Source organism: Nicotiana tomentosiformis, chromosome 11 (assembly GCF_000390325.3).
Source record: "Nicotiana tomentosiformis chromosome 11, ASM39032v3, whole genome shotgun sequence".
Lineage (NCBI taxonomy): Eukaryota > Viridiplantae > Streptophyta > Magnoliopsida > Solanales > Solanaceae > Nicotiana > Nicotiana tomentosiformis.
Window position 1 is genome coordinate 87,233,639 of NC_090822.1, and position 72,089 is coordinate 87,305,727.

Sequence of the window (72,089 nt, forward strand, 5' to 3'; positions counted from 1 at the left end):
AATAAGTTTAACATTAGATAGTTAACTCAGAAACACAATAATTTTTATTGAATAAAGATATATATGAAATTTCTATCTTTAAAGATACTATTTAAATTAACATGAATGATCTTTACAAAATAATTGGAGTAATACAATCAAGAATATTATTTTTGTAATTAAGTGTCCATCCCTCGTCTAGTGTGTAAATAAATGGAAATGACAATGCAAAAGTGTGAGAATTGAGAAAGCTATAACCCGCCCCAGGAGCTGGAGTTGACTATCCACAGGTGGATCGCATTTCTGACATGTACTAGCAGAAAACACTGGAAAATCCAAACATGTGTAGAGACAAAAGGGTCTCGATTTTCATTGCCTACATAGCCCTTCTCTGCTTGGCTTCAAACGCTACCTATGCATTTGAACCAGAATTCGGGTCGACCCGCGTTGTCTTTCAGGTTGATCTTCTTTCACATTACGTATGTTTATTGTATTGAGTCACAATAATTCATGTTGTACAGCTGAAGTTAATGCTTAAAAGATCAGAACTTGGTATCTTCTTTTTGCAGTATATATTACTGTAAATTTGGTAAGTTTTGGATCTTTGTTGTGAGAAATAGAAGGAAAGTGGAATACTTTTCTCGATTAGAGGAATAAACTATTTTCATGTTTAGTACATTATTAACTGTTAGAGTTCACGCTGTTAGTTAATTTTGCTAGTATATGTGGTTGAAATCAGAGGTAGATTCAGGAGCCTTTAGTCAGTGGATGCGGAAATTGCACTCACTTCTACTTTGTGGCAATAAGTAATCGGTTGCAGACCGCTTCATATACACACAGTGGTCCTCATCGATCATATTAAAGTAATAAGATTGTAATAACTTGATGAAATCTCAACTACAAATGCCTAAATGATTGTTTAAATCCATAAATGGACCTCTCAAGCTTGCGAACGTTACTCTTGAACATTTTGGACAAAACCTAATGGTTACTCAAGACTTAGATGGTTCAGGCATAAGAGGAGAGGCACAGATGCATCGGTGAGGACTTGTGAGAGGTTGGCCCTGGAGGGCCTAAGGAGAGGCAGAGGCAGGCCGAAGAAGTATTGGGGAGATGTGATTAGGCAAGATATGGCGTTGCTCCAACTTATTGAGGACATGACCATGGATAGGGAGGTATGGAGGTTGAGAATAAAGGTAAAGGGTTAGGTAGCCGAGCGTTGTCCTTGTCTGTAACAGTAGCTTTAGTACATAACTTAGTGTCATTTGTGTATTTTCGTATTCCTTGACTTCTGCTATTACTTGTTGTTGCTTTTGTTTCCGTTTTTTGATTGCAGTACCTAGTGTTAGTTTTGTATTTTTGCTTCGGTTTTCTGATTGGTGTGCTTGTTGTTGCCCTTCTTTTTACCTTTCCTAAGCCGAGGGTCTTGCAGAAATAATCTGTCTGTCTTTTTGAAGGTAAGGGTAAAGTTTGCGTACACACTATCCTCCCCAGACCCCACTTGTGGGATTACACTAGGTTTGTTGTTGTTGTTCATCTAGCTCTCCATTGAGAAGTGGGGTTTTATATCCATTTGATGTAACTTCAAGTTCATGCTTGCAATAAATCTCAAGAAAATTCCAGTGTTCTGATTTGTCACTGTGTAGATAACATGACATATTGTACTTTGCAACTGATATTGAAAGAGTCAAGGAAACTAAATCATTTCTCACTTCTCATTTTGAGATAGAAGATCTTTGAAAAGCTCATGCGATTTTGGGCATTAAAATTGTAAGATTTATTCTTTTGATTCTTACTGAAGCCAACTGTATTGAGAGTCTTAAAAAGTTTGGTTATTTTGATACTAGCCTGCCCTACACCATCGGATCCTAGCATCAAACTAGCACGAAATTCCAGTGGTGCTGTAGATTAGCTGACTTAATATTCGGATTGTTGGGAGTCTTATATATGCCATGCATTGTACAAGACCTGATATTGTTTATGCAATACGAACATTGAGCAAGTTCACTAGTAATCCCAGAGTTGAACATTAGAATGCCTTAAGCCGTGTTTAAAGGTACTTAAAGAATACAATTAATGTTGGAATGCATTACTCTCCCTTTCCAACCGTTCTTGAAGGGTATAGTGATGTGACTTGGAATTCTGTGACTCTAAGTCAATTACTGCTTGGACACTTTAGCTGAAACAACAATTGCTTGGAAATCAAAGAAGCAAATATGTATTACTCACTCAACAACAAAATCAGAATTTATAGCTATGTCTTCTGCTGGAGAAGTAGCCGATTGGCTTAGAAGTATTTTAATAGATATTCCTCTCTGGAGTAAGGCAGTGCCACCTTTGACTATCTACTGTGATGATAAATGTGGTATATTTCGGGCTTTAAGTGATTGTTACGATGACACATTGAGACAAGTTTGTCCCAAACGTAATAACATGAGAAGATTATTGGAGGATAATATAATATGCGTTGAATATGTTAAATCCAAGTTTAATTTAGCAGCTCCTTTGTCTGAAGGATTAGGCAAAGAGTTGTTGGTGAAAACTTGTAAACGGATGAGAATAAAACTTGTTGTAAATTTACTGTACTTTATGAAAACCCTACCTAATGATATTATCTTAGGTTCAAAGGGACAAACAAGTAAAGTTACATTTGTTGAGATGTCTTGAGCACATCAATAAAATTCCCATTATTTGGAAAGATGTAATGGATGTGCATATTCCGTTTGAAAAGGAGGATAATATTCTATTCTCTTTATAAATCTTTGACCAATTTCGACTGGAGTTAGTAGGAACACTTTTGATAGATTTATCGATACTTTGTTGTGAAGAAGTTTGAAACTAATATCTCTTAATGAATTACTAGACTATTTTGGTCGAAGTATGCAAAGTTCCTCTTGATGAATTCACCGGTCTAAGTGCAGAGTGCATGCTGCTTCGATAAGATTTAGAAAGGCAAAATCTTAGCACTTAGAAAAAAAGATTCAGAGCACACTGGTGTAAGGTGACAAAGTTTCTCGATTTTCACTGGAAAATAGTAATGTGCATAGGTATTTTCTACTTCATATGATGAATTCCTTTGTTCAAGATTCATTCACTAGCAGTTTAATGATTTAGAATACTTTCACTAGCTAATGATTCAAGTCCGGAAGATGCCACTATCGATGCGTGTAACTAAATCAGTTGTCTCAAACCTTCAAAGTTTCTTAAACAAGTAGAGGATTGTTGGAAATAAGTGTTCCAATAAATTTGGAACAATAATTTTTTTCCGGAAGACTTATAGTTTTCCACAGTGAATCAATCTTGAGAAATGAATTTGGAAAACTTTTTAAGTTCATCCTGAACTCCTAAGATATATTCTTGATTTTGCAAATATATTTTGGGTATTCTAAAAATTATGAATTTATTCATGAACTCTATTTAACGTTGTTTACATTTTTCAAGAAATTCTTTGTGCACAAGTAGTGGTTCTTTCATTTGGAAAATATAAGCATAAAAAACACAGACAAGCACGTTCCTTATTCTGAAAACAAAAGAAAGACTGGTCAGAAGGTGAAATCCTAGATTCAAGAATAGAAGAGCATCGTTCTTGAATGCTACCTTGTTGAGTCTTAGTTGAACACCAAGACTTGAATGCTACCTTGTTGAGTCTTAGCTGAACACCAAGACTTGAATGCTACCTTGTTGAGTCTTAGCTGAACACAGAGATGGTGTTGTCATTATTTTTTCATTTGCTCGTGGAAGAAACTTTAACTATCTTCAAATAGTGTATTTACGTGCCTCTACCCACAAGAAGATTATTATTATTGTTGTTTAACAATTTTGCATATGTTCTGGTCCACCAACTGAAAATATGTTTTATCTCTAGTTACAATGAACGAGTTAAAGTTATTATTATATCTGGTTCTAAGAACTTGAAGATATTTTAGTTCTTTATTATCTTGGTTCTAACAAGGAAATATTTCCGGATATATGGCCACAAGGATACATCCTACATGATATGCATATATGATTCCTATCTGTTTTATTCAAAAGATCATGATTGTAGTAGGACAAGAAACTTTGATTCTTTAATTAGGTGATCACCTTTCAAACCTTAAGCAAGAATATTTTGATAAATTATGTATTGCTTATTTATGCGCTACAAATTTTTAGATGTGAAGTGCTTGGTTCAAGAGATATGGAGTTATTTAATTGGCACGAGAATGAAGTAGCAGGGAATGAGAAAATCATTCTCTTCCAATGTCGTGAGAAGAGACACAAAAGGGGATGATATGTGACGGTAGTCTGAGGCATCAAAAGAGATATTGGAAAACAAAGATGATGATTTTTTCTTAGTTCTCAAATATTTTCACCTATGCATCCATATCTCTCAAGTTCAAAGACATGATGGAAATCCATGGTTGATCTAGCTCATGGCAAAGATTGCAGCACGTGATCCACTTTGGGATATGTATTCTTGCTTAAAAATGTTACCATTTTGTGGAGTATCAAGAAGCAGATATGCATAGCTTTGTCAACTATGGAAGCAAAGTTTATTGCATGTTCTGCAGCAGTGCAAGAAGCTGTGTGGCTAAAGAGGTTTATGAAATACTTTGGGATCATTGGCAAGTTAATGGATCCAGTTCAGCTGTGTTGTGATAGCCAAGTAGCCGTAGCTTATATGGAAGACCTTAAGTATCATTGTAGGACTAAGCACAATGACACAAAGTACAACTTTGTTAGACCCATCATAGCGCGTGAAGAAATCACTTTTTAGTTTTCGATACAGAAGTTGGAATTGAAGTAATAAAGTCTTCTAAGTGCTCGAACTGAAAAATCTTCAATTTTTTTGAATCATATATAATAACTTCAACTCATTGAACCGGAGGTAAAACGTTTTGCGACAAGGCATCTGCATAGTTATTTAAATATTCTTGTCATTCTTAGAGGCGCATAAAATACGCTTCTTAAGTCTCCTCTACGAGCAGATGGAAGAATAAATTCAACAACATAGAGTTCAACTAAGGCACAACAAGGTAAACATCCAAGAATGTCTTTCTTTTGTTCTTCAAATAAGAGAATTGCTTTCTTGTCCTTCTCAGAAAAAGAATTGCTTTCTTGTGCTTATTTTTGTGCTTTTATTTCCAAATGAAAGAACTCCTATTTATAGGCTAAGATTTCTTGAAAGACTCAAACAACATTAAACAAAGTTCATGAATAAATTCATGCCTTTTATAATATCATAATGTAGAAGAACGTATTTAAGAGCTCAAGAATGAATCTAATAAAATTTCTAAATTCATTTTTCAAGATTCATTAACTTGGAAAACCTAACGTCTTGCATGTATTTAATAAAATTCATTCCCAATTTAGTACAAATTAGTATTCTTAAAGATTGTTAAACTATCTAGAGTATTCACCGGGGGCAGCAGGCCCACACCCCTGATGAAATGTAGTTTTAGTTATGTTACATCTAAGGATTAAAGTTTCTTGGTGATCCTTAGAATGTAATTATTCATAAGAAACAGAAAGAATCTTCATTTGTCATCCATAGCATGTAAAGGGTAGCCCAATGCACAAAGCATCCTGCATTCATATAGGGTCCGGTGAAGAGCCGCACCCCAAGTTGTGATGTAGACAGGCTACCCTAATGCAAGCATTAGTGACTGCTTCCACGGCTCGAACCCGTGACTAGGTCACACAGAGACAACTTTACCGTTGCTCCAAGGCTCCCCTTCTGCTCCATGGCTCCCCTTATACCATGTATTATTTTAAATTGGTAACTTTTGTTTTATATTGTGAGAAGTAGAAGGATAATGGAAGACTTTTCTTGTTTATTGTGATATTAAGTTTAGTTTGTTGGGTATTTGATTGCCAATAATGTATATATTCATGTTTGATTATGAGCTGTTAGAAATTCATACTGTTTAGTTAATTCTGCTAGTATTCTGTTGAAATCAGAGGCAAATTAATGATGTTTAGTTAGTGGGGCGAATTACCACTGCATCTACTACTACTTTGTGGCAGTGAGTGTGAACATGGTGTGTGTGTATATATATATATACATATTTGAATATATGTGGTTCATGCCCGCACCCAATGGTATAACCTAGTGGTCTATGAAGTGGGTGGAGAACCATGAGGTCTCAGGTTCAATCCTAGTGGAGAGAAAAAACACTAGGTTATTTCTTTCTATCTATCTAAGACTTGATGGACACAATTACTCGATATCTGTGCTAGTGGAAGGTAGCAGGTAATCGGTAGATTTAGTCGAGGTGTGCGAAAATTGGCCTGAACACCACCATTAGAAAAAAGAAAAAAAGAAAAAGTAGATGTGGTTCAAGCCGAGGGGCTGTGCCAAAAACACTACATCTTTGCCTGGTTGAATCATTGTATTAATTTAGTTTAAAACTTCGGATAAAAGTTTCTTTGTGATCCTTGGCATGCAATGATTCATTAAGAAAATAGAACTTGGAATCTGTATTTTTATCAGTAAAGCAAGTATATTTGTACATAAGTAACTCCTGCTTTAAATTATAGAAGTTGAAGGAAAATGCGGAACTTTTTTTTTGGTTAAACGGATATTCAGTTAAGTGGGTTTGATACTGTGATCCCTAAGAATGTATATTGTTATTAGCTATCAGAATTCTCGCTGTTACTTGATTCTGCTATTATATTGAATTGAAATAAGGTTTTAATTATGTCTTACAATGTAAGGATAAAAGTTGCTTGCTGTGCCGACTCTTAATCTCCTCACCCCTCAAACCACCAAGTACGAACTTTGTCTTGATCCATCTGAATAGTTTTTGACTGATTTTAACTATATGGCAGACAAATTATGGAGATATTGAATTTGGTTTCTACCCTAGTGTTGCGCCAAAGACAGTTGAGCACATCTTCAAGCTAGTGCGCTTGGGATGCTACAATACCAATCACTTCTTTCGGGTAACTGCCAGTAATTAAAACATTGTGCCTTATTATGTTTGGAATTTGATGATGAGAATCTTAATGACGTCGGCAGGTTGATAAGGGTTTTGTTGCCCAAGTGGCTGATGTTGTTGGGGGGAGGAGTGCACCTATGAATGAAGAACAAAGGGCAGAAGCTGAAAAAACTGTTGTCGGTGAACTTAGTGAAGTGAAACATGTGAGAGGGATCCTTTCAATGGGAAGGTAATGTTTGTTGATTTTCTTGGCTATGAATGGCCAGATCTATAGTAAGTTACAAGCATGGTACAATTATTCTTTTGAGACGCACTGTTCCTATATATTGCAATTTCATGCTTATAAGAAATGTTCATCTGGAAAAATGCATGACATAGTCTATTAATCTTTTATTGAGTGACATTGCTTGTTAAGAAGCTGTACAACATAACTTCTAAAGTAAGGGTAGACTCGGAGATGTCAAAGTAGGAATTGATTAGTATACAGGATTTCGTCTTTTGCTGCAGATAGTCATGTTCTATACTAAAGACTGACCGAGGTGTATGCGGGTATTGTCTGGGATATGTAAATTGGGATCAAACTATATGGATGCCACATGCAATTAAAAATCTTTTCTATTCTCTAGCAAGATACCTTCAATTTTGCACTTTCTGATTTTACTGGTATTTCATTTGTGCACCAATTAACTTTAGGTGAACCTTTCTCATATCTGATTTTCCATAGGTATGATGATCCTGATAGTGGTACGTCATCATTTTCAATGCTCCTTGGAGATGCACCTCACCTTGATGACAAGGTGTGCTGGTCAAAATCCTAGCTATCATAGTGAATAGAGAAGGATTTTTTAAAATTGAGAATCTTACATTATTTTTCATTTTTTGTCGAATAATTCAGTATGCAATATTTGGCAAAGTCACAAAAGGAGATGAAACATTGAGAAAGCTTGAGCAATTACCTACTAGACGTGAAGGGATCTTTGTAATGGTATTATTTCTAGTTCAATTACTTTCTTTTCATTTTTTTTTTCATTTGAAACAGGTATAAATTTATCTACTTTGCTTGAAAGTAGTATCTAATGAAAGGTATCTTGACTATGCTAAAAATATTACATCGGCTGTAGTTTTATGAACTTGATCCTTTTGAAGCCTACTTTATAATACTTTTTGTGTCGTTTGAAAAGCAACACTTTAAGCACATCATATTTTTACGAAATGTATTCATGGGAGAAAGTTATTTTTTGAGAAATTTGGAACACATGCATTTGTTTGTTGGTTGATAATGCAATGATTGGTCCTAGGAGTTGTGCTGGAGATTTCAGTTTAAACTCGTAGATATGATCTAAACTTTCGGAAGTTCTTCATTTTTTATGTCAATATTGTCCATATATGGAGTACATAGAAAATTTGGTCCTTTAAGTTTGTTGTCAAATCAATTTCATCACCAACATTCGATAGGCATAAACTGCAGCCATCATGTCTGAAAATTCTAATAGGTCCTTTACCATGATCCCGCGGTAAATGTGGCTTGAACATGCTAAAACTAAGGCGCATAGTGAGATTCCAAATTGACTATAAAGATAGAATAGAAGGTGTTGCGGTCGTGCTGGAGGAGTTGTAATGGATGAATAAGAATAGGCCTTGGGATGGAGGTGCTAGGGTGGGAGGGAAGAAGCTAAGTAGGGGGGAAGAAGAAGCCTGGGGCAGGATGGGTGAGGAGCTGGAGGGAATTGTGATGGTGAGAGAGTTGGAGGGGACGAAGAAGAATAATAGAGGCTGGGGAAGGAATCATCCATGAGCATGGCTGCTACCTGGGGTGCAAAGGAGGGCTATGATGGTTTAGAGGAAGTGAGGAGTGACATTGTGAACGGGGGAAGGGGGTGGGGATTGCAGCGGCGAAGATTAGGAAATGTTGGATACAAAAAGGAATTTGAGGGATTGGATGCGATAGAGTGTTGGAAGATGATGGTTCTGGTAAGATGGCGTACAGAGAGCATCATCATCATCATCATTTTTATGTACTGTATTTTGCTTAATTCTTTTTGCATTTTAGGATCTTTTTCCATTTCTGCCATTAATTCAGCTGCTGGAAAATATACACATGTGGGGTTGGGCGGAGATTTCAAGTACTTTTTCTATAACCAATCTCAGACATTGAGGATGTAATTGACACATCAGAAGATAGTCTTTCTGTATGCTCATTCATTTTCTTATACTTTTTTTCCTTTTTCTTTTTCTTTGTATGAAATATTATTTACTTCATCTAGTCTTTTGGCTGTTTCTTCCAGATAGAAGCTTTTGTCTTTTTACTGAATAGTCTTTGTTCTCATTATTCAGCCAACTGAACGCATCACAATTCAATCAACATATTATTATGGTAAGACGGTGTTCTTTCAGCTTTGTGTTAATTTTTTTTTACTACCCACATCATTTCTTGACATGTAGCTTACACTTTCTGAAACCAGAACACATGCTTAGCCATGGTTATTGCACCTCATGCATTTAAAATTTGACCTGTCAAAAAAGTGAGCATGCATGCATGCATGCATGAATTTGATAGTCACTCTGGATGGATGGTTCTCTTTGGAAATAGATCTGGAAATGTTCATCTCACTAGACATACAATGCCAAGAACACAGCACTTGCCTTTTGAGGCAATGGGCCGGTTTTTTTCCTTTTTTTTTCTGGGTCAAGGTGGAATTCATTTTGCTCACAAAGTCCAAATGCTGTTATCTTTGGCTTTAGATAACTCGTTAGGGATCGGGAACCTTACTTTGAACTATTTGAAAGGATGCTTAGATCCTTTCTAGGTGGACCTTTGTTACCTTTATGGCATTTCCCTCTCGTGTCAATTGGGCAAAAAGCATGTCTGATTCCGGAGGTTTACTGTAGACAGCAGGGCTTTACTTTGTCCCGAAAGCATAATTTGAGACTGGAGTGTAGGATTTGGTGAATTCATGGAGTGAACCAATTGATCTTTAAGCTTTTCTAAGTGAAAATGTTACTTCAATTCACATCAAACCGATACTATTCTTGGCAGAAGTGGACAATTTCTACCAAGGAGATCTAATTTATTTGTTTGCTCCCAGAATTGTATAACAAAATTCTCAAAAATTACAAGGTACCCTATGAAAGCAGTGGAGGAAGGTATACTTTTTGGGAGAACCGCGTGAGGTGACTTTGACAGTGTGTTGTTTCCATCCTCTCTTTTCTGTGGTTATAGATCAAATGAGTGTTGGTCAGTTCAGAATTAGGCTATCTTATAAAGTTCTTACCTTCCTCGTCTTTCTTCCATATTATGTCTGAATGTTCTTCTGTTTTGCTCAGACACCAACATGAAAACTTGTGAAGAAGAGAGGTCGTTGCTAAAAAGAAGACTTTCTGCAGCTGCTGTTGAAATAGAAAGACAGGTTTTCGTGATTTAAACTAAACTATTTTACGCAAATAAATCTCGTTCTATTGTACCAACAAAAAAGATTCTTTTCTGCAGAGGATGAAATGCTTTCCTTGATCAGGTGGAAAAGACAGCAGTTCCACTGACATTCTTATGTAAGCTTCTTACTTCTCTACCTCTAACTGAGTGAGTAATTTTAAAATGCCAGCTGGAGTGTGTCTGAACCTTTATCATAGGCTAGAGTTTCTACCAGTAGCTATTGAATTAAAGTTGGCTGGCAGGATTTATTATCTGCAAATTTGATTTAATTAATCGTACACCTGCATTTGCTCATGAATTTTAGTCCTAACAACTCCTTGTCCATATTTGCGAAACAATCTTCCCATGGCACATGCTTGTCAAAATTATGGTGAAGCCTACATACATCTTTAGTTTGAGCAAATGCGTTGGTTCTTGATGAAAGAAACTAAGGGAAATAACAGGGGAAGATGACAAGAAAATAAAAAAAGTATACTGGAATAGATGTAAAAGGAACTGAAACTAAAAATTCTATATTATTTTACTGCATTTGGACTACAATTTATAAGAGAAATACTAACTTAAAAGACCTAAAAATCAGCACAAAATCTGCTGAAAATAAAAAACTCCTAGAGACTAATTCACTACTAAAGACTAGTTCAAAATTATTTCAAATTCAAAACTAAATTAGTGCAGTAAATAATTCTTAAGCTGAAACAGTAAAATAATTTTAGTGAGAGCAGCTTCTAAAGCATATTTCTAACACTCCTTGCTTTTGAAGCTGCAAATTCTGAATTTGTGCCTTGTAACCCTTTAACTGGAAACGAATTTGTACGTAAATCTGCCAACTGATCTTTGGACTTGCAGTAAATCGAGTTCACTTTTCTATTTTGCTGCATCTCATGATTGTCAATGAAATAAGTTGGCTCTTTTTTCGGCTTCATTTGCATCTTGCCTTGAGACTTGTCTAACTTTCTTCCAGATTTGCATTTTCCCTTGAGGCTTGTCAACTTTCTTCCAGATTTTGTTTTTCTGAAATATTGACAACTTCTTTCTTGCCTCATTTTCACATTCTTTTGGCTCCATTCTTCATCTTCTGTTGGATCAAATGAGAAGTTTTTACCTCTCATTTTAACTTTTAAAATCTCAAGTCCAGTTGCATCATAAATGAAACAATGTTTATCTTCAAAGGATACTATAAATCCCTTTTCCATTAGTTGTCCAACACTCAATAAATTTTGATCAATATCAGGAACATAAAGAACATCTGAAATTTTCTTAGTACCTGAATTTGTTGCAATTGCAACAGTTCCTTTTCCTTTAGCAAGAACATAATCACCATTCCCAATTCTGACTTTCTTATTTCTCATAGACGTGAATTCTTTGAAAAGATTTCTGTCATATGTCATGTAATTTGTACAACCACTATCAATTATTCAAGAATCAGATTTCTTGGTTGAAAGAAGAGTTGCCACAAACAAGTGATCTTCTTCTTCATTGGCGACTTGGGCATTTGCTTCATGCTTTTGAGATTTGCCTTTGCAAATTACAGCTTCATGACCAAGTTAGTTGCAGATTTTGCACTTTGCATCTGGCCTCTTCCAACATTTGAATGGTGGATGACCTTTTTTGCCACAGTGCTGACAAGGTGGGTAATTTTTCTTTGCATTATTACCCTTGCTTTGAGTTTTGTGGTTGGCTGTCAAGGCTCCTTCAACCATACCATCTTGCCTCATAAGCCTCCTTTGCTCTTGTGCCTGCAATGTATTTAACAATTCTACCAAGGTAATCTTGGATAGATCCTTTGTATTTTCCAAGGTAGTTATGGATACTTCATATTTTTCAGGCACCGTAACAAGAATTTTTTCAACAATTCTTGAATCTTTAAATTTAGTACCAAGCAACCTTACCTTGTTAACAATGCCAAGTAACCGATCTGAATATTCTTTGACGGTCTCAGATTCTTTCATTTTCTGCAACTCGAATTCCCTTACTAAATTCAACACCTTCATGCCTCGTATTCTTTCATCTCCTGTATATTCTTCCTTTAGATAATCCCAAATTTCTTTTGCTGATTTGAGAGCCATAACTCGTGAAAATTGTTGCAGACACACCAGCAAACAAAGTTGCTTTCGCCTTTGATTTTCTGGTTTTCTTTTCCTTGTGACTCTTGATCTGGGCCACGGTGGGATTGTTAGGCAGCGGAATAACACCATAATCCTCTTTCACGACCTTCCAAAAATCTTAAGCCTCCAAGTAAGTCTCCATTCTCACTGCCCACAGTTGGTAATTTTCACCATCAAAGACTGGAGGAGCCAATTGAGAAAATTCGTTTCAGTCTCTATCTCATTCAAGAAAAGATTTTACTTAGGTCCCTTAAAAAGATGGCTCTGATACTAATTGTTGGTTCTTGATGAAAGAAACTAAGGAAATAATAGGGGAAGATGACAAGAAAATAAAAAGAGTATACTGGAATAGATGTAAAAAGAACTGAAGCTGAAAATTCTATATTATTTTACTGCATTTGGACTACAATTTAAAAGACTAACTTAAAAGACCTAAAAATCAGCACAAAATCTGCTGAAATAACAAACTCCTAGAGACTAGTTCACTCCTAAAGACTAGTTCAAAATTATTTCAAATTTAAAACTAAATTACTGCAGTAAATAATTGTTAAGCTGAAACAGTAATTTTACTGAGAGCAACTTCTAAAACATATTTCTAACAAAATGGGATGGATCTTAGGATGAATTTTAGTTCACTTTTAGCATAACAAATTCATAGTCTTCGAATCTAAAAAACGATTAATATAGATGATGTTAACACATTTTAGCATTTGTACAGTATGAGGTTTTAGCAATCATTTTTCTCTCCAATAGTTCATCGAGAAATTATTAAAATACATCCCGTACCTTCTTGTGATGTAAACTGAAGAGTGATTCTTTTTTTTCATTCTGCCATGTTCATACCAAAAACCTCCCCTGCCCTCTGAAGTAAAAGGAAAAGAGGAAAACCCTTTGGACTGTACCATGACTACATTCTTATGGTAAACACACAAAGTTCTTCTGTTCACTTTGTTTTTCTATTCTCTTTTTCTGTTAACACTGTTTGTTGTTTATCGTCATCATTGTTATGTATAGATGTAGTTGGCTTCATCTATCTTTACCCTCGCTTATGATGTGATTGTCTTTCAACTTTTGTACTACTACTGCTGATTATTGCTATTATAACTTGCAATATTGGCAGAAGAATATTGCATTCGAGAAGCTGGCATTCAAATTGATAATTTTGCAGAAGGAAAGGCACTACCTACAAGCTAACTCTTTTTTGCATGATTTAATTTCTCCTGGAGTTTTAAAGGACAATTAAGAAAGCAGAGGACTTAAGACTAACAAGGCTGCTGCTACAGGTGACAAGTCTGGTATTACAGGTTGATTGTGTGCCAAAATTCATGAATTTAAGATATGACACATTTGTTAGAAATGTGTGTATCTTAATGACATATTTAATCATGTTTAATGGAATCTAATTATATGTAAACTTTTTTGTTTGAGATTTCATTCTCCGTGAGAAACTGCCCCCATTAGTTTAACTCCTCTGCTAAGCGCCATAAGAGCCAATAATAGAATTGTTCATGGCCTCACTCCCTATCAAAATAAACAACTTTCAATGCGAGGAAAATAAATGCTTCTGTTTCACGGGTTAATCACCCCACTTGATTTATTTAGGAAATTTTTTAACATGCATGCTAAGGTTTATTAAATATCAATTAATATTTTATAATTAATAGAAATGGTAATGTATGAAATCACTTAAAAAAAATTCAATGTTTAGTTTTTCCTGGGGTAGGGGAGCTTGATGGAGAATAACTGAATAAGCATTGAAGAAGCCAATGGCGGCATGCCCTATAAACAACCTAGGAAAGTGGATTTACTGATTTATATTTTCCTGACTATAAACAGACTCGTGATTATGATAGGGATGTATGCTTTGCTCTCTCGGATCCCTACTCTACTCGAGATTAAAAGGCCCCTATTGAGGAATGTGACATTTATTTCTTTTTTTAATGTGAGAAATCCATTTTCAATTTTATTTGCAGCTAAAATTTGTCTTGTAACTTTTTGAAATTGGAGTTCAAAAGCTACTTGGCTTTGCCTTTTTTATTTGAGAAAAAGGTTACGGACCTCCTTCTAGTTACAGAAAAGAGTAAAAAAGTACTAAGAGAACCAGTTATGAACACTTTGATATTTGGACAAAAATGGCGTTGGCAACCAACCTCTAATCTGTCCTCTCTGTTTAATTAAAAGACTATTTCATGCGTGCAAACTCGACTTAAGCTTTCTTATCTCTTCAAGTTTATTTGAGTCATTTCGTGCTTAGACATTGTGTTTATTTTGTCCCTGAGCTAGCGGATTTGCAATAATTATTAACCAATAACTTTTTCGAGTTAGCAAAAAAAGTCCAAAAACTGGTTGAATTTGATGGGAGCAAACCCTTTTCTTTGCAAAAGAAAGAGAAAAATAAAAGTCAAAGAAAGAAAAGAAGCAATCAGACAAGAAAGAGAGAAGAAAAAACGACATAATGAAACGGAGTGAGAGTGAAAAGGAGTGAAAGAAAGAATTCAGGCGTGCAGTTTGCGATGCCGTTTTGCCGCGTATTCACATTTGCTGAAATTTTTTTCAGTAGACGTTCTTCAGGTATCCCTCTTTTATTTGTAAATTATTCTCACTTCTTCTTCTCTCATTAATAAAGAGCTATTCTTTGTGTGGCCGTGGAGTAGGTAAAAGTTACCGAACCATATAAATTTTGTCTTGTCTTGTACAATTTAGTGCTTTTCTCTTTAAATATTTTTTTTCCTTCTATTAGCCTACACGCTTCGCAACTGAATTTTGCGGTATCTTTTTGCTAGAAGTGAAACAAGCAGAACGGGAACAGTAGTGATAATTCTCCTTCGATAAATTATCGTATAGTAGAAAATGAAACTTGATATTTTCCGGAGGATTTTAGTGGAATATACGTCGGACTATATAGTCTATGACAATTATTGATATGGACATAAATAAGCTTTGACGTCTAAGTAAAGAGAAGAGATTGCAAATCTTGAACCACGTTTCTCAGTTGGTAATCCTTCAAATTTAAACGTTTTAACAATTTCACTCAACTAAACATATTTTCTTTTCTCATATTTCCTCAAGCAGGAAGCTAGGCTTCTGTCCCTTTTCTTCTGATGACTTTGCATAACCCTTGTAATTAAGGGTATTTTCCATTGTGAGCACTTTTCTCTGTATTTTTCTATTAGGATTATCTGTATATATACTGAGTTATACATATAAACGATGATGGTGAAGGATATCAGTCCAGAGGCGGATCTATGATTTTAAGATCATGGGTGCACATATAACTTTGATGTAAGATTAATGCTTATCATAACGTCAGTAACGTAAAAAGATTTAGTGTTTTATGACTATTATTAACTTTAAAAATATTATTCAAAGAGATAATTAACTATAATCTTGCTAAATTAAATTTAGTTTTTGATTAATATTATCAATTATACTTTGTACAAGTATTAATGCCGTTAAAACTAAAACTGGTCCAAGTTTTAGAATAAAAAGAAGCACGAAAATATCAAAAAGCCTTGGAGCATATGGTTACTTCTTTATATGTGAATTGCTTACAAAAAAGAAGAAGAAGCTATATTCCGTTCTAAAGGAAATTGGAGATAGAAGTTCAACAATTTGACTGGAAGAAATTAAGCAATAATTTGATTGGAATAAAAATAATTAAGCAAGTCTCTTTGTAAAACTTAGAATAGATCTTACATGCACTCACATAAATTATTTTCTTTTGTTATTATAATAGTGAAACAAATTTATAATGGTTTAAAATAAAAATAAAACTTAATTAGAAGTAATTAATAGCTAATCTCTAATTTTTTAAATTTATCGTATACCATGAAGAATAAATTGGGTTGAAATCGGTTGCAATCAAGGAGAGAATCAAAGAACAAAAAAATGATAAGAAAAGACAAAAGAAAAAAATATAATGGAAAAAATAGAAGAAAAGCCGAGCAAAAAACTTAGAGCCCGTTTGGACATAAGATTTTTTTTCTTCAAAACAGTGTTTGGTTATGAAAATTTTATATTTTTTCAAATCCAATTTGAAAATGCATTTTGGAATTTGAAAAACTGTTGTGAACTAGTTTTTCAATTGAAAAATTGGAAAGTTGGTATTTTTAAATTTTATAAATTTACCCTATATTTTTAAAATTTATAAAAGGACCCCAATCAGTTATTCAACCTAGGTAACACCTACAACTACCTACCATCTGATTGAGTGGCCTTGGACTATATTTTGACATCCACTATCCACTGTTGAGATCTACAATTTATACTTTTACCTGAAGAAGCCACTACAATTTCCATTAGATATTGTTCGTACAGTTAAACAATCAGCATATTTGATTGTTTGTTTCAAGTAGGATAATTAAGTCGGAGTGATTTTGATATTTTTTTTACAAATTGTGGTGTATAAATCATGTTTCATGGTTTTGAAAAAAGCAGATTCAAATATATTACAAAAATTATAACCAAACACAACTTAATTTTCAAATCAAATTTTAGTGAAATTTCAAATTTAAAAAACAAATCTTGAAATTTATGTCCAAACGCCTACTTAGTATCATATGTGGCAATTGTCTCAAACTGAGGCACCAAATGCCAAATTTGACCATGGGTGCCTTCTGCTCTGTATAGCAAAACATGGGAAATTTTAAAACCGGAAATCTACTTTTATTTGCAAGCAGGATGGGTTCACGTGCCCCAAGATTCTTAACGTGGATACGCCTCTGCTTATGAAGTAACTAAACTAGTAAAAGGATAACCACCAAGTCACTATTTTTTATTATGAAGTAACTAAATTAGTAAAGGGATAACCACCAAGTCACTATTTTTTATTATGAAGTAACTAAACTAGTAAAATCAATTATATTTTATTTCAATCATAAAATCAATCGATAATAGTGATTTGGTGATTATCTTTGGTTCTGATTAGCGTAGGCGCTTTCACTCAAAAAAGAAAAAGAGGCAAAACACAAATGAATAGTGTACATGGAAGGAAAGAGCGTAAACTAATCAAGGGTGATGCCGTGCCATATTGTGAGTGTTAATGCACGAAGGGTAATGCCGTGCCATGATATGAGAGTTAATGCACGAAGGGTGATGCCGTGCCGTTTCTATTGATTTTATGGTAAGATTGAGAGTAAAAGCACGAAGGGTGATGCCGTGCATATTTTCTTACTTTATTCACTATTCCTGCTGATTCATGGTATATTGACTGCTCTGGTGATCATTATGTTGTAGTTCTTTATCTTGTATTTCTCTCAGTATGTTCCCCTCCCGACATTTTCTGTTTAGTTCTTCATTTCTGTTATTTGCATATACACTGTTAAATTGTACAGGTTGATTGTAGGTGTCTTGCCTTAGCCTCGTCACTACTTCGTCGAGGTTAGGCTCGATACTTACCAGTACATGGGGTTGGTTGTACTGATGCTGCACTCTGCACTTTCTGTGCAGATTTTGATACCGGCTCAGGTTGATCGAGATTTGCTACTGGTCCGCTGTCTGGAGATTCAAGGTAGATCTGTCAGCGTCCACAGACCTTGAAGTCCCCGTCTATCTTTTATGTCCTACTGTTTTCTTTCATTCAGACAGTTGTATTTCTTTCAGACTATTACTTGTAGTAAATTCTAGAATGCTCGTGAATTGTGACTCCAGATCCAGGTGGTAGTAATTAATTCAGTTTTATGATATTTCGCACTTATTACATTTCATTTGAGTTAATTATTATTATTTATTGAATCGAAATAAGGAAATGGTTTAATGATTCTCTAACGTTGGCTTGCCTGACAAGTGAAATGTTAGGCACCATCACGGTCCCGTCGGTGGAAAATTTCGGGTCGTGACATGGTCATACCACGGTCCAACAGTCAGAATATTACATGATCCATTTCTTATGTTATACAAAGAATGGACAAAAGTTTCACCAAATTTAAATGAGTTATATCACACAGATCACATATGTTATTTAGAAAAAATTGACCAAATATATTTCTTTCTAGAATTTTCTATTCCATGGATTCATAAGTGGACTCCAGAGTTGGGATTCACTGAAGAACAAATTCCTTGTTTATACAGGACCTTTTATAATAATTTCTGGGATAAATTGATGAAAAAAGATCCCAAAACAAAGATGTTATACAGTCAAGAACTCTTGGATTCCATTAAAATAAAAACCCAAGAATATTCCAATAAACCCAAAAAGAAATAATTGATGATAGCTCAGTTCGGCACATTGCCAGAAGAATCTCTTTTCAAGAAGGAGATAAAGATGAAATGATTATCTGGAAGAAGTAAAAAGAAATTTGCTTCGCTCTATCAGCCAATATGAAAAATCTGACACTTTGATGCGGAGTGAGACTAGCAATGATGATATTGATGATTCTCAGCCTATTGAATCAGAAAAGATATTATCTGAGGATACTATACAAAATGCGGAAGAATTCCTCCAAAGGATGAAGGAGTTAGAAAAACAACCTCGATTGTGATATTTGTGGTCAACTACAGTAATAGCCGCCCAGGACCTACAGCATAGTGAAGCCGCCGGGGACCCCGCTCAATTGTAGATACACTGTTTTAACAGTACAAATACTATTTGTATAGTAGAAACACTGTACATGGACCAGAATGTGGGACCCTCTTTTACTGTTTTAAGATTCTTTTTCTTCTTATTTATAGGCGCATTCATTTGAGAGAAGGTATCAGCCAAACTCTCTCTCTCTCTCTTTTATAAATCTCCCTCTCTCTTTATTGTAATTACTCTCTTGCACTTTTTTTCCTGAAGTAAATAAAATTTCCCGTTCATCGAACTCAGGCATTGCATTTCGGCCTTAAGAGGTATTTATTTTATTTTGTTAGATATTTCAAGTCTCTCCCCTCTAGCCGTGACTATGTCCGGCTAAGAAATTTTATATCTATGTTGAATATCTAACTTCTCTCCTATATACACCATGAAAGATCTGGTCTCTATCAAAATATAAAGGAATTTTTATATAGTTTTTTGGCTTGGTTCCGAGATGGTGGTACAGTCGGATCTAGTACTACTCTTATTGGCTTTGCCTTAGTGGATCCGTCTAGCAAGTCGTGGACCTAAGCCCGTTAAAGATGTTAAGAATATGCATCCTTTTTCACGGTTAGAACCGCTATACAAAAGAGCTCAATACGAGTATGTATTAGACCTGGACAGGCCCCTTGCTTGGGTAAAAGGATAACGCTTCTATACAGTCATCAAGCTATACGAAATTCTTGTATATTTTGGTTCTTATATATCCAATACAAAAGGGTACAATTTAGCTAGATCTGGATGGCCGTGCAGACTACCGCCAACCTACTCGATCCTGTTAAATGGTATTACAGCCTAGGAACTTTCATGGTATTTATGAGATAGATCTGAAATATTCAGTATAGATATGTTTTTCTTAATATGAATTTGGGAGAAACTAGTACGAAAAATACTAGACTTGAAGAGGTAGATATGCCTCAAAATCTTGATTTATTAAATAAATGGACAATTCCTAAAGTCCCAATTAGAACAATTTATGATTATGGATGGTTTGATAAATTATCTTCAAAACAATTGATAAAAACTATTGAGCAATCTTTAGCTTTAAACTCGTCTGAACAGACTATTTATTTGTTAAACAAACAAGATGTTGATTTATATAAAAACAAACAAGTATAGTATTCGATATATATATATATATACACTATATGTGTGTGCGTGTGTGCGGGTATGTATTTTTTTAAATTACTTTTATATGGACATTATATCCTATCTTTGTATGTATATATACATATATGTATTAAAAGCTATATTATTACTTAAGTTTTAGCAACAACAACTTAAGTTTAATATGTTATAATATGTTAATATAGCATTAATATGTATACATATGTTATAAAACTATATATATATAAAAGCTATATACGATAAGCTCTCTCTTTCTCTCTCTCTATATATATATCGAATATATCTTATATACTATGCACTTAGTGTGTGTGTATATATATATATATATATATATATATATATATATATATATATATATATATGTGTGTGTGTGTGTGTGTGTGCGTGTGTGTGTGTGTTTAAATTACTAAAAATGAGATAGCATACGGCCTTCCAGAGAGATCATTTCGGCGCTACATGGCTGGATTGCAAGGTATAGGGACTTCCGCCTAAGGCGAGACAATTGATAGGTCGACTCTTTCGTCTATGGAGAAAGATCGCAAAGCTTGAAGAGACAAAGGTTAGAGAGCAAAAGAGAGATGAACAATTTGATATCCTTCAAGTTCAGCTAGAAAAGAGGGACCAACAATTTAATCTCCTTCAAGATTAGTTGGCCAATCTTCTTGCTAGTGGTGCTTTCCCCATTCCCCGGTCTCGTGAGCGTTCCCCAGATGCTAATCCTTCTCGTCCTGATCCTTCGAACCATGCCGGCGATGAAGCTTCTAGTAGTGAAGATAGAAATGATGCAATACAAACACTCATTGAATGGTGTGTATTGCTAAACAAAGTCTTGAACTTGTGAATATTTAGTTGGGAATAGTTTTGAATGATGATTGTATTGTTGATATTATTTTGTTATTGAACATTTGTATAGTTGTTGTTGTGGTTGGCGTTGTTGTTATTAGCGTTATTGTTGGTTAATTGTTGTTGTTGTGGTTATTGTTGGTTAATTGTTGGTGTTATTGGTTAATTATGGTTGAATGGTAGCAATGTAATGCTGCCATTATAGGATGAATATTGGTTGTAATTGGCAGGTGGTGTAGCTTAAAAGCATGCATATTCTACCTGATTTTTACCAAGAAAATCGACCGAAGTCAGTCGGATATCTCATTCTCTTTCCAGAAATTCAAAACTTCCAACCGAGTTCGGTCGGAAATTTCAAATGAATTCTGCAGAATCTTGAAATTTTCGACCGAAGTCGGTCGGAAATGTCTTTTTAATTTTTTTTTAGTACCGACCGATTTTGATCGGTTTATTACAATTTACAAATTTACAAATAATTGTTAATTATAATATATTTAAAATTCCGACCGATGTCGGTCGCTATTTGAAAAATAAAAAAAAACGACCGTTTTCTGTCGGAAAATTTTGACCGATTTCGGTCGCAACACCTTAGCGACCATTATTGTTCCGACTAATTAAAAGCGGTCGGAAATCGGTCGCTTTTACTCAAATTCCGATCGATATTGGTCGGTTTTCATGAACGAAATTGGGTAATTTTCTAGTAGTATATAAGTAAGAGTTATATATATGTATATGTGTATATATATATATATATATATATATCTTGCAATAGTTATACCTCAAGTAACTTAGCATTTAGCATACCGGGAAAATGATAACTACTCCCCTAGCTCATCATGTACGTGGAACTATGGTATATATATATATATATATCTTGCAATAGTTATACCTCAAGTAACTTAGCATTTAGCATACCGGGAAAATGATAACTACTCCCCTAGCTCATCATGTACGTGGAACTATGGATCTTGTTCAAAATGTCACATAATTATTCTTCAGTTTGTTTTGTCAAATCTATTGAAACATAAGCTGTTTCATTTGGTGGAGCGGCTTTTGCTTTGGTATCTTTGTTTACCCTTGCTGCTAAATCTGAGTAGTTCTTGCAAAACAATAAGCTTCCACTTTGGTTGACACAGTTGTAGAAATATGGCCAGAACACCCTTGTATATGATAGAGCCTAAAAAGGGCAGTCCGGTGCAATAAACTTTCACTGTGCGCGGGGTTCGGAGAAGGGCCGAACCACAAGGGTCTAGCCTTACCCTACATTTCTCCAAGAGGTTATTTTCACAGCTCGAACCCGTGACCTCCTAATCACATAACAACAACTTTACCCGTCACGCCAAGGCTCCCATTCATGAAAATATTTGCCTGCAAAAATAAAAATTTGGCAATAAAAGATCATATCATTGTATTATTTCTATCACTCACTTTAATTTTTTTTGTTATCCAATTCTTGACGTTATTGTAGAATGTAAAATTTTCAATTATAATAAGAACGATATATAGTAGTTCTTATAAGTGAATCAGACATTCTCCTTTTCCTTTTTAAAAATATAAACTCCTTTAATAGTTATCAAATCATGTGAAAGAGGGGTAAATTATCTCTGTCTCATGGCTGGATAATTTGGCATTTCATTGCAATTCTGGATATTAGAATCTTTTTCTTCTTAATCTGTTCGAAATTTTGCAAGAATATTTAAATGTTAAATAGAGGCCTACATATATAAGAGAGCATGTGCATGGAGGATATATTGAGGACTTTAAGAAACATATACATGCAACTACAACTAGTTAGCAGAACATGTTGGAATATATTATTATTGGAAGTATCAGAATCTTAGCCTTGTGGATTTGCAGCATAAAAGGTAGCATGTGATGTCCAATAACATGGAATTATTGCACGAATTATCTTTTAGATTCTCAAATGGCTGCCTAATTCTGTCAACGGCTTCTTTAAGTAATCTAAAGAATTTCTTCACAAGAACAAAACAAAGAAAATTATTTTATGCTACAGCCTGCAAGTATTTGCAAAATTACCTTTAGAACAGAGACATTCGGATCTAATTTCGAGGTTGCTCGTGTAAAGTGATTAAAGCACATTTTATAAGACCAATAATCATTGGGGCTAACTCTCTAAACATAGACATTCACTTATGGACTTTACAGTACTGGACCCATCCTTTTTGTTTTGGGGCCTTGCTAAATAAATCAGTAAAATATTATGGGGGGTCAGCTATTTGAGAAAGAAATGAAATTGGAGGGAAAAAAAAAATCAGGATTGTATGGATAAATTAAAAGTCACAAAAGAAGTAACCTTGTGACCCTCTTAAATTCTCCTTAGACCACATGAAATTTACTGATTTGACTACTTTAGATTCATGTCAAATAAGCTCATTATGTTGAAGTGTTTTTACTAAAACGTTTTACATTTTTGTAGCCCAAGCTCAAGAATATGAAAATTCAATCATCCTATACTAAATTTACCACGGTGAAAGAAAAACCATAGTGGTAGATACAAACTAAAAGAGAGATTGTAGGCATCTTCATTTTCCTTTTACCCTTCCTTGTTGCTTATAGATGAGAGATATATATCATAGTAAGTAACTTTTTTCATTGTCAATTGTCAGCACAAAGTTTGCTAACGTCCCCTTCACGAGTCACGACAATGACCATTTCCGACCCCTTGTTTTCTTCTACTGTCCACTTACCTAATTTGTCCTCTTTTCCTCAATCTTGAAATGTGTGCTTGATACTCTCTCCAATTTCAAGCAATACTTCCCATAAAATGAGAGAAAGGAAAACATTGAAAAACAAAAAACCAGTCCTGCGTCTAGTTGTAAATTAATTAAACCTTTATTCCATAAATAATAGATATAACAGCGGGCAATGGACTTGTCCACCGTGACTTTCGACGACTCAATCTCCGCCTTGGCCTCAGCAAGCCTTGTTTCAAGCTCCTCGATCCTCTTGGCTTGAGCCGAACCTTTTTGCTTGACGCTTCGAAACTGAACATCGGCCGATAATAATTTGGCCAAGATGGTTTCTTTTTCTGTAGCCAGGCGGTCGATAGTCTCCTTCCACCGGTCATATTCGGCCTTGATTTGATCGACTTCTTCCCGAAGCAACCCGATCTTTTCAACCTTTTGCTGCAGCTGAGATAACGAAGGGTTAGCTTCCACAGTTAGGTCAAACCCACACTCTAACAGAACGAGGCTCACCTACTTATCTAGTTCGGCCTCTTCTTCACGAGCCTTAGCTAAATCTAATTGGAGGTCCTTTATAACCCCATCCTTTTGGCTGCAAAGAAGCCGCAGAGCATCTCTCTCCCCCAAGACCTTCTGAAGCTCGACCTCACACTAGCTGAGATCGACTCAAAACTTGTTAATGGCCTGTACAGTAGGAAAAAAACACAAGTCAAGTTTAGAAAAGAACGAAGAAACCTAGCTCAGTAAAATCATTACCCGAGAAATGAAACATTGAGCCTCTTCTAGGAGAATAGAAGCGTCACTAATATCGGAGGCATCATCGACTCCAGTAAAGCAATCCCGAAAAGGGTCCCCTACACTAGAGCCTCCGCCCATATCGGGGGTCTTCAATTTTTGAATTTCCTTTAACGCCTCCTCAGAAAAGGTCGGAAGAGAAGGTTGAATTTGACCGAGGGTGACCTGATATCTTTTGCAAAAATCAATGATCACAGGGTCGACAGGACCCAACGTGAAGGGGTAAGTATAAACACTTAAAAACCCCTCCACATGAGTGATGACGCTCTCTTCGGGAGAGGAAATTTGAAACACAACCTCGGGACCCCAGTTACAGTCTTTCCTCACAGCCTCGAGATGGCCCTCTGTTATCGAGCACATGTACATCGATACATGCTCACATCGACCCGGAACCGACGAAGTATTTTCAACCTTAAAATCGATCTTCAAAGTACACGGGCCAGGAACATACTCGTGGGGAGGCAGCTCTACCGGCGCCTTATCGCCGGACGACCGTGAAGAGGAAGCTTTCTCCTTCTGAGGTAAGATTTTTGAAGTTTTTGCCATTGATGTAAGAGAAATAAAAGCAAATGAAGATGAAAGGTTGATGGTGCCAAACGCTGATGAAAGTGGCTCTACAAGCGGCAAAATAGAGGCAGAAAGAGTAAGAAAATTTGGGAGATTGAAGATGTAAAAGTGGTAAATGATAAATGGAAGGGTTATTTATAGGTTTATACCGTGGCGGTTCAGTATCAGCGGTGACCGACCACCATCTGACGTGCATTAAATACCTTGAAAGACTAAATCGACGGGACAGTTATCACGTACGTCATGATCGAGCCCAGTGAAAACGTCAGCTTATAATCCGATCGAGCCGTCGAAAATCATATCGCTTCTCACCACATTCTTCCTGAGAAATGAGGGGACTATCTGTATACGGTCGAAATAAATTTCGGCCTCCGTACGTTTGATCGAGTTTGAATGGTAAGAGATCGAAGTGAGAGCTCGAGACGAGTTCCGAGGATAGAACAAAAAAGCCTCGAGCTCCAAGACCGAACGAGGAATCGGCTCTGTATCATTATCGAGCCCATGACCAAATCGAACTGCAAGGTAACGTGAAGGTTGTCGGAGATGTACAGATCGATTGACACTCACCCCGAATGTCGAACTCGAACCAAGGTTGAGGGCTCGACCTAATACCGAGCTCGAGCCAGTATCGAGCTCGCAGACAGGAGCCGTTGCAACCGCACTAGGGGAGAGAATCTTGGCAGGAATCGAGGAAGAGACAAAAAATCACTTCTTAGATTGAAAGATATCCCTTTGTGTTCGCTTTACTTTATCTCATTCATTCTTATTGCCCACTATTTGCATTTTCACAGTCAAGAATATACATATCTCTTTTTCTCTACATGATTTATATCGAATTGTATCGCATATCCTTAGAACCAAACACAAAATCTAATGTTATCCGATTTTTTCGGTAAACAATAACACAAGTTAACAATTTCAATCTAAACTAAACTAAATTAAATTAAAAGATTACAAGTAATTTCAATAAAGCACTCTCATTCTTTTAGTAAAACTTATGACAAAGAGAACCAAAATTCACTTTGTAGAAAGCTTTAAATTTTTTTGAACTAAAATAAAGTTTAATAAGAATAGCGAGGAATCATAAAAAGAAGAATAAAAAGAAAGACAAGAAAAGGAACAGCAAGGCAACAAGCCCACAATAAACAAAATAATATACTCCTACGGGCTACGGCTATAACAAAAGTGATGAAGTGGAAAATAAATTCAAATGTGTGTTCAAAATACACATTTAACAAAAGGGGCAAAGCTAAAAGAAAATATGCTTCAATTCAGTGCCTTAGAAAAGATTCAAACTGCCGACCATGGACTTATTTTGAACCCACTTGACCGTTGCTCTACAAATTCTGCTTGTGTCAAATGGGTTCAAGTACATTAGTATTTATCCCTTTCATGTTTTTTTAATAAAATTTGCAAGTAAAATTAATTAATTTTTTGGATGAAGGGAGTTCAACTGAACCCCTTCATACAAGGTGGGTTCGCCCCTGATCTTAAAACCCCTCTAGATTAATGAAGCCGGAAATGTTTAACAATAATTTACTCCCTAAAAGGAAGAAGACACTTTTCTGTGCATATTACAATTCCTCCATAAAGACCTGGAAAGGCTTCCTAATTTAAAAACTCCATTCATCTTGATTTATGTGAGGCATTGATGGATTTCAAGAGTCAATTTTTTTTTTACTAATAATCGTGAATTCTGACATAAAATTATAAAAAAATAAAATTTGTATATATGAAAATTACATAAAAAGTACTATAAATCACAATAATTAACAATTCAAGTATTTTAAAAAATGTGTGAAAAAATTACGATAAAATAATAATTCATCCAAACTGCATCACTATGATCAGTTTGGTATGCAATTGATTACTCTATACAACATTCTAATACACCAAAAAGAAAAATAAAAAGAAAATAATCGCCAAGCTGTAAATCACGAATATATTTTTCAAAAAATTAATTAAAATGTGGTTGCTCGAGCCATGGCCAAAATCCAGGTGATTGGTCATCGACAAACATATTGGATAAAGTTTCTTGTTTGACAGTTTGGTCCATTAATTTCATATCGCTCTGTAGCACTTGTTGTCTTTGGAAGAGCTGTGCTACCCCATTAGGCCTCACCGGGGGTGGGAACAAGAGTCTGCTGCCCCTAGTAATTGGCTGATGAGCAGTGGATACTAATATTAATGGGCCGTCAATGGCTGCAGCTGTCATTGTGCTATCTAGCTTCATCATTTCTGAGCTATTTTCACTGCTTGAACCTTCTGTTTCCTTGTTCAAGTTGATTGATAATTCTGTTGGCTGCTCTCCACTTTTTAGTGCCATTATCTGCAGCCACGTAATTTAATTAATTATTTAATGGACTAATCAATAATAACACATTAAGGGATTGTTTGGTTTGAATACGGCTTATACCGGGATACGTTATATTTGGATAAGTTATGGTGGGATTAGTTATGCTGAGATTGTATTTTATCCACTGTTTGGTATGTTGTATTAAAAATGGCAATTGCATAATTTCTATAAAGAATGTATAAGTTATCTCGGCACTAATTACCCCCCTCTCTACAAGGTATAAGTTATCCCGGTACTAATTTTAATCTCGGGATAACTTATATTAAATTTGCTAACCAAACAAAGTATTAAGATGATATTAAATTTTTATACCAGCACTATACCTTTTTATAACTCATGCCAAACAACCCCTAACAGTATGAATCTGATCTAAAGAAAGATTGATACTGACGCAGTGAATCAACTAAAAGGGAACATGGGGAAAAACATTATTCTTTTCCGCTGAAAAACATGCACATCATGGTTTGGACTTTGGAATCCACTAGCAGAGAAAAAAGGTTCAATATTTCACCAAAGTAGCCAATATGCATATTATAACAAACAACAACAGAAAGAGGCATCATTATTGTTCAAGTTTTAACAAAGACTAGACACCCTTTCAAACTTTCTTACTTTTTCTCCATAAAGCTCCAAGAAAATAAGCTGTCTATTATAAATCTGGAATATTAATACTTCCTTCGTTTCATTTTATTTAAACTTATTTGACTAGACTTAGAGTTTAAAAATACAATTTTAAACATGCCATGATATTTGTTGAAATTATGTCACTAAGAATAATAAAATGAGAAGGTTAATATTAAACTGTTTCTAAATATAGAAAAATGTCATTCTCTATAAAAAATATTAAAAAAGAATAGTGTAACATAAACCGGAACATCATATATAATCAATTTAATTTTTTCTTAAAAAAATAGTGTCATTGATTTGGCCATACCTTTGCATGAAGCTTCTGATTGTGAGCTAAGAGGGAATCATTTTCTGCCTTGACAGCTTCAAGCTGTCTCTTGAGAACATCATAGTCTTTCTCCAATTGCTTGGTTTTCCATCTTGCCCTCCTATTTTGGAACCAAATGGCAATCTGCTTTGGTTGTAAGCCAAGAGCTCTAGCCAACTGCATTTTCCTCTCTGGCTCAAGTTTATTCCCTAACTCAAAGTTCTTCTCAAGTGTCTTCACTTGTTCCATATTAAGCCTTCTAATTTTCTTCTCCCTGGCTGCCTCATGTAAACCATCATCACATAAATCTTCCTCTTCATGATTTTCCTCACAGTTATTATTAGCCTCCATCCCACTAAATGACATGGTTCTTTTCCCTAGAAATATTGAACCAACACCTGCATCAAAATAACCATTTATAAAATTCTTTTAAAAAAAAAAGAACTTCTCCCCTATGTATAAAATGTAAATTTGAATAAGACAGTCCGGTATAAGGGATATAGGCAGACTATCCTGACACAAGTATTGATGATCGATTTCACGACTTGAACCCGTGACCTACAGATCATGCAAAGACAACTTTACCGTTGCTTCAAGACTCCATCTGAAATTTAAATAAAAAAAAAGTAAGAAAATTGACAAGCCTTGGAAGTCTTGATGGTCACTTTGGTGAGGAGTAAGTAGCATGAAATTGGGAGGGAAAAAAGCCATTTCCTTAGTGCAAGTCATGACCTAGAATACTTTTGCCACAACTCCAAAAGTTATGTGACTTTGAATCATACTTGAGAGGAGGAAAACAGAGAAGAGATAAAGAGATCAACACTTTTATTCAATAAGTACTGGAGAAAATATTAGAAGCGATAGTGATTTAATTGTTTTGTGGAGAAAATAAAATGGCAATGTCAGTTTTGGGGGAAGCTAAGATGCATCTATATTTCTGACGAAGGGATAGCTTATATACGTTATCAGCTTCATGAGGAGATAGGTGTCATTTGATACAATATTCGTCGAAACAATTCATTAAATTTACATGTGAATAAATATTTTCCTAAACGAATATGTATGTATACAATAAATTGACACCACTCTAAATAATATAAATTAAGCAACTATAAATTGGGACAGAGAAAGTATATTGTTGTAATATTCACAACTCCAAAACCAAATCTATATACCAAATGAGTTGTGATAATAGATCGATATAAATGAGTTGTAATACTAGATCGATACAGTTTCAAGAGACCTTTTCCCTACTTATATTTGTTTTTCGATTTCCATCCACACACATTATATGCGTACGAGAATATTTAAGTGCTTCTTTACTACGTTTTCTACTCTGTTCCACGTAATTAGTACTGAAGATAGGCTTCAGCAATATCTAACTTCTTCAGGAATTCATTCATACATTTTTCTTGTGTAGACAGTTGTCCTTAATGAACTGATCATACGGTTATTCATTCATTCATACTGCTTATCCTCAAAATCAGATAACAATTGAATTTGTTAGTGATTTAAAAGATATGCGGATTAACTTGATACAAAGCGATAAATTATGTTGCAATTGAAATAAATAACGATAAATTAACTGCAAATCACACGGATTGGATAGTTTTGGCCAAGAAAAGTTGACCATCGTCGAATGTACTTTGATTGACACCAAGATATCAAAGAAATAAGAATTTAGAGGATAACGGTAATGTATTGCTTATGAGTGTATGTTACAATGTCCTTCATGAATTGTGAGACCCCCTTTATATATTAGGGGAACCTACTTTTCAAGTATTATTTTATTATTCCATAAAAGATAAAAAGGCCTTTGATTTGTTGACCGTTGGTCCCCTTTTTGGTATATTCCGTGATTTTCGCCATAATGCCCGGTTAGTTACGGGAATTTTGGACCCCTGTCGGATAAGCTGGCAATATATTCCTTGAGACCGTTATGACCGGGACCGGTTATGACTTCGATAAAATTAAGGGAAAATCTGGTGGTGTCGATGACTAATTTTAGCAATGCTTTGGTTCCGCTCCTAAAGATGTTCGTTCCTATGGGATGCCCAATCGGAATCAATTTCAAGGTTGATAAAATCTCCTCGGTACCGGGTCGGTGCGAACCGGTCTCGAGATACATATGTTCTGTCACCGACAATGTCCTCGCTAAAGTCAGGGAGGACTGCAACTGGTTTGATAAGCACGTGGTGGTTCCTTTGCCTGAGGAAGCGATCACCACCCACATGGAGGATTATTTAAGTGTTTACACTTACTCCTTCACGTTGGGTCCTTTAGATCCAGTTATTATAGCCTTTTGCAAAAGGTATGAGGTGACTCTCGGACAGATTCATCCTTCGTTTTGGAGGATTGTAATTCTCCTTTGCTTCTTCGTGAGCAAACTCGAGGGGTGTGTCTTCACCATCGACCACCTTATGTGCATGTATAGTCCCCGACTCTATCGAGGGGGATTAATCAAGCTCGTATGTCGGGCCAGTAAGGCCCCATTCTCGAGCATTGATGAGGATCGAGACCGAGCCTGGTTGGGCTGATTCGTTAGAGTGAAGACTTCAGATTTAATTCTGGCCGAGGATATGCCATTTCCTGAGAAATGGAACATGAAACATAAGTATAACCTTGCCTTTAAGATTTCTTTTATCGCTTTTCCTTTTCCTCCCTTCTCATCGATATTTTGTGATGATGCAGTTGTTGCTCGGATGCCAGATGCAATTCCTTGACTCAAGGAGTGGGTCGAGGATATCACAACACATAGATCTTACTCTGAGCGCTCATGGCGTGAGCTTTCGAAGGGTCGTTGGGAGGCCCGTTCTCATGGTGAGATTTTTTCTTTAGGTCATGTTTGACTTTACTTTCACATCGTCGATTTCTAACTTGTTTTACTTTCCCCTTTGCAGGTTTACCAAAAGATATTGAAATGAGGCCTTCGTCCGGTGATGATGACATTTTCACCGAGCCCCCTGCTCCGAAGCATGATAAAGAGAAGAAAAGAAGAAAAGCTCCGAGATCCCCGAGCTAGGAGCAGAAGAAACTGAAGAGGCGGTTGGCGCGTACATCCAAAGAAAGTACCAGCGCCTGAGAGCTCCCATCGGACTCACTCCAGCAGTTGAGGAATGAGTCCTAAGAAGAAAAAGAAAACTCAGAATTGGTGACCCGCGTGAGAAGCGGTACCGCGTTGCCTCGAACCAGGGGGGCCGATGAAGAGGTAGTGGCCGAGGCCTCAGAACTTGGGAGGGTCGAGGCCGTTTTGCCCCGAGCTAGGGAGGTCGAAAAAGAGACCATGGCTGGTACTTCTCGGGCAGAAGATAATGTACCGAAAGATGCACTTAGGGTGATAGATCTCTCCAGGTTGCCTTAATTCACCGATTCTATGATAAACTAGGCTCAGACACTGAAAGGTCACCTCAGCGAGGGCCCCCAAGGAGCAGCAGATTCTTTTAACAGCTTCTTCGATGGCTTGGATTGTACTGCCTAAGAGGACGTCACCGGGTTGGGTGACTTACTGGTACCAAAGAAGATACCGTCTCCAGGAGCTGGCGGGTCTTCTTCAAGTCCGAAATTAGTAAACCAATTCCCAGCTCCGAGTGCAGATCCTACCCGGAAGCGGTTAATCATTATGTCCATTATGGAGGATTCCCGGGTTCTCTCTGCCCCCATGGGGATTTCCAGTTATCTTCGGTGCCTGGTGACCAAAAAGGATCAAGCCAAGATGAATGAGGTAGAAGCGCCCTTCCTGTTCAATGAATCTCAACAGACGTTAAATCGGGTAACTTCGAATGCCCCTCTATCATGTACTTAGATTAAGTCGTAAATAATTGTAACATTTTCCTTTGTGCTTGCAGGCCTCGGTGCTTCATCATGAGACCTTTCTCTGATATCGGGAGGAGTTAAAACATCATGAGGTCGAGACTCGGGAGCTTACTGAGAAGAGGGATGCTTAGAAGCTTCTTAGTGAGAAACTCCAGGCTGAGCTAGAAGCGGCTGGGAAGGAGCATGCTGACCTGGTCGAGCAGGTAAGAAGAGTTTTTGAAGTTAGTGACGATGAGTCAGACACAGTAGCTAACGATCTGAACACACAGGTTCAAAAGAAACTTGACCAGATCGAGTAGCTATGGGTGGAGGTGGATACGGTCAAAGCTGAGGCCAAAGAATGGAAGAAAAACATGGATCGCTTGGCCTCGGAAAAAGGAGACTGCCCGGGCACAGTTGGCTTTGGCTGAGGCCCATCTTCGAGCTGCAAAGGAAAAAACCTCGGTATAGGCCAAAAAGATCGAGGAGCTCCAGTCTCAGCTGAACTCGGCTGTCTTCGGTCAAGAAAATCTGGCCAAGGAGCTTGAGGCGGCCAAGTTAGAGGTTGTCGTGGTCAGGGCCGAGGCTGATGATAGGGTGGCCAGCACAAGGTCGATGCCGAAGCGGCTTAGGACCAAGCGAGAAATATGGTGAAGCACGCGAAGTGGTGATCCCGAAGGGAGGCCCTTGAGGGAGTCCATGCTCGGGATTTTGATTTATTGGTTGAAATGAAGAATGCCAAGATATACCAAGCCAAGGCGAGGAAGCTAGCTTATCCCGAGGAGGAAGATTCCGAGAGGTCTTAAGATTTGGGTGAGTCCGATGGTGGCGAAGACCCCATAGGCAATGACGTGGCCCCTCGATGAAGACTAGGCCATTTAGGATCTTTTTAAGCATTTTTGCCTTTTGTTTTTTGTATCATCTTTTGTTGAGGTCGTTCGGCCTTTGTAAAAACTTTGTATCGGGCTATTAAGCTCTTGTAAAAAGGATTTTTGATATATATATATATATATATATATATATATATATATATATATATATAAGGCTTTTTTCCCTTTCACGGCTTTTGAATTTTTCCTTTGCTTTTTTATTTGTATTCGCAAAGATCGAAATGCCTTAGTACTAAATAGCTAGGTCGTGTTCGGGGTTTCGAACAGGTTTTGCCTTTGATTTTTCTTAAGGCAATGCAACTTGGTATGACCAAAATTGTTTCCCAAAGTACTTGTAATCCCTTTATAGTTTTGCCGAAGGTACCTATTGTCACGGAGTTCGGACATCCCAGAGCCGTCTTTAGTATAATCGTAGTCTTTTCGAGTTCGAGCGATGCCAAATAAGCTTCATATCTTCAAGTTTTGTTAACCCGGAACGACTTTAGCCTTTTAGTTCGAGTAATGCCAAATAAGCTTCATGCCCTCGAGTGTTGTTAACTCGGAATGGCCTTAAACTTTTAGTTCGAGCAATTCCAAATAAGCTTCATGCCCCCGGGTGTTGTTAACTCGGAGCGGCGTTAGCCTTTTAGTTCGAGCAATGCCAAATAAGCTTCATGCCCTCGAGTGTTATTAACTCGAAACGACCTTAGCCTTTTAGTTCGAGTAATGCCAAATAAGCTTTATGCCTTTCACTAACCTAGAATGGACGTAGCCTTTTAATTCGGGCAATGCCAAATAAGCTTCATGCCCTCGAGTGTTGTTAACTCGGAGCGGCCTTAGCCTTTTAGTTCGGGCAACACCAAATAAGATTTGTGCCCTCGGGTTTTGCTAACTCGGAATGGCCGTAGCCTTTTAATTCGAGCAATGCCAAATAAGCTTCATGCCCTCGAGTGTTGTTAACTCGGAGCGGCCTTATCCTTTTAATTCGGGCAGCGCCAAATAAGCTTTGTGCCTTCGGGTTTTGTTAACCCGGATCGGTCTTAGCCTTTTAGTTTGGGCAACGTCAAATTAGCTTTGTGCCCTCGGGTTTCACTTACCCGGAATGGTCGTAGCCTTTTAATATAGGCAATACTTAAGTGGTAATCCCCAAGTGAAGTGGCTCTTGGGCTCGATGTCTTCGAGGAACCTAAACGAAAAAATCTTGGTGAGGATAGGAATTTTTATTCAAATAGGCATAGACTTCCTTTCAATTTTGTGCGTAGTATACAACGTTAAACTTGTATTTTTTGTCCGGGCTTGGGTGATCTATGTGGGCACGGTTCAATCGACCGTTTGGCCTCTACAGAAAATCTTACTATTGAGCCAGCCTAGATTGTTTGAGCACAAGAATCAAAAATCATTCCCCCCGGATTATGCCCCTTAGTGTACGGGGTAAGCCCCAAATACTGTTGACTTTGCTTCTAAGTTAGCACGATTCCATTATTGCCTCGTTAAAATCCTTTCCAAAAAATCCATTTGGGATAAAACCGGATCAAGGGAAAAAGAGTGCAACACGTGCTTTCAAGCCAAAAAAATTGTGTTGGGTACCTACAAGTGTTAAAAATATAGCTTAGTAAAAGAAGATGGTCGGGGTCGTACCTTAGCAATAATTTTGCTTCAAGTGGATTATGTTCCAGTTATTCGGTAATTGTCCACCATTCATTGTTCCAAGTTTGTACGACCCTTTTCTGGCAATTTCAATAATCTGATACGGGCCTTTCCAGTTCTGTCCCAGTTTTCCTTCATTCGGATTTTGAGTGTTTAACGTGACCTTCCTCAATACCAAGTCCCCGACTTTGAAGTGTCGGAGGTTGTCTCTTCGATTGTAATATCTCTCGATTCTTTGTTTCTGGGACGCCATTCGAATGAGGGCGATATCATGTCTCTCATCGCTCCAAACTTGTGTTCAGGGTCTCGTTATTTGTTTCTTCTACAGCGTATCAGAACTTGAGACTTGATTCTCCGACTTCGACATGTATCATGGCTTCAGTGCCATAAACTAGTGAGAACAGGGTGGCCCTGGTACTAGATTTCGAAGTCGTACGATATGCCTACAGGACTTCGGGCACAATTTCCTTCCATTTTCCTTTGGCATCGATCAACTTCTTTTTGAGGTTTTGGATTATGGTTTTATTGGTGGATTCTGCTTGTCTGTTTCCACTAGGGTGGTAGGGAGTTGATAAGATCCTTTTTATCTTATGATCTTAGAGAAACTTACTTACTCTGCTGCCAATAAATTGTTTCCCATTGTCGCACACGATTTCGGCCAATATTCCGAACCGACATATGATATAGTCTCAGATAAAATCGATGACCTCCTTCTCTCTGACCTTCTCATATGCTTGGGCTTCCACCTATTTAGAAAAATAGTCAGTCATAAACAAAATAAATTGGGCCTTACCGGGTGCTCGTGGAAGTGGGCCAACGATGTCCATACCCCATTTCATGAATGGCATAGTAATAAGACCGAATGTAGCAACTCTCTGGCTCGATGAATCATCGGAGCATGCCTTTGGCATTCATCACATCTTCGTAGGAATTCCTTCACATCTTTTTCCATGTTGACCTAGTAGTAACCGACCCTGATTATTTTTCGAACTAGTGTTTCGGTACCTGAATGATTTTCGCAGGTGCCTTCATAAATTTCCCTCAAAACGTATTCGGTATCTCCTAATCCCAAATATATCACGATCGGTCCATCAAACGTTCTTCTGACTAAGGTTCTATCCTCGAACAAACTAAACCGGGCTGCCTTCGTACATAGGGCCCTCGATTCCTTTGGATTCAAGGGCAATTTTCCGGTTTTCATATATTCTATGTATTTGTTTCTCCAATCCCATGTTAGGGTCGTTGTGTTTATTTCAGCATGGCCCTCTTCGACTACCGATTTCATTAGTTGTATGACTGCCCCTGAATTGAGCTCATTGTCTTCTACCGACGACCCTAAATTTGCGAGGGCATCGGCCTTGTTGTTTTGATCTCGAGGCACGTGTTGTGGAGTCTATTCCTTGAACCGGTATAGAGTTACTTGTAATTTATCTAGGTATCTCTGCATTCTTTCTTCTCTTACCTCGAAAGTCCCATTAACTTGGTTTACCACAAAGAGTGAATCGCACTTAGCTTCGATCACCTCCGCCCCCAAACGTTTAGCTAGTTCGAGACCTGCAATCATGGACTCATATTCGGCCTCATTGTCAGTCAATCTTATAGTTCTAATAGATTGTCTAACTACATTACCTTTTGGTGGTTTTAACACGATGCCAAGTCTGGACCCCTTCACGTTCTAGGCCCCATATGTAAAAAGGGCCCAGATTCCCGGAGAAGTCCCTAAGTTTAATAATAACTCTCTTTCGACTTCGGGTACCAGTGCCAGAGTAAAATTGGCCACAAAGTCTGCCAAAATTTGGGATTTAATGGCGGTTCGGGGCTGATATTCAATGTCGTACCTGCTGACCTCAACGGCCCACTTGGCTAACCGTCCCGAGACCGCCAAATATAAGTATAGCTGTTCGTCTATCTTCGTCGTATGGAGCAACTGCAGGATTGATAGATATTGCTTGAGCTCTTCCAAGGCCCGTTGGCATTCCGGAGTCCATGAGAAGTTACTTTTTTTCTTCAATAATAAGAAGAATAAGTGACTTTTATCGGAGGACCTCGAGATGAATCGCCCTAGAGCGACTATGCACCCGGTTAGCATCTGTACGACCTTTACGTTATCTACGACCGTGATATATTCGATGGATTTGATCTTATCAGGATTAATCTCGATTCCTCGGTTGGATACCATGAATCCGAGGAATTTACCTGATCCAACTCCAAACGCACATTTCTCGGGTTCAACTTCATGTTGTATTTTTTCAATACGTTGAAGGTTTCCTGCAAGTGTTTTAAATGGTCCTTTGCTCGCAGGGACTTAACCAACATATTGTCAATGTACACTTCCATTGATTTTCCTATTTCTTTTTTGAACATCCGGTTTACTAGGCGTTGGTATGTGGCACCATTATTTTTTTTACCCTAATGGCATTACATTATAGCAGTATGTGCCATATTTAGTGATAAAAGAGGATAAATCATTACATTACATCTGGGCTGTATTTGGTTGTACCCGGAGTAGGCATCGAGAAAACTGAGGATCTCGTGGCCGGCCGTGGCATCGATCATGCGATCGATGTTGAGCAATGGGAAGAAGTCCTTGGGACATGCTCTATTCAGATCCTTATAGTCTATACACATTCTTAATTTATCCCCTTTCTTGGGAACTACCACTACGTTTGCTAACCAATTCGGGTATTTAAATTCCCGAACGGATCCTATTTTAAGGAGTTTAGATACCTCGTCCTTGATGAAAGCATGTTTGGCCTCGGACTGGGGCCTCATCTTCTGCTTGACCGGGTGGAACTTTAGATCCAAGCTTAGCTTGTAAGTGGTTACTTTCAGTGGTATCCCTGTCATATCGAGGTAGGACCAAGCAAAATAATCTTTGTTAGCTATAAGAAACTGAATGAGTTTTTTCCTGAGCTCGGGGTTTAACCCAGTACCCAGGTATACCTTTCGATCGGGAAAGTTTTCACTTAATATGACTTGCTCCAGTTCCTAGACCATCGACTTTGTAGCGTCAGAATCATCGGGGGTTATGAATGACCAAGGGACTCCGTAATCGCCATCCTCGTCTATTCCTCGTTCCTCCAATTTTGTTGAGGTTGGTATCAGTGATTGCTATTTGGCCCCATCTTTGATCACCTGATCTGTACCCTTAGATACCGAGGGAGTGGACATCGAGATCACCTCATCGACTGCGACCATCTCCCTTGCAGCCGGTTGTTCCCCATACACTGTTTTGGTTCCTTCGGGAGTCGAGAATTTTAGCACCTGCTATAATGTCGAGGGTACCGCTCTCATGTTGTAAATCCACAGCCTCCCAAGTAAAGCGTTATATCCATGTCCCCCTCGTTTACATAGAACTTGATTTCCTGAATGGTTCCGGTAATGTTCACCGGTAATGTTATTTCTGCTTTAGTGGTCTCACAAGCCATATTGAACCCATTTAGGATTCGGACTGCAGGTACAATCTGACCTTGTAGTCCGAGTTGTTCCACGATCCTTGATCTGATGATGTTGGCCGAGATACCTAGATCAATCAACATACGTTTAATTCGATATTTATTTATGAGTATCGATATTACTAGTGCATCATTGTGGGGCTGTGTGATCCCCTCTACATTTTTGTTATTGAACGACAAGGTCCCTTCCGATAGGTAATCTCGAGTCTGTTTTTCCCTTGTGATGGAATGTTTGGTGCACTTCAACATCGGTCCCTGGGTAATGTCGACCCCACCGATTATCATGTTTATGACGTGCTAAGGTTCTTCTGGTTCGATTCGTTTATTAGAATCTCTGTTCCTAAAATGGTTTTCGGCCCGATCATTTAGGAATGTCGGGCTACCTCTTCCCTTAATTGTCGACAATTTTCCGTTCTGTCACTGTGAGTGCCGTGATATTTGCATATAAGGTTAGGATCCCTTTCGGCTGGATCAGATTACAAAGTTTGAGGCTATTTGGTATCTTTGATCTATCCGATGGTAGACATGATAGCAGAGGCATGGACACCGAAATTATACTCTGACATCCTCGGTGCTTCTTTAGGCCCGATGGGTTTGTCGAAGCTATTTTTTCCCATGAGTCCTCGGTTGTTCTGTCCTCGATCATTCTTTATTTCATTTCTCATAGGGTTTCGCCCAGATCCACCGCTTCTTCGGTCCCTATTGTATGGTTGATACTAATACCGGCTTGATCTAAGTTCGTGATCGGTGTCTCTTTTGACTCGATCGGCGATCCAGATGGGGTGTACGGATCCGGAAGGGGTCCCGAGTTGGTCATCCTCGACCCTGATTTTTGATTGATACGGTTATGGACGTCGGTCCAAGTGATGGCCGGATATTCTACCAAGTTCGGTTTCAACCGCTATGAAGCCAATGAGCTTCGAATGTTAAGTCCTTGGGTGAAAGATTGAATGCCCCAATCATCCGCGACCGGGGGAAAATCCATCCTTTCCATTTGGAATCGAGAAACGAACTCTCTAAGCATCTTGTTATCCCTCTGCTTTACTTTGAAAAGGTATGACTTCCTGGTCTCGACCTTTATAGCACCGCCGTGTGCTTTTACGAAGGAATCCGTAAGCATAGCAAACGAGTCAACAGAATTAGGAGGAAGGTTGTGGTACCATGTCATTGCTCCCTTTGACAGGGTATTTCCAAATTTTTTCAACAAGACAGATTCGATCTCATTATTTTCCAAGTCATTCCCTTTGATGGCGCATGTATAAGATATTACATGCTCGTTTGGGTCAGTTGTTCAGCTGTACTTAGGGATTTCGAGCATGCGAAACTTTTTGGGGATATGCTTCGGAGCCGCGCTCGGGGGAAAATGCCTTCGAATAAATTTTTTGGAATCCAGGCCCTTCACTATTGGGGGTGCTCCTAGGATTTGATGGACCTTGAAATTGTAGGTTTCCGCCTTTTTATCATTGGCTTCGATTTTCTTTTCCCATGTTTTTATCCGTTTCGTCAATTCTTTGAGTAATTTCAGGATTTCGGGGTTAGTCCCCGATTCACTCTCACTCATTTTTTCCGAGATTATTTCATTTCTGCGGATGGCTTCCCGGGAGAGCTCAGGTTCATTCCTGCTCGGTGTTCGACCTTGGTTCTGCAACTGAGCTATCGCCGTCTGTTGAGCCTGCAGCATTTCGAAGCTCATACGCATGTTGATCCCATCATTTTTGCCATTGTAAATGTTTTGGGAAATCGAATGCACTTCTCTGCGCATGCTATTTTCGGGGTCAGTGGGATGGTTTGTATCGATGGCCATATGCGAACAGGCGTCGATGGGAACCACCACCGGGATTCTACCAAGATCGACCGGTGTTGCCTCGTTACCGAGCGCTACATTATTGTTCCTGCCGTGGTGGCCGGATTCTGTGTCTATGTTTAGAGGGGCAGATTGCGAGTTTGACATTTCGATCCTGACCTGAAATCAGAAACACTTCAAAGAACAAGTGTAAAATAGGGTGTGTTATGATGATTCGTATCAAATTTCCTCAATTATCCTTAGCCCCACAGTGGGCGCCAAACTGTTTACCCTCAAAATCGGATAACAATTAAATTTGTTCGTGGTTTAAAGGATATGCGGATTAACTTGATACAAAGCGATAAATTAGATTGCAATTGAAATAAAAAATGATGAACTAACTGCAAACCACATGGATTGGGTTTCGGCCTAGGAAAGCTGACCACCCTTGAGTCGAATGTACTTTGAGTGACACCAAGATAACAAAGAAATAAGAATTTAGAGGATAACGGTAATGTATTGCTTATGAGTGTATGTTACAATGTCCTTCATGAATTGTGAGGCCCCTTTATATATATTAGGGGAACCTACTTTTTAGGTATTATCCTATTATTCCATAAAAGGTAAAAATGCCTTTGATTTGTTGACCGTTGGTCCCTTTTTTGGTATGTTCTGTGATTTTCGTCATAATGCCCGGTTAGTTACGGGAATTTCGGACCCCTGTCGGATAAGCTGGCAATATATTCGTTGAGACCGTTATGACTGGGACTGGTTATGACTTCGGTAAACTCGAGAGAAAATCTGGTGGTGTCGATGATTAATTTTAGCAATGCTTTGGGTCCGATCTTAATTACCATATTTCGATCTTGGCTGATTGTGTTTGGATGTAAGACCGAACTTCGAGCTCGACTTTTACCCGATTATGGATATTTCGACCCTGGCCTTAATTAGGGAGGTTGGAAGCTCGATCGAACATCGAGCCGGATTTTACCCGTATACACATACATAATTGATTTTTCGATAACAAATTTAAAACTCATATACTTAAATTCTTACTATGCATACATTTGGTCATTATCATTTTCTACGGACATACTTTATTTTTATTAGTCGAGGGTACCAAAGAGAGAAGGGGCGAGGGGAGGAATCTAGGGGATGGGTCCTAGAGAGAGGGTAGGAGTTGGACTGCCACTTAGCCCACCATGCAACAGGTATCATGATTCATGCATTAGGACTAAGGCCTTTCCCATCCATTATACTTTCCTCTCGCCATCACAGAGATCAGAAGCATCAATCTAGTCTTATCAAGTTATACGAGACATTCGCTCGCGTGATATGATCTTATATTTTACTTTTCTCTCAATATGTATACATAGCTCGAGAATCCCATCCTAAATCCGCATCTTTGGAGTTATTTGATTTTTGAAAAAAAGAGAAAAAAAGAAACCATAGAACAACAGTAGAAACAGAAGAGACTTGGAAAAGCACAAACATCTCGTTAATTTCAGAGAACCCTACCAAAAACAGGTCTTTCTTGTATTTTTGCGCCCCAAGTGTCCATATATCTCTATCACCATTTCTCTGTACTACTACTGCCAAAACCCCTCCAAACACTTGAAACTGAAATGGCTTCAAATTTCAATAGGGAGACATGTCCTTTCCTTCCCTCTCTTTCCTCTCTCTTTCCTTTCCCATCAATATTCTGATCACATGTATGGTTAAATTACACGAAGCAAACAAAAATATAAGGGACCATATTAAGGTTTTATATTTTCTCTAGATACTTTGAAAGAACTTTACATCTTAATTTTCTTAGTTCTCCTAGCCTCTTCACAATAATTGTAAGCTGAATTAAAGAGTTTAAGTTTTATAGAGCTATTCTTGGAGGAACTTTTACATCTTTTCTTAGTTCTCCTAGCCGGCCTCTTCACAGATAAATCAAAGGATATCAGTTTCGATCATCATGAGTTGGTAGCTTAATTATATAGAATAAACCTGTTAGAGCCAATCAGAAATGTACTGATTGTATAATTGTTTTTACATCGCCAGTACACAAAATTTCAGACAAGAAATGCAGGTATATGACATACGAACAAACCTATATATAACATCCAGATGCAAGAATGAGAGCAAGTAACAATAAATGACATCATACATGAACTCTAGCTAGACGATCACTACTTGAGCATAACATTTATGATAGTGAATATTTTTCACGTTAAAGATAAGGTACATATATGGAAGAATTGTCACAACCAAAAAGAGCATAATAATAAGCACTGTGGGTTCCATGTATTTTGTGTAAGATTCAAGGACAAGGTTCCATACCGCCACGAGATTATCCATTAATAGTGTAAGCAAGATGTAATTTGTTCAAGACTTTACAAATAATTAAAGTGGTAAATTGATGTGTACTAGTACTACTGCCATTAAAATTATGTATGGAGGTTGCAAGTCTCCATCACCACCGCATACATATTTGCCTAATCTTTTGACAATTTAAAAGCCAATTTTGCCTTCTTTGAAAATTCTTCCCTTTCCCATTCCGTTCTATTAGTCATTTCCTCTTCTTCTTCTTTTTTTGTTTGCTTGTAGGCGTTTAATTTTTTGGGATATGTATTTTCCAGCCAAATATTGAATTTTGTTTGGGATTAAAGTTGTATGGTTATAGTCTTAATGTTTGTAATTTTATCTTACACGATTTAAGTGAACGATTCAAATTGAATATCATCAAAGTCCTGTCCTCTCTTCTTCCTTTTCTCCCTTGTCCACTGACCTCACATCTAAAAGAGGGAAAACTTAAAGAAGATATATAACACAACAAGAGATATAGGACATAAGGACCCATTAAAAATGAATAATATTCGAATCCAGCAAGAAGTGTCCCTTCCTCAAGCTAAAATTGCCACAAGCATTTGCTGCCAGAAATTTGTTGGCGTTTAGCGATTCAGCCATAACTGTGTTGGGCTAAGTCAGTCCAAAAATACGTTTAGCTAGCGTTAGATTCCCAAATTTATTCTGAAAAATTTGATTTGAGTGAAGTTTGGTTTGAAAATAAAAATGTGTTTGGACATCACTTTTCAAAACATATTTCTCAAATTTATTTTGGAAAAACATGAAACATGACTTATACCCACAAGTTCTAAAAACTATCACAAATACCCAACAGTACCATTATCAATAATATTCATTATATTATCGCAAATTATAGTCCTGAACATAAATAAATTTGATACAAAATTATCATTTTTATAATGAACTACATGATACACTATCAGGTGACCGAGAAGACGAAGCAACATTGTTACAAAATAATAAATTGTGGGCTCTCTTATAAAATATAAAAGTTTGGGGTAATTTTAAAAAAATGTAATAGTGATATTTTGGCTTGGGATTTGGGATTTTGCCAAAATGTAGGCAAAATCTATGGCCAAACATGTGTTTGTCAAATAAAACCCAAATTTATTTTGACAAAATTTATGGCCAAACAGGTCCTTAATATGGTGGGAACAATTTCTTGTGGATTATGTTTGTACGATTTTCGCAGAGGCCGGCTTCACATCATTTATGATAGAAACTAGGAGTCCACCATACAATATAGAGAACCAGGTTCTCTATCTGTTCTTACAGTCACTACAAATATATCCTATTACCTTACGAGCATTAAGCCTACCATTACAAGCCTGAAAAAGTCCTAAAATAATTTTAAAAATTAGTGTTAATTCTACATTAGTGGAGACTGATATGAAGGACAAGCTTATGGACAAAAATTTGACAAACTCGAAATTGTAATCATAATGTTATCAATCTCAAAAGGTTCATCAAAAGAGGAGTTGGAAGTTTTTGGCAAACAAAAGCAGAAGATGAAACAAATCAGCAGTAAATAAAGAACACGCGATATTTACATGAAAAACTTCTTACTAAAGGGAGTAAAAATCACGACCTACCCTAGTAGGATTTCAACTCCACTATACCGAGCAAACTTCAAATTACAACCTATTGCAATCTAGGAATTAAACTCCTAATCCCTCACCCCTTACAATAACTCTATTGTAAGCCCTTTGCAATAACTCTATTACAAAGTAACAAACTTGACTAACTCTAGTCAAGAAACTAAACCAAACAGTGGTTTAAATTTGTCCTACAAAGACATTTCTTGAAAGTAGTGTAGGATTACAAATAAAGAATAAAATAACAAAGACTCAACAAACCTAAGGACTTATGATATCTCCAATCTTTGGATCTAGTCCTTGAGGTTGCAACAACTTTGTTCTTGAGAGAGGTAGTGGTTAGCACTTGAAAGAATATGATTTTTCGATTTACAAGTGTTAGACCAATAAAATCCCTTACCTCATGTTGATAATATGTATGTGTGAGGTCATCAAGGATGATGCAATAAAGTATCCTTTAGTTTGGCCTTAGCAAGATAAAACTGTGCTGCTGTATGGCCTGCCAGACAGTACCGTGCAACAGCCTGCTAAACCGTACCGTGCAACAGCCTGCCAGACGGTACAGTGCAACAGCTTTTACAGCTGTAGAGTTGACTGCACGAAGACCAGGGGAACTGATCCCTGTCTATTCCATCTGTTGTTCCCTTTTATGATTTTATTGAGAATTGAACCGGACATCTGACTAGTTACTCTGAGTGCAAGGGGGCTAATTGTATCAGGTTCCTTATCTGGTTCTCTCATGAAGTTTGTCAAATCATCAAAACAAAAGACGCATAACTTATCAATTTTTCCGTTTTTGATGATGACAAACTTAGAATTAATATTCCCCCTGAGAACTAGATCTCCACATTGTTCCCCATACGAATAAGGCATATTCCCTGTGAGAACCAGACCAAAGGAACTGATCATAACTGGTTCCTCGAGACTGTTTGACAAATCATCAAAATACAAAATAGCATAACTTATCAATTTAGAATATTTCTATATCTTTTGTTTGACTTTCTTAATACATCCAACGGTCTTCTCTCGAACCAAGGTCCACATGGGCACCAAGCTACATGGTATGGTAGAGGTAGTAAACCGAGCCCCAAGCAATCAACTACTGTCACAACCATATAGTGCCAGAAAATCGTTTAAAGATTAAGCCATGATTATTCGGCTATAATTTTCATATCTCAAATACTAGCTATATTTTGTGGTGTCTTATACTGCATCCAAATATATATTGTCAAATTCACCAATGAACGAGAGTGAAATTGATAGAGTAATAGAGAGAAGAAGAACTGAAGAAAACTTGGAGAGAAATCTAAGAGATTCTCATTTCTCCTACATGCTACAGTAATGAGGTGTACCTTATATATATATATATATATATATATATATATATATATATATATATATATATATATATATATATCAACTAACTACTCCTCTAGCTGACTAAGCTAACTTTTAACATAAATAACAAACTCATTAGCTAACTAACTAATACGTCAGCTTGCTATGCTCTCAACACTCCCCCTTAAGCTGATGCTTTAAATGTATTTTCAACTCCAAGTTGATTCAACAAGACTCCGTTCTGTGCTTTCCCAATGCTATTAGTCAGCAAATCTGCTAGTTGATCCTTTGTTGAGAGATGATGAGTTGTAATTACTCCTTGGCTCATTTTTTCTCTCACAAACTGACAATCGATGCCTATGTGTTTGGTTCGTTCATGAAATATAAGATTTGCTGCTATTTGGATGGCAGCTTTGCTGTCACAAACAGATCAACATGCTGGTGCAGTTGAATTCCAAGTTCCCTGAACAACCCTATTAGCCATGTAACTTTAGCCACACAGGATGCCATACCTCTGAATTCAGCTTCAGCTGAACTTCTGGCTACATTTTCTTGTTTCTTTGACTTCCATGACACCAAGGCCTCTCCAAATTTTACAATATAGCTTGTGACAGATCTCCTGGTCTACAGGCAAGAGCCCCAATCAGAGTCACATAATGCCTGTAGATATTTAGTCTCTGTTGATGGCATTAGGAGTCCCAAACCTGGTGATGCTTTCAGATATCTAACAATCCTTAGAGCAACTTCCATATGTAATTGTTTTGGGGCATGCATATATTGGCTCAGCACTTGTAATCCAAATGAGATATCTGGCCTAGTCATGGTCAAGTACAAAAGTCTCCCTACAAGCCTTTGGTATTCTCCAGCATCATTTAGTATATGATCTTCATGACCTACACCTTTGTTAAATGTTTTGTCATACTCGATTGAAGTAAGTTTTTGATTGCACTCCAAATGAGTATCGGCTATCTTTGCTCCTCCTACAACTCTAAGAAATACTTCCTTTGACACTTCTGTATTCCTCTTTTTGACCTGGCAAATTGAATGCCTAAGAAGAATTTTAGTTCCTCTAGGTCTTTCTTCTTGAACTTCTTCTGAAGGTCTTCCTGGTTTTGACTAATAGATCATTGTTGCTTCATGTGATGATCAAGTCATCCACATATATTAAGATCACAACTATGTCACCTCCTAGCTTCTGTGTGAAAAATGAGTAGTCAAAGTGGCTTTGAACAAAGCCCAACTGCTGCAGAGCTTCAGTCAACTTGAGATTCCACTGTCTTGGTGCTTGTTTCAGACTATACAATGATTTTTGTAGTTTGCAGACTGGTTTGGTCTCCCCCTATCTAGCAAACCCATCTGGAATGGTCATGTAGACCTCTTCTAGCAGATCTCCTTGCAACAAAGCATTGTGAACATCCATTTGATAGATGAGCCAATGTCTCGAAGCTGCCACAACCACTACTGATCTAATAGTAACCATTTTAGCTACTAGTGAAAAAGTTTCTTTGTAGTCCAACCCTGCTTGTTGACTATATCCTTTTGCCACCAACCGTGCCTTATACCTCTCCACTTCTCCTAATGATTTATATTTAACCTTGAACATCTATTTGCACCCAATGGGATTTTTTCCCTTAGGAAGATCCATAATGTTCCAGGTGTTGTTTTCTTCTAGTGCTGCAATCTCCAATTTCATGGCTTCAATCTACTTTGGATCTGCAGCTAATTCTTTGTAACTAGAGGGCTCCACAATAGAGGAGAAGGAGTTTAAGGCATCGTTATAGGAGAGAGTCAAATGCTCATAACAGATATAAGATGATAGAGGGTAGGGATAGTTGGAGTTTTTGGTAGTAACAAAATCCTGCATCCACAAAGGTTGTTTAACAGTTCTAGAAGATTTTCTAAGTGTTTCAGGTTGTTGTTTCTCAGTGATAGGTAATGAACTGATGACAGAATCATTAGCTATTATGTTATCAGGTGGAGCTGGGCATATAGAGTGATCCACAGTTGTGGAAGGAATTGGAGATGAAAGGCTTTCTGTTACTGAGTCTTCTTGAATATGTGGAGGAATTGTTATGTTGTCAGGTTTTGTGTTTGATAAAGGTTTTGGTTGATCAGGTGAAAGTTCTAGCAGTGGAAATAAAGGTAGTGTAGAGGGTATGAAGTGTTTGAAAGGAAACAAGTCTTCTCTGAAGACTACATTTCTACTGACAAAGAATGATCTGGCATGTAGGTTATAGAGTTTGTACCCCTTTTGAGTAAAGGAGTACCCCATTAAGGCAGCAGGAATAGCTCTTGGTAACATTTTATCAGTGACACTAGGATTTGATGCATAAATAAGACAGCCAAAGGTTCTCAAATGGCAAAGATTAGGAGGATGTGAATACAACATTTCAAAGGATGATTTATACTGTAAAATAGTAGAGGGTAACCTACTGAGTAGATAGACGCTTTAGAAATACATTCTCCCCAGAACATCAAAGGCACAGCTCCTTGAAACATCAGAAACCTGGCTACATTCAAAATTGATCTATGCTTCCTCTCTACTACACCATTCTGCTGAGGTGTATAGACACATGAGCTCTTGTGATGACCCGATAGGTCATCTTATATTTTAGAACCTAACTCTGCGCTATAAAGCCTTAAATACCTTATTCTAGCCTTCCTCGATTTGCATGCATAGTCCGAGTATTTTTTTGGAAAGCTTTTATGTTAAAAACTGAGAAAATCTAAAATATTTGCCTTAAAATCTATTTGAGTTGACTTTGGTCAACGTTATGAGAAAACGAACTTGGATTCATATTTAGATGGTCCCGGTGGGTTCGTATCGTGATTTAGGACTTAGACGTATGCCCGGAATCGAATTCGGAAGTCCCTAGCCCAAGTTATCACGCTTTGTTGAAATTTGAAAGTTAAAGGCTTAATGATTTTTAAATGTTTGACCAATGTTTGACTTTTTGGATATCGGATCCGTATTTTGGTTCCAGAATCTGGTATAGGTTCAATACTTTATTTATGACTTGTCTGTCAAATTTGGTGAGAAACGGAGTTGATTTGACGTGATTCGAACGTCCGCTTGTGAAATTAGAAGTTCATGGATTTTCTTGAAAATTTCCTTTGATTTGATGCTAAATTCATAGTTCTATGTGTTATTTTGGCGATTTGATTGCGCGAGCAAGTTCATATGATATTTTTAGACTTGTGTGCATAATTGGTTTAGAGCCCCGAGGGATCGGGTGATTTCGGATAGGCAACAGAGTGGAATTTGACTTAGAACATTTCTGGTTTGCTTCAGTTTTTGGTGCAGGCCTCAGACCTCACAATTGCAAGGTCAGGTTTCGCATTTGCGGCCTCTGATTGGTTTGCATTTGCGAGCAACTCATCGCATTTGTGAAAAGTAGCTTGGGCACCTCAAGTTCGCATTTGCGAACAAAACTTTACATTTGCGAACAAAACTTTGCATTTGCGAAGTAGGTCAAGGGGGTACAGTGATCACAATTGCGATCAAACGGTCGCAATTTCAGAAGGTCAAAGTTCGCATTTGCGAACAAACCATCGCAAATGCGATGTTAGCAGAGATAGGGGAGTCTTCGCATTTGCGAAGCAATTCTCGCATTTGTGGGGTTCGCAATTGTGAACCCCAGGTCGCAAATGCGACATCTGCAACTAATCAAAATGGGACTTAGACGGGATTTTAGTTCATTCTCTCAAATTTTCAAAACAAGAAACCCTAGAGGCTATTTTTTAAAGAACCTTTCTTCCCCAAATCATAAATGATTCTAAACTAGTTTCTTTCAATCTTTCACTATATTTCCTAAGTTTTCAACCAAAAATCTTGTGTTTTCATGGTGGAAATTGGAAATTTTGGGTAGAATTAGAGATTTTTATAAAATGGGGATTTAGACCTCAAATTGAGGTCGGATTCCAAAATAAATTACATAACCGGGCTCGGGGGTGAATGGGTAATCGGGGTTTGGTCCGAATTTTGGATTTTGACCAAGCGAGCCCGAGGGTTGACTTTTGTTGACTTTTTCAATAATGACCTAAATTGAATCCTTTGCAATTGTGGGTAGTTCCTAAGGCTTAATTTGAATCGTTTGGTTGGTAATTTGCTAGATTCTATTGGTTCGGATGCTTGTTTGAAAGGAAAATGATTAAGCTTTGAGTGGACCTTTGGAGCGAGGTAAGTATCGTGGTTAACCTTGGCTTGAGGGATTAGGACTTGTTTGTCTATTTGCTACATGTTTAGGTATTGGGTATAACGTATATGTGAGGTGATGAGTACTTATGCGTTGTTGTCGGGTTAAAGCATGCGGGTGGGGACTTGTTCCTTGTAGTTTATTGCTCACTTTGATTTTGTTATCCATGCTTAGACTAGTTACTTACTAACTTGATCATTCTTATCATGTTTACGGGCTTTTATGATAATTGAGTGTTGATTCCAAAGTTGAAATTAGTATTGTGGAACCATTGTTGAAGTGAGACTTGTTCTTGTTGATTTTATCTCCCTGCTATTACTTGTTCATTGTTATGCGGTAAAGGAGAGTGTTAATGGACGAAGGGTGATGTCGTGCCATATTGTGAGTGTTAATGCACGAAGGGTGATGTCGTGCCATATTGTGAGTGTTAAAGCACGAAGGGTGATACTGTGCCATATTGTGAGTATTAATGCACGAAGGGTGATGACATGCCATGTTATGAGAGTTAATGCATGAAGGGTGATGTCGTACCGTATCTGTTGATTTATATTGTAAGGCTGAGAGTAAAAGCATGAAGGGTGATGCCGTGCATTATTATTGTTTCATTGTGAGGTTGAGAGTAAAAGCACGAAGGGTGATGTCGTACAATTTTCTTCATTGTGTTTAGTTGTTTTCACTGGTTAAAAGCATGTTGACTGTTCTGGTTATCATTTCCACTGTATCCCTTATATCTTGTGTCCCTTTAGCATATCCCCCTCCCAATAGTACATGTTTAGATGTGATTGTTGTTTTCTTGTACATATACTGTTATATGCACATGTTTATTATGTGGGTATTTTGTTATAGCCTCGTCACTACTTCGTCGAGGTTAGGCTCAACACTTACGAGTACATGGGGCCAGTTATACTCATACTACACTCTGCACTTCTTGTGCAGATTTTGGTACCAGCCCTAGTTGATCGTGAGACTCGGTAGTCTGTACTTGCTTATCGGAGACTCAAGGTGGATCTGCTGGCGTCCGTAGACCTTGGAGTCCCTTTCTAGTTGCCTTATTTTACTATTTCTTTTCATTTAGAACATTTGCATTTCGTTCAGACTCTGTTTGTAGCAAATCTTAGAAGCTCGTGAATTGTGACTCCAGATCCGTATTGTATCAAATATTATGGGCTTTATTTTATTCCGCATTTCAGTTTTAGCATCTATTTAGCTTAATTGATTCTGCTATTGAAATTGACTAAAAATTGGTTTAAAGAATCCTCTAACGTTGGCTTGACTAGCAAGTGAAATGTTAGGCGCCATCACAGTCCTGAAAATGGGAATTCCGGATCGTGACAGCTCTGGTGTACAATACCATTTTCCTTAATCAACTCATCAAACTGAGAGTTAAAAAATTCATAGTCATTGTCTTGTGATGACCCAAAATGTCATCTTTAAACTTAATAATTAATTTTGTATTCTAAGACATTGAAAAGCACTATTTATGATTCATCGACTTGCGTGCGCAGCCCGTAAAATTTTTTGAAAAGTTTTCAGGCGAAAAATGAATTAAAATGTGAATTAGAGCTTTAAAACTCAACTGAGTTGACTTTGGTCAACATTTTGAGCAAACGGACTCAGATCAGTATTTTTACAAGTCTGGTAGGTCTGTATTGTGATTTGAGGTTGAGGCGTATGTCCGGAATCAAATTCCGAGGTCCCTAGCCCGAGATATGGAATTTTGATGAAAAATTAAAAGTTTAAGTTCAGATAGTGACCGTATGTCAAATTATGTGCAAACGACCCCGGAATAGAATTTTGATGATTCCAATAGCTCCGTATGGTAATTTTGGACTTAGGAGCATGATCGGAATTTTATTTGGAAGTCTGTAGTGGAATTAGGCTTGGAATGCCAAAAGTTAAATTTTTGGGAAGTTTGACCGGGGGATTGACTTTTTGATATCGAGGTCGGAATTCAATTCTGGAAATTGGAATAGGTCTGTTATGTCATTTATGACTTGTGTGCAAAATTTGAAGTCATTCCTAACAGATTTGATGTGTTTCGGCACAAGAAATAGAATTTGAAAGTTCAAAGTTCATAGATTTTGATTTGAGGTGCGATTCGTCGTTTTGATGTTGTTTGATGTGGTTTGAAGCCTCGACTAAGTTCGTATTATATTTGGGACATGTTGGAATAATTGGATAAGGTCCCGAGGGTCTCGGGTGGATTTCGGAAGGTAAACGGAATGAATTTCGGACAAAGAGGGTTGTTGGAAATTTGCAGAAATTTCACCAGAAATTTCTGGTGCATAGAGCCAACTGTGGTAGCTTATATCTCGTAATTCATAAGGAATCGGAAAAGTTTTAAAACATGAAAGTTGTAGTCGTTTGATTCTAGTTTCCATAAAGTTAAACCATTCATTATTTGGACATTCGAAAAGAAAGTTATGATGGATTGAATGAAGGCCGGTAGAGCAGTTTCGCTAGAAGTTTCGCCAGAAATTTCTGATATGTGGAGCCAACTTTGGAAGGTAATATCTCAAAATTCATAAGGAATCAGAAAATTTTAAAAACATGAAAGTTGTAGTCGTTTGATTCTAGTTTCCAGAAAATTAAACCATTTATCATTTGGACATTTGTACATAAAGTTATGATCAATTGAAGGAAGGCTGGTAGAGCAATTTCTCGTGGACTTTTAGTAACGAAAAATAGACTTTTAATGACGGAAAATAGACTCTTAGTGACGGATTGACAGAAACTTAAGGACCAAAAATGGTCATTTCATTCATTTCGTTTTGGATTTTTGGAGCACGGTTCTTGGGCGATTTTTACGGAACAACATTGGGGTAAGTGTTCCTTATCCTATATTGATTATATTTCATGATTCCATACTCATTTATATCATGAATCCGTGAATTTATAGAAGAAAAATCAAGATTTTTGCAAAATCTTTCAAAAACAAATATTTAAGATTTGGAGGTCGAGTTGTTATCGGAATTTGGTAAAATTGGTATGGGTGGACTCGTAATTGAGTGGGTTGTCGGATTTTTTAAGTTTTGCCGGATTCCGAGATGTGGGCCCCACGGGCAAATTTTGAGCTAATTTCGGATTTTATTGAAAAATATAATAGTTTCTTATGAAATTGATTATTATAATTTTTGTTGACTGTATCAAATTAATTATGACTAAATACGAGTCGATCGAAGTCAGAAAAATCGAGAAAAAAGTATAATACTTGGTTAAATTAGAGCAACTCGAGGTAAGTGACTTGTCTAACCTTGTGTGGAGGAAATTCCCCTAGGATTGATAATTGTAATGTGTGAAAAGTCATGTACACGGGGTGACGAGTGTGTACACGGGCTAAATATAAAAGATTATGTTTTAAATTGTGTAAATCACTATTGCGCATTAATTAAATTATTTTATTTTGTTATATTCTTCATTATTGATTTAATGTTTATATTTTAAAATTTGCTTAACCTTTTCCTGCTAATTATTTTATCTGTTTAGTTGGAACTTGATTTCTTTTATTCTGTGTATTAGTTGAAACGCATGCAGTGAGATAAGGGCGGCTTGATACGCGTGGCTAGTAGGGGGAACTACTAGAAGTCATGCGGTGTGATAAGGATGGCTAAAACGCGGGATGCTATTTCGGAAAAAATATTTTCTTTCAAATAAATTATGAAGGCTCCCGCGGTGAGATAAGAAAATGAGATATTGTGAATTTTTTTATAATTTGGGACTACGATGCGGTACCTCGGGAGTGCCCTTGTTGATATTGATTTATGGCCGCAGTTGCCTTTGATTATTGTGTGATTTTCTTAAAGTTGAACAGAATTCTGTTTTGTTTTCACGAGGTATTTATTTGCCATTATTTGATGTAATTAAATGTGACATACTACTTGATTCATTTTTATTGTCATTTTATCTTATAATATTGTTTAAAAATTTTACCATGCCATTATTTATTCTCTAGTAGAGCCTGACCTGACCTCGTTACTACTCTACTGAGGTTAGGCTTGGCACTTACTGGGTACCGTTGTGGTGTACTCATACTACGCTTCTGCATATCTTTTTGTGCAGATCCAGGTACATCTTATCAGACCACGCATCAGTAAACTAGCTGTACGAGGAGACTTCGAGGTATATCTGCCAATGCCCGCAGACTCTGGAGTCCCCTTCTATTCTTGTTATGTTGCTTCCTTATTTTCTTTAGACTCTGTTACATAGAGACATCGAGGATAAATTCTTAGAAGCTTGTGACTTATTTCAACTGGGTTTTGGGAGTTGAAATTTTTTGAATTGTAGTTTAATTATTTAAGATATTTATTATTATTCCGCATTGATAGGCTTACCTAGTCTTAGATACTAGGTGTCGTCACGACATCCTACGGAGGAAATTTGGGGTCGTGACAAGTTGGCATCAGAGCTCTAGGTTCATAGGTGTTATAAGTCACAAGCAGGTTTAGTAGAGTCTTGTGGATCGGTACGGAGATATCTGTACTTATCTTCGGAAGGCTATGGAACTGTTAGGAAAATATTCACTTCTTTGTTCCCTTATCGTGCGGCATTGATTTAGCTTGAAACATATATCTTATATTCCTTTGTATCCCCTCGTGTCTGACATTGCTCACTCAGTATCAGTTGTGCGTCGACGGTTCGTGATGCCGTAGATGGACTATGAGGGAGCCAGAGATGCTCAAACATTGCCTCAACGTGTGGTTCCGACTGAAGATGCGGGCGTATTGAGAGATCACTTAGTGAATCATGTGCGGGGTGCAACGGACATTAGCGTCTGGTTGATTTATACAAGCTGTGAAGGTTATTATTTGTGGATCATCGGACGTTGTGACCTATGACTTCGCGCCGAGTGGGGGGAGTCCACTACCAATGGGTGGATTGTGGGGTCATGTATTATATCAGTTTTGGCCTGAAATGTATATATGTGGTACTGAAAGGTTCCCTAAAATTTACACAAGTTTAAGACGTGAGATTTTGTAGAGGATACGTTTGGGACTTGCGGTATGTCCGCCTCCTTTATAATCCTATACTTCAATACCAAAGAAGTTATAGAAACAACTCTAAATTTGTAGAAGGTCTACTCAGCATGGACGTCACTGTTGCGGATTTTGGGGTGCTTCGGAGGAAGTACACTTGTTGACGAGAGTGTGGACTATGTGGTTCGTGACAAGATTTGTCTGTATGAAGCTCTACTTTTATGATCGTTGTGTATAAATAGGGGTAAGGGTTACATTAAAGAAGAATCGAAAAGTATGTTAAGAAATGGGTCAGCTCAACAGTGTTGATTTAGCATAACAAAAGAAGAAATTTGCCTTAGGAGAGATAATTCTCCACCAGTGTTCATGGCAAGCCTATGAAGAGGGCAGACCAGCCAATGCAACACCTCCCACTTGGCTCAGTTCTTAGAAATGGTTTTGAAAGAGTTTGTTTCCCGGACTCTCCGTAATGCGTGGCACATAGGGTTTGAATGGTTGCGCCAGGTCACCATTGACGGTGTCAGAATATACCATCAAGTTCAATAAGTTAGCACGTCATACTCCTACTTTGCTTCCTACAGCCAGAGGGCGAGTCCACGGACTCATTAAAGGACTCAATTATGATCGTAAAATTTTGTACGACTAGGGAGCTACAAGATGATACTTCATTTCTGCTAGTTGTACAAATTACCAAGATATTCGAATGTGTTCGGGGTGAGGAAAAATGAAACTAAGGTGACCAAGACGTCTCAAGGTTCTGGGGACAGTCCGCACATCGGATTACTCGGAGTGCTCCAGTAAGTTCTTTTAATGCACCACCGACATGAGTTCCTACAATGGTTATTCCAGTTATCTGGCACAGACTCAATATGAGCAGCCGAACCCGCAAAGGGGTTGTTATGAATACAGTGATACTAGGCACATCATGAGAAAATTGTCCCAAACTTGGGAGAGACTTATTTCATCAAAGCACTCAGGCTACGTGCTCCATTGCAGTTACTACACCACCCACATGACCAGTTAGGGGTGGAGGACAGACGGGTAGAATGCGTCCTAGAGGTGAAGACCCAACCGTTGATATATTTGTTTTATGGTATGGCGGAGGTCGCTAAATCAGTTGGTGTCGTTACAGGTACGACCTTGATATAATATAAAGGAATAATTTCCTTGACTTGATTCGGTTCTGAGTATCGAGACGAGTCCTCTTATTGTGCTCCACTTATGAGTGAGTTTCATAATTCTATAATCTACTTATGTGTTTACTCCTGTTGGGAGATTCCATGGAGATAACTACGCCTATCATTCCATATTGGTCATTAATAAGACCTGTGAGGCTAAATGTGATTTTTTGTTAATCATTTCGGTAAGTTTTGATGTAATTTACGGATAATTAATTATAAATTGTGAATTATATGCCCTATCGGTATGGGGTTCATTATGTGTTGTGATTTTCTTTTTTAACGGAAATTATTTAGAAGGAACAAATGAAAAGTTTCAATTGGCACGATTTGCATATTACTTGTGATTCAGAATAGATGACGAGATCCTCATATTTTTATATAAATTGATATGTTTAAATCGGGCTACGAGCTGCGGTGGAAGTTATATAAGGACGGGATCCTTGTGAGGAAAATTCTTGTGTTTAAGTTCTCCCTTGTGAAATTAAATTTGTACTATAGTTCTAATAGAGTGTCATGCTTGTTAGGCTTATTTAAAAATTCTATATGAAATTCTCTGTGCATACTTGCCAATTTTGTGTTATAATTATTGAGTTTTAACCTATGAGGTAGATTCCCGCCTAGGTGACGTTAAATGTGACTCATTAATTTGGGTAAATAATTATGAGGTCTTTATGCCTCGTATCTCGTTATCAGTATTATGAAGGTTTAAAACGAGATTTTTGTTAACATGAAGTTAATTGACGATTTTGTAATTGATTATGAACAACTATTAAGACCTGATTGACCCAGAAGGGTGCTCCGTTCATATGGGCCGAGGAATGTGAGGAGAGCTTCCAAAGGCTCAAGACAACTTTGACTATACCTCCAATGTTGGTATTACCTACAGGTTTAGGGTCTTATATTGTGTATTGTGATGCGTCGCGTATTGACCTCGGCGCGGTGTTGATGCAAGACGGTAGGGTGATTGCCTACGCGTCCAGACAGTTAAAGGTGCATGAGAAGAATTATGATGTACACAACCTTTATTTAGCAGCTATTGTTCATGCCTTAAATATTTGGCGGCATTATTTGTACGGTGTCCATTGCGAGGTCTACACCGATCACCGAAGTCTATAACATCTGTTTAAACAGAAGGATCTTAATTTGAGGCATCAGAGATGGTTAGAGTTGCTTAAGGATTATGATATCACCATTCTCTATCATCTTGGGAAGGCCAATGCAGTGACCGATGCCTTGAGTCGTAAGGCGGAGAGTTTAGGCAGCTTAGCATATTTACCGGTAGCAGAGAGGCCTTTGGCCTTGGATGTTCAGGCCTTGGCCTACCAGTTTGTCAGATTGGATGTTTCCGAGCCGAGTCGAGTCGAGTTTTGGCTTGTGTGGTTTCTCAGTCTTCTCTTTAAGATCGTATCAGGGAACGTCAGTATGATGACCCACATCTGCTTGTCCTTAAGGACACAGTTCAGCACGGCGATGCCAAGGAAGTCACTATTGGAGATGAAGATGTATTACAGATGCAGGGCAAGCTATGTGTGCCTAATGTAGATGGTTTTCGTGAATTGATTCTCTAGGAGGCTCACAGTTCGTGGTACTCCATACATCCGGGTGCTGCGACGATGTAGCAGGACTTAAGGCAACATTATTGGTGGAGGAGGATAAAGAAAGACATAGTGGAATATGTAGCTCGGTGCCTAAATTGTCAGGAGGTGAAATATGAGCATCAACGACCGAGTGGATTGCTTCAGAAGTTAGAGATTCCAGAATGGAAATGGAGAGGATCACTATGGATTTCGTTGTTGGGCTCCCACGGACTCAGAGGAAGTTCAATGCAGCTTGGGTGATTGTGGATAGATTGACCAAGTCAGCTCATTACAATCCTATGATGACTACCTACTCTTCCGAGCAGTTGGCTTGAATCTATATTCGCGAGATTGGCAGATTTCATGGCGTACCGGTATCTATCATCTCTGACCGGGGTACGCAGTTTACATCACGGTTCTGGAGGGCAGTACAATGTGAGTTGGGTACTCGGGTAGAGTTTAGTATAACATTTCACCCTCAGACGGACGGGCAGTCCGAACGCACTATTCAGATACTGGAGGATATGCTTCGTGCGTGTGTGATAGATTTTGGGGGTGTTTGGGATCAGTTCATACCACTTGCGTAGTTTGCTTACAATAACAGTTGCCAGTCAAGCATTCAGATGGCTCCGTATGAGGCCTTGTATGGTAGGCGGTGCCGGTCCCCAGTGGGTTGGTTCGAACCGGGCGAGGCTAGGCTATTGGGTATAGACTTGGTTCAGGATGCCTTGGAAAAGGTTAAGTTGATTCAGGATTGACTTCGTACAGCCCAATCTAGACAAAAGAGTTATGCGAATCGGAAGGTTCGTGATATTGCATTCATGGTTGGTGAGCGGGTATTACTCCGGGTTTCGCCTATGAAGGGTGTGTTAAGGTTCGGGAAGAAGGGCAATTTGAGCCCTAGGTATATTGGGCCTTTTGAGATTCTTGAGATATTTGGAGAGGTGGCTTACAAATTTGCACTACCACCTAGTCTCTCTGCGGTTCATCCGGTATTCCATATTTCCATGCTTCGGAAATATCACAGCGATCCGTCTCATATGTCAGACTTCAGTTCGGTTCAGTTTGACAAGGATCTATCTTATGTTGAGGAACGAATGGCTATTTTGGATAGGCATGTTCGAAAGGTGAGGTCAAAGAACATTGCTTCCATGAAGGTTCAGTGGAAGGGTCATCCGGTAGAGGAGGCAACTTGGGAGACCGAGCATGATATGCGCAGCTGTTATCCACACTTATTCACCAGCTTAGGTACTTTTGCTAACTCCGTTCGAGGACGAACGTTTGTTTTAGAGGTGGAGAATGTGATGACCCAAAATGTCATCTTTAAATTTAATAATTAATTTTATATTCTAAGACATTGAAAAGCACTATTTATGATTCCTCGACTTGCGTGCGCAGTCCGTAAAATTTTTCGGAAAGTTTTCAGGTGAAAAATGAATTAAAATGTGAATTAGAGCTTTAAAACTCAACTGAGTTGACTTTGGTCAATATTTTGAGCAAACAGACTCGGATCAGTATTTTTACAAGTCTGGTAGGTCCGTATCGTGATTTGAGGCTGAGGCGTATGTCCGGAATCAAATTCTGAGGTCCCTAGCTCGAGATTTGGAATTTTGATGAAAAATTAAAAGTTTAAGTTCAAATAGTGACCGGATGTCAAATTATGTGCAAACGACCCCGTAATAGAATTTTGATGGTTCCAATAGCTGCGTATGGTAATTTTGGACTCAGGAGCATGATCGAAATTTTATTTGGAAGTCCGTAGTAGAATTAGGCATTAAATGCCAAAAGTTAAATTTTTGGAAAGTTTGACCGGGGGGTTGACTTTTTTATATCGAGGTCGGAATCCAATTCTAGAAATTGGAATAGGTCTGTTATGTCATTTATGACTTGTGTGCAAAATTTGAAGTCATTCCTAACTGATTTGATGTGTTTCGGCACAAGAAATAAAATTTGAAAGTTCAAAGTTCATAGATTTTGATTTGAGGTGCGATTCATCGTTTTGATATTGTTTGATGTGGTTTGAAGCCTCGACTAAGTTCGTATTATATTTGGGACATGTTGGAATAATTGGATAAGGTCCCGAGGGTCTCGGGTGGATTTCGGAAGGTAAACGGAATGAATTTCGGACAAAGAGGGTTGCTGGAAATTTGCAGAAATTTCGCCAGAAATTTCTGGTGCGTGGAGCCAACTGTGGTAGCTTATATCTCGTAATGCATAAGGAATCGGAAAAGTTTCAAAACATGAAAGTTGTAGTCGTTTAGTTCTAGTTTCCATAAAGTTAAACCATTCATTATTTGGACATTCGTACAGAAAGTTATGATGTATTGAATGAAGGCTAGTAGAGCAGTTTCGCTAGAAATTTATGATGTGTGGATCCGATTTTGAAAGCTTATATCTCGAAATTCATAAGGAATCGGAAAATTTTCAAAACATAAAAGTTGTAGTTGTTTGATTCTAGTTTCCAGAAAGTTAAATCATTCATCATTTGGATATTTGTACATAAAGTTATGATCAATTGAAGGAAGGCTAGTAGAGCAGTTTCTGATGGACTTTTAGTGACGAAAAATGAACTTTTAGTGACGGAAAATGGACTTTTAGTGACGGATTTGCAGAAACTTAAGGACCAATAATGGTCATTTCATTCATTTCGTTTTGAATTTTTGGAGCACGGTTCTTGGGCGATTTTCACAGAAAAATATTGGGGTAAGTGTTCCTTATCCTATATTGATTATATTTCATGATTCCACACTCATTTACATCATGAATCCGTGAATTTATGGAAGAAAAATCAAGATTTTTGCAAAATCTTCCAAAAATGAAAAATTTAAGATTTGGAGGTCGAGTTGTTATCTGAATTTTGTAAAATTGGTATGGGTGGACTTGTAATTGAATGGGTTGTCGGATTTTCTATGTTTCGCCGGATTTCGAGATGTGGGCCCCACGGGCAAATTTTGAGCTAACTTCGGATTTTATTGAAAAATATAATATTTTCTTATGAAATTAATTACTATAATTTTTGTTGACTGTATCAAATAAATTATGACTAGATACGAGTCGATCGGAGTCGGAAAAATCGAGGAAACAACATAATACTTGGTTAAATTGGAGCAAGACGAGGTAAGTGACTTGTCTAACCTTGTGTAGGGAAAATTTCCCTAGGATTGATAATTTTAATGTGTGGAAAGTCGTGTACACAAGGTGACGAATGTGTACATGAGTTAAATGTGAAAGATTATGTTTTAAATTGTGTAGATCTCTGTTGCGCATTAATTAAATTATTTTATTTTGTTATATTCTTCATTATTGATTTAATGTTTATATTTTTAAATTTGCTTGATCTTTTTCTGCTAATTATTTTATCTGTTTAGTTGGAACTTGGTTTCTTTTATTCTGTGTATCATTTGAAGGTTAATTTTTTTTAAATTAAATATTATTAATATGAAGTATTTGATATTTTTAAACTTGATATTGAAGCAACGTATTAAAGATTTTAAAATATTATTTTCCTGAATTATTTACTCTTGAATATATTTTTAAGATTTTTGTACTCATTGTGATGGAGCAGTGAGCTCTTAATTGTGGAAAATATTATTGTTGAATTATTTTGACATGAGCAGTGAGCTCTTTATTGTAAAAAAATATTATTGTTGAATTATTTTAACATGAGCCGTGAGCTCTTTATTGTGAAAAAATATTATTGATGATTTATTTTGGCATGAGCCATGAGCTCTTTATTGTGGAAAAATATTATTGTTGAATTATTTTGGCAAGTTAAATTATTTGAGCACTTGAGGTATAAATTGTGATATTGATACGCATGCGGTGGTATAAGGTCTGGGTATTGAAATGCATGCGGTGAGATAAGGGTGGCTTGATACGCGTGGCTAGTAGGGGGAAACTACTAGAAGTCATGCAGTGTGATAAGGATGGCTAAAACGCGGGATGCTATTTCGGAAAAAATATTTTCTTTCAAATAAATTATGAAGGCTCCCGCGGTGAGATAAGGAAATGAGATATTGTGAATTTGTTTATGATTTGGGACTACGACACGGTACCTCGGGAGTGCCCTTGTTGATATTGATTTATGGCCGCAGTTGCCTTTGATTATTGTGTGATTTTCTTAAAGTTGAAAAGAATTCTGTTTTGTTTCCACGAGGTATTTATTTTCCATTATTTGATGTAATTAAATGTGACATACTACTTGATTCATTTTCATTGTCATTTTATCTTATAATATTGTTTAAACATTTTACCATGCCATTATTTATTCTCCAGTAGGGCCTGACCTGATCTCGTCACTACTCTACCGAGGTTAGGCTTGGCACTTACTGGGTACCGTTGTGGTGTACTCATACTACACTTTTGCACATCTTTTTGTGCAGATCCAGGTACATCTTATCAGACCACGCATCAGTAAACTAGCTGTACGAGGAGACTTTGAGGTATATCTGCCAACGCCCGCAGACTTCGGAGTCCCCTTCTATTCTTGTTATGTTGCTTCCTTATTTTCTTTAGACTCTGTTATATAGAGACATCGAGGATAAATTCTTAGAAGCTTGTGACTTATTTCAACCGGGTTTTGGGAGTTGAAATTTTTTGAATTATAGTTTAATTATTTAAGATATTTATTATTATTCCGCATTGATAGGCTTACCTAGTCTTAGATACTAGGTGCTATCACGACATCCTACGGAGGGAATTTGGGGTCGTGACAAGTTGGCATTAGAGCTCTAGGTTCATAGGTGTTACGAGTCACAAGCAGGTTTAGTAGAGTCTTGTGGATCGCTACGGAGATGTCTGTACTTATCTTCGTGAGGCTATGGAACTGTTAGGAAAATATTCACTTCTTTGATCCCTTATCGTGCGGCATTGATTTAGCTTGAAACATATATCTTATATTCCTTTGTATCCATTCGTGCCTGACATTGCGCACTCAGTATCAGTTGTGCGTCGACGGTTCGTGATGCCGTAGATGGACTCTGAGGGAGCCAGAGATGCTCAAACATTGCCTCAACGTGTGGTTCCGACTGAAGATGCGGGCGTATTGAGAGTTCACTTAGTGAATCATGTGCGGGGTACGACGAACATTAGAGTCTGGTTGATTTATACAAGCTGTGAAGGTTATTATTTGTGGATCATCGGACGTTGTGACCTATGACTTCGCGCTGAGTGGGGGGAGTCCACTACCAATGGGTGGATTGCGGGGTCATGTATTATATCAGTTTTGGCCTGAAATGTATATATGTGGTACTGAAAGGTTCCCTAAAATTTACACAAGTTTAAGACCTGAGATTTTGTAGAGGATACGGTTGGGGACTTGCGGTATGTCTGCCTCCTTAATAATCATATACTTCAATACCAAAGAAGTTATAGAAATAACTCTAAATTTGTAGAAGGTCTACTCAGCATGGACGTCACTGTTGCAGATTTTGGGGTGCTTCGGAGGAAGTACACTTGTTGACGAGAGTCTGGACTATGTGGTTCGTGACAAGATTTATCTATATGAAGCTATACTTTTGTGATCGTTGTGTTTAAATAGGGGTAAGGGTTACATTAAAGAAGAATCGAAAAGTATGTTAAGAAATGGGTTAGCTCAACAATGTTGAGTCAGCATAACAAAAGAAGAAATTTGCCTTAGGAGAGATAATTCTCCACCAGTGTTCATGGCAAGCCAATGAAGAGGGCAGACCAGCCAATGCAACACCTCCCACTTGGCGAAGTTCTTAGAAATGCTTTTGAAAGAGTTTGTGTCCCGGACTCTCCGTAATGCATGGTGCATAGGGTTTGAACGGTTGCACCAGGTCACCATTGACGATATCAGAATATGCCATCAAGTTCAATAAGTTAGCACGTCATAATCCTACTTTGCTTCCTACAGCCAGAGGGCGAGTCCATAGACTCATTAAAGGACCCAATTATGATCGTAAAATTTTGTACGACTCGGGAGCTACAAGCTGATACTTCATTTCTGCTAGTTGTACAAATTGCCAAGATATTAGAATGTGTTCGGGGTGAGGAAAAAGGAAACTAAGGAGACCAAGACGTCTCAAGGTTCTGGGGGATTCAGTGGATTCTACTCTGCAAGTATAAATCATTATGGCGGGGGCTCGAGCAGTCGGCCAGCCTAGTCCGCATATTGGATTACTCAGGGTGCTCCAGTAAGTTCTTTTAATGCACCACCGACATGAGTTCCTACAATGGTTATTCCAGTTATCTGGCACAGACTCAATATGAGTAGCCGAACCCGCAAAGGGGCTGTTATGAATACAGTGATACTAGGCACATCATGAGAAAATTGTCCCAAACTTGGGAGAGACTTATTTCATCAAAGCACTCAGGCTACGTGCTCCATTGCAGTTACTACACAACCCACACAACCAGTTAGGGGTGGAGGACAGACGGGTAGAATGCGTCCTAGAGGCGAAGACCTAACCGTTGATATATTTGTTTTATGGTATGGCGGTGGTCGCTAAATCAGTTGGTGTCATTACAGGTACGACCTTGATATAATATAAAGGAATAATTTCCTTGACTTGATTCGGTTCTGAGTATCGAGACAAGTCCTCTTATTGTGCTCCACTTATGAGTGAGTTTCATAATTCTATAATCTACTTATGTGTTTACTCCTGTTGGGAGATTCCATGGAGATAACTACGCCTATCATTCCATGTTGGACATTAATAAGACCTGTGAGGCTAAATGTGGGTTTCTGTTAATCATTTCGGTAAGTTTTGATGTAATTTACAGATAATTAATTACAAATTGTGAATTATATGCCCTACCGGTATGGGGTTCATTATGTGTTGTGATTTTATTTTTTAACGGAAATTATTTAGAAGGAGCAAATGAAAAGTTTCAATTGGCACGATTTGCATATTACTTGTGATTCAGAACAGAGGACGAGATCCTCACATTTTTATATAAATTGATATGTTTAAATCGGGCTATGAGCTGCGGTGGAAGTTATATAAGGACGAGATTCTTGTGAGGAAAATTCATGTGTTTAAGTTCTCCCTTGTGAAATTAAATTTGTACTATAGTACTAATAGAGTGTCATGCTTGTTAGGCTTATTTAAAAATTCTATATGAAATTCTCTGTGCATACTTGCCAATTTTGTGTTATAATTATTGAGTTTTAACCTACGAGGTAGGTTCCCGCCTAGGTGACGTTAAATGTGACTCATTAATTCGGGTAAATAATTATGAGGTCTTCATGCCTCGTATCTCGTTATCAGTATTATGAAGGTTTAAAATGAGATTTTTGTTAACATGAAGTTAATTGACGATTTTGTAATTGATTATGAACAACTATTAAGACAAGATTGACCCAGAAGGGTGCTCCGTTCATATGGGCCGAGGAATGCGAGGAGAGCTTCCAAAAGCTCAAGACAACTTTGACTACACCAACAATGTTGGTATTACCTACAGGTTCAGGGTCTTATATTATGTATTGTGATGCGCCTTGACCTCGGCGCAGTGTTAATGCAAGACGGTAGGGTGATTGCCTACGCATCCAGACAGTTAAAGGTGCATGAGAAGAATTATCCTGTACACAACCTTGAGTTAGCAGCTATTGTTCATGCCTTAAATATTTGGCGGCATTATTTGTACGATGTCCATTGCGAGGTCTACACCGATCACCGAAGTCTATAACATCTGTTTAAACAGAAGGATCTTAATTTGCAGCATCAGAGATTGTTGGAGTTGCTTAAGAATTATGATATCACCATTCTTTATCATCTTGGGAAGGCCAATGTAGTGACCGATGCCTTGAGTCGTAAGGCGGAGAGTTTAGGCAGCTTAGCATATTTACCGGTAGCAGAGAGGCCTTTGGCCTTGGATGTTCAGGCCTTAGCCAACCAGTTTATCAGATTGGATATTTCCGAGCCGAGTCGAGTCGAGTTTTGGCTTGTGTGGTTTCTCAGTCTTCTCTTTAAGATCGTATCAGGGAACGTCAATATGATGACCCCCATCTGCTTGTCCTTAAGTACACAGTTTAGCACGGCGATGCCAAGGAAGTCACTATTGGAGATGAAGATGTATTACGGATGCAGGGCAGGCTATGTGTGCCTAATGTAGATGGTTTTCGTGAATTGATTCTCTAGGAGGCTCACAGTTCGCGGTACTCCATACATCCGGGTGCTGCGAAGATGTAGCAGGACTTGAGGCAACATTATTGGTGGAGGAGGATAAAGAAAGACATAGTGGAACATGTAGCTCAGTGCCTAAATTGTCAGGAGGTGAAATATGAGCATCAACGACCGAGTGGATTGCTTCAGAAGTTGGAGATTCCAGAATGGAAATAGAGAGGATCACTATGGATTTCGTTGTTGGGCTCCTACGGACTCAGAGGAAGTTCAATGCAGCTTGGGTGATTGTGGATAGATTGACCAAGTCAGCTCATTACAATCCTATGATGACTACCTACTCTTCCGAGCAGTTGGCTTGAATCTATATTCGCGAGATTGGCAGATTTCATGGCGTACCGGTATCTATCATCTCTGACTGGGGTACGCAGTTTACATCACAGTTCTGGAGGGCAGTACAATGTGAGTTGGGTACTCGGGTAGAGTTTAGTACAACATTTCACCCTCAGACGGACGGGCAGTCCGAACGCACTATTCAAATACTGGAGGATATGCTTCGTGCGTGTGTGATAGATTTTGGGGGTGTTTGGGATCAGTTCTTACCACTTGCGTAGTTTGCTTACAATAACAGTTGCCAGTCAAGTATTCAGATGGCTCCGTATGAGGCCTTGTATGGTAGGCGGTGCCGGTCCCCAGTGGGTTGGTTCGAACCGGGCGAGGCTAGGCTATTGGGTACAGACTTGGTTCAGGATGCCTTGGAAAAGGTTAAGTTGATTCAGGATTGACTTCATACAGCCCAATCTAGACAAAAGAGTTATGCGAATCGGAAGTTTCGTGATGTTGCATTCATGGTTGGTGAGCGGGTATTACTCCGGATTTCGCCTATGAAGGGTGTGTTAAGGTTCGGGAAGAAGGGCAATTTGAGCCCTAGGTATATTGGGCCTTTTGAGATTCTTGAGATATTTGGAGAGGTGGCTTACAAACTTGCACTACCACCTAGTCTCTCTGCGGTTCATCCGGTATTCCATGTTTCCATGCTTCGGAAATATCACAGCGATCCGTCTCATATGTCAGACTTCAGTTCGGTTCAGTTTGACAAGGATCTATCTTATGTTGAGGAACGAATGGCTATTTTGGATAGGCATGTTCGAAAGGTGAGGTCAAAGAACATTGCTTCCATGAAGGTTCAGTGGAAGGGTCATCCGGTAGAGGAGGCAACTTGGGAGACCGAGCATGATATGCGCAGCTGTTATCCACACTTATTCACCAGCTTAGGTACTTTTGCTAACTCCGTTCGAGGACGAACGTTTGTTTTAGAGGTGGAGAATGTGATGACCCAAAATGTCATCTTTAAATTTAATAATTAATTTTATATTCTAAGACATTGAAAAGCACTATTTATGATTCCTCGACTTGCGTGCGCAGTCCGTAAAATTTTTCGGAAAGTTTTCAGGTGAAAAATGAATTAAAATGTGAATTAGAGCTTTAAAACTCAACTGAGTTGACTTTGGTCAATATTTTGAGCAAACGGACTCGGATCAGTGTTTTGACAAGTCTAATAGGTCCGTATCGTGATTTGAGACTGAGGCATATGCCCGAAATCAAATTCCGAGGTCCCTAGCTCGAGATATGGAATTTTGATGAAAAATTAAAAGTTTAAGTTCAAATAGTGTCCGGATGTCAAATTATGTACAAACGACCCCAGAATAGAATTTTGATGATTCCAATAGCTCCGTATGGTGATTTTGGACTTAAGAGCATGATCGAAATTTTATTTGGAAGTCTGTAGTGGAATTAGGCTTGAAATGCCAAAAGTTGAATTTTTGGGAAGTTTGACCGGGGGTTGACTTTTTGATATCAAGGTCAGAATCCAATTCTAGAAATTGGAATAGGTTTGTTATGCCATTTATGACTTGTGTGCAAAATTTGAAGTCATTCCTAACTGATTTGATGTGTTTCGGCACAAGAAATAGAATTTGAAAGTTCAAAGTTTATAGATTTTGATTTGAGGTGCGATTCGTCGTTTTGATGTTGTTTGATATGGTTTGAAGCCTCGACTAAGTTCGTATTATATTTGGGATGTGTTGGAATAATTGGGTAAGGTCCCGAGGGTCTCGGGTGGATTTCGGAAGGTAAACGGAATGAATTTCGGACAAAGAGGGTTGCTGGAAATTTGCAGAAATTTCGCCAGAAATATCTGGTGTGTGGAGCCAACTGTGGTAGCTTATATCTCGTAATGCATAAGGAATCAGAAATGTTTCAAAACATGAAAGTTGTAGTTGTTTAATTATAGTTTCCATAAAATTAAACCATTTATTATTTGGACATTCGTACAGAAAGTTATGATGTATTGAATGAAGGCTAGTAGAGCAGTTTCGCTAGAAATTTCGCCAGAAATTTCTGATGTGTGGATCCAACTTTGAAAGCTTATATCTCAAAATTCATAAGGAATCAGAAAATATTCAAAACATGAAAGTTGTAGTCGTTTGATTCTAGTTTCCAGAAAGTTAAATCACTCATCATTTGGATATTTGTACATAAAGTTATGATCAATTGAAGGAAGGCTGGTAGAGCAGTTTCTAGTGGACTTTTAGTGACGAAAAATGGACTTTTAGTGACGGAAAATTGACTTTTAGTGACGGATTTGTAGAAACTTAAGGACCAAAAATGGTCATTTCATTCATTTCGTTTTGGATTTTCTGAGCACGGTTCTTGGGCGATTTTCACGGAAAAATATTAGGGTAAGTGTTCCTTATCCTATATTGATTATATTTCATGATTCCATACTCATTTACATCATGAATCCGGGCAATTGGAGGTCGAGTTGTTATCTGAATTTTGTAAAATTGATATGGGTGGACTCGTAATTGAATGGTTTGTTGGATTTTCTAAGTTTCGCCAGATTCTGAGATGTGGACCCGACGGGCAAATTTTGAGCTAATTTCGAATTTTATTGAAAAATATAATACTTTCTTATGAAATTGATTACTATAATTTTTATTGAATGTATCAAATTAATTATGATTAGATACGAGTCGATCGGAGTCAGAAAAATCGAGGAAAAAGCATAATACTTGGTTAAATTGGAGCAAGGTAAGGTAAGTGACTTGTCTAACCTTGTGTAGAGGAAATTTCCCTAGGATTGATATTTTTAATGTGTGGAAAGTCGTGTACACAAGGTGACGAGTGTGTACACGGGCTAAATGTGAAAGATTATGTTTTAAATTGTGTAGATCTCTGTTGCGCATTAATTAAATTATTTTATTTTGTTATATTCTTCATTATTGATTTAATGTTTATATTTTTAAATTTGCTTGATCTTTTCCTGCTAATTATTTTATCTGTTTAGTTGGAACTTGGTTTCTTTTATTTTGTGTATCATTTGAAGGTTAATTTTTTTTAAATTAAATATTATTAATATGAAGTATTTGACATTTTTAAACTTGATATTGAAGCAACGTATTAAAGATTTTGAAATATTATTTTCCTGAATTATTTACTCCTGAATATTTTTTTAAGATTTTCGTACTCATTGTGATGGAGCAGTGAGCTCTTAATTGTGAAAAATATTATTATTGAATTATTTTGACATGAGCAGTGAGCTCTTTATTATTGAATTATTTTGACATGAGCCGTGAGCTCTTTATTGTGGAAAAATATTATTGATGATTTATTTTGTCATGAGCTGTGAGCTCTTTATTGTGGAAAAATATTGTTATTGAATTATTTTGGTAAGTTAAATTATTTGAGCACTTGAGGTGCAAATTGTGATATATTGTGATATTGATACGCATGCGGTGGTATAAGGTCTGGGTATTGAAATGCATGAGGTGAGATAAGGGTGGCTTGATACGCGTGGCTAGTAGGAGAAACTACTAGAAGTCATGCGGTGTGATAAGGATGGCTAAAACGCGGGATGCTATTTTGAAAAAAATATTTTCTTTCAAATAAATTGTGAAGGCTCCCGCGGTGAGATAAGGAAATGAGATATTGTGAATTTGTTTATGATTTGGGACTACGACGCGGTACCTCGGGAGTGCCCTTGTTGATATTGATTTATGGCCGCAGTTGCCTTTGATTATTGTGTGATTTTCTTAAAGTTGAAAAGAATTCTATTTTGTTTCTACGAGGTATTTATTTGCCATTATTTGATATAATTAAATGTGACATACTACTTGATTCATTTTTATTGTCATTTTATCATATAATATTATTTAAATATTTTACCATGCCATTATTTATTCTCCAGTAGGGCCTGACCTGATCTCGTCACTACTCTACCGAGGTTAGGCTTGGCACTTACTGGGTACCGTTGTGGTGTACTTATACTACGCTTTTGCATATCTTTTTGTGCAGATCCAGGTACATCTTATCAGATCACGCATCAGTAAACTAGCTATACGAGGAGACTTCGAGGTATATCTGCCAACGCCCGTAGACTCCGGAGTCCCCTTCTATTCTTGTTATGTTGCTTCCTTATTTTCTTTAGACTCTGTTATATAGAGACATCGAGGATAAATTCTTAGAAGCTTGTGACTTATTTCTACCGGGTTTTGGGAGTTGAAATTTTTTGAATTGTAGTTTAATTATTTCAGATATTTATTATTATTCCGCATTAATAGGCTTACCTAGTCTTAGAGATTAAGTGCCATCACAACATCCTACGGAGGGAATTTGGGGTCATGACATGTCTGTTCTCAAGGTTTGAACATTAGAATAGAACATATTCTTTACTAAAGCTAGAAACTGCTTCACAATAACAAAGGTTTCAGCTTTATTATTCAACAAGAATATCCAAGTATACCTGGAGAAATTATCCACTAGTGTTAGAAAGTACCTCTTACCATCATGTGTGGGTATTCTATAAGGACCCCAAACATCACCATGTACTAGCTGGAAAAGTTTATTTGAACTAGTAGTGCTGATAGGAAATGAGAGTTTTGACTGTTTTGCAAGTGGACATACAGTGCAGTGATGGTTTTTATCTAGTTTAAACTGTTTCAAGGACTCTATTTTTCTGAGTACATCTAAAGGAGCATGACCTAGTCTATTATGCCATACAGATAGTGACACATTAGCAGACACAAAGTAGCAAACTTCTCTGTTAGACTTTTGTAGTTGTAATTGTGCAGGTAGTTGAACTTGTGTAGGCATTGGCTTCAGGTAGTACAACCCACAGTCTTCTCTACCAATCCCCCTCACCTGCCCACTGAAGAGGTCCTGGAAGAGGCAAAAGTCAGGAAAAAATGCCACATAACATTTCAGTTCTTTTGTCAACTTTGACACAGACAAAAGTTTAAGCTTGAAGTTAGGAACGTGCAGCACATTTTGTAATTCGTGATCACTGAATATACTAAATGTCTTTGTGTTTGAAATTGACACCACATTATGTGATGACCCAAAATGTCATCTTTAAACTTAATAAGTAATTCAGTGTTCTAAGACCTCAAAAAGTACCATTTATTATTTCTCGACTTGCGTGCGCAGTCCGTAAAATTTTTTGAAAATTGTTTATGTGCAAAATGGATTAAAATGTGAAATAGAGTTTTAAAACTCAACTGAGTTGACTTTGGTCAATATTTTTAGCAAACGGACCCGGATTGGTATTTTGACAGTTTCGATAGCTCTGTATCGTGATTTGGGACTTGGGCGTATGCCCGAAATTTAATTTGGAGGTCCCTAGCTCAAGTTATGACCATTTAATGGAAACTAGTAATTTAAAGGCTAAAGATTTTCAAGTTTGACCACGGGGTTGACTTTTTGATATCGAAGTCGGAATCCGATTCTGGAAATTTGAACAGCTCCGTTATGTCATTTATGACTTGTGTGCCAAATTTGAATTCATTCCGGATTCATTTAATGTGTTTTGGCACGAGATTTGCAAATTAAAAAGTTTAAAACTCAAAGTTCGAATCGGGGTATGAATTGTACTTCCAGCATTGTTTGACGTGATACGAGACCCCGAGTAAGTCCGTATTATGTTATTGGACTTGTTGGTATATTCATACAGGGTACCGAGTACCCCGAGTGTGATACGGATTGAAATCAGATCAAGAACTGGACTTAAGCAAAATCTGTATTTTTCCCTTCTGCTGTAATCGCACCGGCGGATTTTTCTCGCATGTGCGAGCTCGCAGAAGCGAGCTGTCACGACCCGAAATTCTCATCTTCGGACCGTGATGGCAACTAATATTTTACTTACTAGGCAAGCCAACGTTAGAATAATATTAACCAATTTTTAAACAATCTTTATATTATTAATAATCAAGGAAACAAAAGCGAAAGCAAAGTTTGAAATATAGTAAAATAATCCATAAATGCAACGGTGTCTAAATACCATCTCAGAATTGGTGTCACAAGTGCACGAGCTTCTAGAATAAATACAAATAAAGGTCTGAATAAAATAAAGTTGTATGGAAATAAGCACACAGCTGATGTAAAATAGAAGGGGACTTCAGAACTGCGGACGCCATGCAGTTATACCTCAAGTCTCCTCTGGTAGCTGAAATCCGAGCAAGTCTATGGTACGCCACTGGGACCAACTCCTAAATCTGCACAAAAAGTGCAGAGTGTAGTATCAGTACAACCGACCCCATGTATTGGTAAGTGCTGAGCCTAACCTCGATGAAGTAGTGACGAGGCTAAGGCGGGTCACTTACATTACATGTACGCAATATTAGTAACTGCAACAATAATAGAAATAAATCAGGTAACTCATTTATAATAATTGAAGCCAACTCAGCATCATAACCAATTATCATTTCCATCAATTCTGTTGCAGCGTGCAACCCGCTCTCACAATATATTCACATTCAATTCTGTTGCAGCGTGCAACCCGCTCTCCCAGACCGTTTCATTCAGCACTTCATGCATCTCCCAGTGCTTTAGGGAGTCACGGTCCTATTATGCATTACTCTGGACAGCCA

The 72,089-nt window shown here is 37.7% G+C and overlaps 2 protein-coding genes and 1 long non-coding RNA gene across 6 annotated transcripts; 1 reads left to right on the forward strand and 2 right to left on the reverse strand.

Moving 5' to 3' along the window:
* The first annotated feature begins 206 nt into the window (after positions 1–206).
* Positions 207–13,868, forward strand: LOC104086076 (peptidyl-prolyl cis-trans isomerase CYP23). Of its 2 annotated transcripts, XR_011411809.1 has the most exons (10): positions 207–437; positions 6,790–6,903; positions 6,980–7,128; positions 7,624–7,696; positions 7,795–7,884; positions 9,234–9,273; positions 10,224–10,306; positions 10,387–10,445; positions 13,303–13,354; positions 13,555–13,868. XR_011411809.1 is itself a non-coding variant. In XM_009590242.4 (9 exons), the coding sequence occupies exons 1-8, from the start codon at positions 321–323 to the stop codon at positions 10,405–10,407; spliced, it is 687 nt and encodes a 228-aa protein (XP_009588537.1). In that variant the 5' UTR covers positions 207–320; the 3' UTR covers positions 10,408–10,445; positions 13,555–13,868. The 2 variants fall into 2 exon arrangements, 1 of the variants encoding a protein (XP_009588537.1); XM_009590242.4 differs by lacking the exon at positions 13,303–13,354.
* Positions 11,962–12,861, reverse strand: LOC108943357 (uncharacterized). Its single transcript, XR_011411810.1, has 2 exons — positions 12,219–12,861; positions 11,962–12,065 (listed from the first exon to the last, which is right to left on the reverse strand). It is a non-coding gene; the product is annotated as an uncharacterized lncRNA (long non-coding RNA).
* Positions 13,869–26,776: 12,908 nt separating the features above from the next.
* Positions 26,777–29,389, reverse strand: LOC104086075 (homeobox-leucine zipper protein ATHB-13-like). Of its 3 annotated transcripts, none has more exons than XM_009590235.4 (3): positions 28,960–29,389; positions 28,316–28,713; positions 26,777–27,354 (listed from the first exon to the last, which is right to left on the reverse strand). In XM_009590235.4, the coding sequence occupies exons 1-3, from the start codon at positions 29,042–29,044 to the stop codon at positions 26,983–26,985; spliced, it is 855 nt and encodes a 284-aa protein (XP_009588530.1). In that variant the 5' UTR covers positions 29,045–29,389; the 3' UTR covers positions 26,777–26,982. The 3 variants fall into 3 exon arrangements, with proteins under 3 accessions (XP_009588530.1, XP_070044565.1, XP_009588531.1); XM_070188464.1 differs by having other exon boundaries at positions 28,316–28,873; positions 28,960–29,385; XM_009590236.4 differs by having other exon boundaries at positions 28,316–28,919; positions 29,048–29,382.
* Positions 29,390–72,089: the final 42,700 nt, after the last annotated feature.

Excerpts from the sequence above, each read along its gene's own strand:
- LOC104086075 (XM_009590235.4), bottom strand. The coding sequence starts at position 29,044 with ATGACTTGCACTAAGGAAATGGCTTTTTTCCCTCCCAATTTCATGCTA. Across the intron at positions 28,714-28,959 it reads TGACCATCAAGACTTCCAAG|GTGTTGGTTCAATATTTCTA; the intron begins GCTTGTCAATTT and ends ATTTTGATGCAG. Across the intron at positions 27,355-28,315 it reads ATCAGAAGCTTCATGCAAAG|ATAATGGCACTAAAAAGTGG; the intron begins GTATGGCCAAAT and ends ACGTGGCTGCAG.
- LOC104086076 (XM_009590242.4), top strand. The coding sequence starts at position 321 with ATGTGTAGAGACAAAAGGGTCTCGATTTTCATTGCCTACATAGCCCTT. Across the intron at positions 7,697-7,794 it reads CACCTCACCTTGATGACAAG|TATGCAATATTTGGCAAAGT; the intron begins GTGTGCTGGTCA and ends CGAATAATTCAG. Across the intron at positions 9,274-10,223 it reads TCAATCAACATATTATTATG|ACACCAACATGAAAACTTGT; the intron begins GTAAGACGGTGT and ends TGTTTTGCTCAG.